Below are 72,089 nucleotides of genomic sequence, written 5' to 3' on the forward strand. Positions count from 1 at the left end.
TTCTACTGAAATTGCAGGACCATAAAAGGTGTGACATGCTGTCTTGATCTTGTTTGCAAATACAACATTTGGAGGCTAATGAAAAACCTCTATGCACCATTTTTCATCATCTACAAAGACTCCTTGCTGAAGTTTCCAAATATTGCTTGCAATTCCTTGATGAAGATAAGGCTTATAGATTTGAGAAGGCCAGTAAATATGTGCTTCTTTAGATATAATCTTATTAACTGCTGCAACCGTAGAGAATTTCCGTTGATGTCACCACTCCAGAAAATTTCATTATTCTCACCAGGTACAACAGGCAATGGAAACTGAATGTAGTGTTGAATTTATGTGGGTATCTGCCAGTTACCATTGTGTAAGAGATCCTTCACCTTCGTATGTAAATTATTCTTGACAAATTCAGTGAAACCAATGATATCAATGATAGGACTTTCACCAATCCAAGTATCAAACCATACTTAAATGTGTTCTCCATTTACCATAATCCATCTAACATCTACCTTAAGAGCTTGCCATGCCCACTTCAAACCAGGCCATACAATAGATAATTTCTAGTGACAAATCCATTGTCCATTTTTGTCTTTAAATATATCTGCAAAGAACATTGACAATTCATCCCGACAAGTTAATAATTTCCACATCATTTTCATCAATAAAGCTCTGTTAACATCAGCTAGCCTTCCAATAACCAAACCACCTTCATGAAAAGGAGTGCACACTTTATTCCAGGACAAAGTTTCATATTTTCTCACCTCTCCATCACCTGACCATAAGAAGTTTCTAATTATTTTCTCACACTCCTTAATTACAAAACTTGGCCATTTGTATACAGCCGTGTTGTAAATAGGGATACTGCTAAGCACAAATTTAATCAACACCAGAAAAGATAGTAATCTTCCTTTCCAAACGGATAAGTAATCTTGTATCATCTCAACCATAGGCCACACAGTAGCAGTTTTAACTCTACCTGGATGTATAATGACCCCCAAGTATTTGTCAAAGAATGAAGTTAGTTCCATCTGCATTAGATTTGATATTTGATTCATCCTCACTGAAGTACATCCATCAACAAAATATTTGTTTTTAAGCTTGTTAATAATCTGACCAGAGAAGTTTTCATAGTCTTCAATCAGTTTTAGTATATTTTCTAAACTTCTTTTTGATCCATTACTAAAAATAAGGATATCATCAGCAAATAAGAGGTGAGTAGAAGAAATACCATTTCAAGTTACCATTGGTTGTGACTTTCTTGTTTCCACTAGTTTAGTTAATCCTTTATTTAAGACCTTCTCCATCAAGACAAAAAGAATGGGAGATAGTGGATTTTCTTGCTTCAATCCTCTGTGCATTGAAAAGAAACCATTTGGACCACCATTGACCATAACAAAAAAATTGGCAGATGTAAAAAGAACTCTCAACCAATCACACCAAGCTACTGAAAAATCCATACTGCTGAAGAACTTTGAACAGAAAATCCCAACTCACTAAATCATATGCCTGAGAAATGTCAATTTTCAAACCCACGTTACTTCCTCTTCCCTTCTTTTCATTTCATTTACTAGTTCAGAAGCCAACATGACCTGCTCATGGATATTTCTGCCTTTAATATAAGCAACTTGTTGTGGAGAAACTAGCTTACTCATAAGATATCCCATTCTTGTTGATATGACTTTTGTGAACATTTTAAAACTAAAATTACTCAATCCAATGGGTCTGAACTGACTAGGCTTTTTAGCACCTTGACATTTGAGTAATAAGACCAAAAAATTGGAATTAAGACCTTTAGGGGTATATAAGATTTGGTTCATTAAGTTGGTTCACTTGTTATTATATAAGATTTGTCTTATAGGTCCAAACGAAAAAGTTGGTGGTGTACTTGGTACCCCCGCGTTTTTAATCGGTATCAGAGCAGGCAAACACTATAAAGACCTAATAAGTTCGTGTTTGTAGATATCTGACCTATGGACATATTATCGAATATGGAACACACATGATTTGATTTTGTTGAAAGTCTGAACGTAACACCAGAGGGAATTGTTGCTTCTAAATAAATACTTAAACATCCCCTTGAAATCACCTCGTGTGAATCTACTAGTCAAGTTTCTCTTGTTAATGATGCAAAAATTGTTGATGTCTAGGACATCTCAGCCGTATTATTGATTTGTTGTCATAACTTGAAAATTTTTATCCACTCTTCTTTTATAAATGAAATTTTATACATCATAATTCCATATTTAATTTTTCTGTAAATATAAATAGTAGCTTCAAATAACACCATGGATCTTGTCGTCTTGATTCGTCATTATTATGACATACACTATACATCATCATAACTAAGTTTTTACGATTTAAAAGTAATTCATAGTATATATAACTTAATAACCGACAATAATGTCTTCCTTCATATCCTGAGGTACATGTAAAAATAATCATAAAGTAGTAGTTATAGTTTTACAGTAGTTATTATAAGCTTGAGTTCGATGTTGTTTATCATAAGAACCATGTACTAATAAATAACACTCTGCATAATGACTAAAGTTAGGTTTAACATAGTTCCATACAACATTAAAATTAGATCTTAAGTTTATTTTAATCACCAATGGCAATCCTTTTCCAGATTCAAGCATGTCTTGCATGCTTCGCCCATCTCCATACATCGCTTTATTCTTTGCTCCAATATATAATTTGAACTTTGTTAACGTATCATCGGCTGCATATAATTTAAAATCCTGTAATAAAAGGTTAACATTAACAACAATGATTATGGGAAACTAAATAACACTAAAGACGCGAAAAATCTTATTAAACAAATACATATTTATATTTATTTATATATAAAAAAGAACATTAAATAAACATATTCAACTAAATTATCCAAATTTGTTAATATGATAATATCAATAAATCTATAGAAAGAAAATCAAAACATCAGGGATACATGTGTACGCGAAAAATAAAATAAAAATAACTAGAGAAGAAATTGAAGTGTGAAGATAGATTTAGGGGCTTAAATTTATTGTGGATGTTTGTCTTTTTTATAGTTTAGATATGTTTCAGATTCTTTTGCTACAGTGAAATAGGCATGTCTCTAAGTTTTCAATGGATCATGGGTGAACTTTTTTTAAACTAAATGAATAGGTCCTTGTATATATCACTACATAAAATAAATTGTTTTTATTAAAAAAAAATCCACAGTTCTTTCACGATGTACAAACTAGGCTGCTCTTATAGAGGAGAGAACGAGGCGAGAGAGAAAAGCGTCGCCAAAAGTCATCCTTCAATATGTCATCCTCTGCTTTGTTTAAATCAACAGTCCAAAATCCTTAATAGACCACGAATAAGACCGTAAAAAAATCGCCCTAAAAGCTCTCACCAAAGCAGGACATCTGCTGTCCTCCGCAGGGCCCACCGGGACCACACAAAAAAAACTGTGTGTGTGCAGTTTAAAGATTGTCCAAAATGACGGTCTATTTAGAAGCACTATTAAATCAAAGCTTGAATCTATTGTTGAACGGATAAATGTGTCACAAAATAAAAAAAAATGCATACCCTTTATGTGTTTAACTTAATCTATATTGATATGTCCTATAAATACGATCCCACCTTTATCATTTTAAAAAAAAAAAAAGATTTTAAAAGATATCTAAATGCATAGTCAAATAAAAAAATGTGGAATCTTCGTAAGATCCGGCTTCGAATTTTGCCTATGTGGATGACTTGTGAATCTTCATAAGAGCTAGCCTTAGAAGGAACAATTTTATTTTTTTGGTACGTATCACTTGCTGTCATCACTGTGGATGACCTGAAAATTTTGTGATCGTTGTGGATGACCTGAAAATTATTTTTCCTATGTGGATAACATGAATTTTTTACAATTTATGATGTACAAAAATCCCGATAAACTAAATTGAATTTATGTGGGGACTCCTTTCTGTCTTTTAATTGTCTTTTTTTTATAGTTACCCCGTTCCAAATTAGTTGAGCTGATAGTATAATTTAGAAGTGATTTAACTTCCAAGATATACCACGGATATTCGTAAATTTTATATCACTGAAAAGTATTTTAAAACACCTACGTGACCAAATATAAACATTTATCAAATGATATAAAGTCAACTATTAATGAGACAAAATTTAAAAATCACTAGCTCACCTAATTTGAGACCGAGGAAGTATATAAAATTAGGAGATTACCCAATTTCAAACAATTGCCTTAGCCCTATTCATTTTGATCGGTTTCTAAGCATAACATTTACATATATATTTATATTACAGTTGAGATTATTTCTTTAGCACCGTTTGTTTAACTCATCAAACCAGTATCTTACTTTAGAGAGTTAACCGGTGTGTAACATTAAACCACTTCAACAAAAAGAAAAAAGAAAAAAAAAGTGTAACATTAAAGGTATTTACCTTGGTTGTAGGCCTTGACGTCGCGAAAATGAGAGGACCAAAGGACATTCGGATGGTGGAAGGATGGATATGAAGACCAAAGAGTTTTGACCTGTTGTCGACTTCCAAGGCCAGTGAACAGTTACAATTGAGGATTTTTGTGGTCACACCAGACGCATCCACACCCTCACTCAGACGAAAGTTTGGAATCCTGGCCACCTGCATGCAGGTATATACGGAACATACAAAAACCAAAGTTAAATGGTCTATTAGCAAGAGATAAATAGATGCACACCCTAACTGTTTAATAGAGTGTGTTGACTCGTTATTTTTGGTGTAGGAGGTTTAGTAGCTAAGTAGAAAACAAGCAATGCAACTCCAAAACTCACTAAAATTCTCCAGAATATTTGAATCAAAGTCCACCAACATGAGTTATATGTGTCAAACGAGAACAGTCTCCAAAATCCAGTTCTCCGGCCATCTTCATAAAAATCATCATCGTCATAAAAATCATCATCGATCTCACAACATTTTCTTTCTTCGTGATGATGTTGATCTTTCTGTTTCTTTTCGCAGAGTGTTAAACACGGATCATCATCATCTTCATCTATCTCGTCCATACCTGTATTTTTCTCATGAAAATCTTCGTTAGCTCCGTACGTAATCTTTTTCTCATGCACGAAAGAATTATTCGAGCCACGAGAAGACGAATAACGTGAGAGTAAGGATCGAGACACATCTTGGCCGTGTACTGAATTACGAGCATTGGTTGAGGTGTACTTATCATCAGATCCATAAGGAGAACTTATGAAAGCCAACTCATTGTTTCGGCAATCAGTATTAGTACTATGGTCTGATGGGCTTTGAACATAGTACAATGCCGACGAAGGATATGTAAGAAGCAAAATCTGATCACTACGACTATGATGATCTTCTTCAACTATCTTATGATCACCCATTTTTCTGCTTTAGAATAAGGTTTCTCAGTAGAGTAAAATATGAAATATATTTTATGGCTCTTTGATTGATTCATTCAGTGGCTTTTATACTGATCACCTAAAGGAACATAGAAAAAAGAGACGTTACTTTCTATTTAGTAGGGTTGTAGGGATGCTTAATTACCGGCTATTTTGATAATTAGCTTTCAAGTAGTTAGGATAATGGGAGCCAAGTTTGGTGGGATTGGGACCCATGTGTAATCTTGCTTGACAAGGGAAATTTGTGGTGGTAAACCTCGACGAGGGGTCATATTTGAAAAAAGAAAGGCGTTTTAACTTTTTTCTCAATAATTTTTGTTTCACGGGAATGCTTTTCGATTTGCAACTTTTCACTCATGCTAGCAATTCGAAAAATGTTGTTGCTTTGTTTTTCAAGAAATGATGATGCTCATTGCTCGTTACATCATTATATATTTAAATATTTCCTCCGTCCCTAATTAAATGATTTAATTGTAGTTTGCACAATTTTAAGACAAGGATGTTAGTAAAACTTAGAAATAATTTATTTCTTAAATTATATCACGGTTTTTCGTAAATTTTATACCGTTGAAATTTGAAAAGCATTTTAAACACCTACGTAACGAATATAAACATAACTATCAAATTATACATATTTCTTATAGTAACAAAAAGATCATCTATTTATGGGACAAAACTTAAAACCAAATAGGTCATCTAATTAGGGACAGAGGGAGTACAAGTTTACAAGTTTGATTTTTTAAGCAAAGTGTAGTAACTAGTTCACTTAAGTCACTTTCTTATTTGATCTATTCACTTAATTACTTTCTCTTTTTGATTTATTCACTTAACAATCTTCCGAGGCCCGTGGTTATTTTCGTTTTTAATAATATCAGGTGATTTCAAGAAATATCTAAAAGCATTTGTTTTAGGATTTTTTTAATTTAGAAAATTTTTTTTACCTTACACAATGGTAGTTTAAAATTTTAAGATTGTTTAATTGGAGTTATTTATTTTAAGAGTTTCATGTTTTGATATTTTAGCTTTTTATTTTGTTTCTCTCTTTTTAAAAAGAAGTGGTGTCTGTTTATGGGACAGATTCGGCCCTTGAAAACAGGTCGTGGACGGCGGAGATCGACCGATATGTGAGTTTGTCTTTGGGATAGATCCGAGAGTTTATTATATCTCTTAAGACAAAGGGATGGCAGAGATTATGCCCCGACTCAACCTGAGTAGACATAAATATAACTAACCTTAATTACCGACTAGTATGTATCTTCTGTGCCAATGGAATGGTGAGCCACCTGTGCCACACCAATATCGTGACGACACCTGTCCTCTTTCATTTGTGGCAGCACAAATGGCTGTTGTTTCCTTTTTCCAAGGAACTCAGCCGTGGGAGTTTACAACTTGAGATGATACTGATATGAATATGTTTTAAATATAGTATTCTCAGTAGCATGTTAATTCAAAAATAGCGTCAAACCCTATTCTGAATATGAATAAGCCATGTACAGTAAAAACTCCATATATTGACACTCGATACATTAATTAAAAAATCATAGTTATAAATAGTAATAACCTCCACATTTTAATATTAATTGAAAAACTGGGGGTTTAACAACCATACCCAATATTCCGTTTAGGCAATCTGCATGGACTAACTCCAATATATTTCCAAGAGAATCAACTAGACATTCAGTCTCAATCAAGAAAAATACATCCAAGAGTTATATCTCAATTTCTCAAATCAATCTGCAATCGAGCAGATAGAAATCTGTGAGCCGGATTAATATGAGAAATAACTTGGATGGTAGCAAAGATCAATAACCAAGTGTCAATCAATTTATATCAACAACCAAAGGTTGGATTATCTAATTGATTGAACTACGCATAACCTGTGATATTTCAATTATATAAAAATATAACGCAGAAAAGAAATAACACAGACACCAGAAATTTTGTTAACGAGGAAACCGCAAATGCAGAAAAACCCCAGGACCTAGTCCAGATTTGAACACCACACTGTATTAAGCCGCTACAGACTCTAGAATACTACAAGTTAACTTCGGACTGGAATGTAGTTGAGCCCTAACCAATCTTACACTGATTAAGGTACAGTCGCGTTCCTAACGCCTCTTGAACCACGCCGGATTCTGCGCACTTGATTCCCTTAGCTGATCTAACCCACAACAAAGAGTTTCTACGACCCAAAGTCGAAGACTTGATAAACAAATCTGTCTCACACATAAAAGTCTATTGAATAGATAAATCTGTCTCCCACAGAACTACCTACGAGTTTTTGTTCCGTGTTTTGATAAATCAAGGAGAACAGGAACCAACTGATGCACTGGACTTATATTCCCGAAGAACAGCCTAGTAATATCAATCACCTCACAATAATCTTAATCGTATGGAAGCAAAACAAGATATTGTGGAATCACAAATGATGAGACGAAGGTGTTTGTGACCACTTTTTATCTTACCTATCGGAGATTAAATCTCGAGCAAATCTTAGAGAAGATAGTACTCAATACGATAGAACAAATTAAGATCAGAACATGCAACTACAGAGAAAATAGTTCGGTCTGGCTTCAGAATCCCAATGAAGTCTTTAAGTCGTTAACCTATAATGGTTTTAGGAAAAACCTAGGTTAAAGGAGAATCAACTCTAGTCGCAACTAGTATCACAAAGGAGGTATGGGGATTAGGTTTCCCAGTTGCTAGAGTTCTCCCTTATATAGTCTTCAAATCAGGGTTTGCAATCAATGCTTCCTTGGTAACAAAGCATTCAATCTTCACCGTTAGATGAAAACCTGATTAGACTCAAGCTAATATCTTTCAACCGTTAGATCGAACTTAGCTTGTTATACACAAATGAAAAGTGACTTCATGTAGATATGAATAACCGTACCTAAACGTGTGCACCTTGTTGGCTCAACAATAGTTAACCGAAGTTAGCCTTATGAACACTTTCGCATCAACCTTATTCATCTTAATCATAACTAGTTCAAATGACTCAAATGAGACTAGTTCTAGAGTTGTTCAATTGTTTATATTCTCATAGAAGTATACAAGACACAATTGAAGCAAAATCGATTTGATTCACTTGAATCAATTCATGAACATTATAGCAACAGTTTGCAAAAGATTGCATTCCTTACTATATAAATGTATTAGTTCACGAACATACCGATTTAAGAAAATAACCTACTCATGTATGCAAACGGGTACGCATACTAAGTGGTCGGACTAAGTTTGGGTTTGCCATTATGCGAACGGGTACGCATTACCTCCAAACTCAGTTGAATTTCCCGGAACTGAACTTACGCCAGTACGCATACGAGTATGCATATTAAGTTCCTGGACTTTCATTAACCAACCAGTACGCATATGGGTAGTATGCAACAGTCTAGCATACAAGTACGCATACTTTGTTATATCCAATCATGGTTAATTATTCTAAACTCCTATTTCAATCATTGAAACATTCTTTAGAAGACGATAATAGCCGTCTCACACAAACTATTAGCTTCAAAGCAATTTTCAAGTGATCGAATGATCAATATGAAATATTTCGAGTCTACAACAAATGACTATCTCACCCAAATCATGTAAGATGTTACCAGGAGATTTTCACATGATCATCTCTTGACATTCGTCAAGAATATAAGATGAACTTGGTTAAAGCGAAAGCTTACCAACATATATTTCGAGAAATATGTAAGCGAGTTAACTCAGCTCTAAATATCAAATGTGTATAATTGAAGTCTATAGCTATACGACTTTTGTCTCAAATATCAGATAAAGTAGATAAACTTTTGAGTGATAGATGAGTTCAAGTCTCCACATACCTTTTGTTGATGAAGTTCCACAAAATCCCCTTAGTAGTTCTTCGTCTTCAATCGATGAACGTCGTGAAGTCTAATGCTCAACTATACTTGCTATCCTAATCCGAGACTTAGCTATAAGTAGACTAGAAATCAAGACTTATAGTTTTGACAACTAAACTTGACAAACAAGATTGAGATAGCAACGCTTGCGAGTTCGATCGATCAGTGCTCTATAAATCTCCCCCTTTGCCAATTTTAGTGACAAAACTATCAATACATATGGATTACAAAATAAATAAACTTTGTAGCTTCTCATTCAAATGCTTGATTTCCTTGGTTCTTCAACATTACTCGAAATTTTCGTCACTTCCATGTACTCCAGTGATTCTGAACGTGTTGAACTCAGCATCATGGTTGTTGAAGATCCGTAGCTATAACAATATATAAAAATTTGTATTGTTATATAGTGTCGTAGTATTACTACACATCATCAAAGTCCAATTGTATCACAACTTTGACAACGATGTTATGGTGATATGTATCACTCCCCCTTAGTCAATACTTCATCTCATATGAAAACCACTACCCCTTACATAATGATCTGTAAACCATATGTATTTGTAGTGTGAACTACACATTAATTCTCCACCTTTTTGTCAATATAAATTGGCAAAGGTACGAAAACTAGTGGGATCATAATGAAATTCTCATAGAGATTCTTCATGACTAAAAAAAAACATATCAAATTTGTTTAGATGCAATCATACAGCCGAAACTAAATGCATTCATTAAGGAGTTAATAGATATACAAGAAAACTCCTACAATATTCCACAACCGCACTCCCCACAAAGATTTGGCAACTAAGCACAACTTCAAATAAGAAATTTCCCCCATAAAATGTCATTCCCGAAATAACAACAAGAGCGATCTTACTTTTGCAAGAAAAGAAGGATTTCTTTGGACATTAACAAATTACATGAATTTGTATCCAGAAAACTCAATTAAATTAACCACAAGAGAACCCATGATTAATTTAATCGGAAATGCTCAGCATAAGAGAACTTATGAAGCCGCACATAACTTTCACATAGAAGTGGATCGGGGAAAGATCAATACTGCGGAATATTCAAAGATTCATTCTATTTTTATCAATCTTTGCATAATGATATCATAGACTTAATCTTTGTAATCAAAAGTTCATCCTATCTTCCATCAATATTTGCATAATGACACAATAGGCTTAGCTTTTAACATATATGGGACAATCATAGTTCACGGACGCAAACACACATATCCCATAATAATTTTTGCAATATATGAAACCAATAAAGATTAATACTGCAAAATCATCTTCCAAATAAACTTTAGAATTTAAATAAATAAATCTAAAAAAATTGCAAGATGAAAATCGTTGGCAATAGCTATGTGTACTCACAATAATTTCTATTTCAAACCCTGGTTATCCTTCTTAAAACACAAGAATAAATTCTCATAAGAAGTTTCCTGATATTAAGACCTTTGAAAAATTCTTTATCGTCCCCGAACTCCTTGTCATCAACAACCATTGGAACATAAGGTTCATGAAGAAAGGAGTCAATTCCAACAAACCTTCTTGACTGATGCCGAATCAGGGCCTTCTGAATTTCAAGAGTGTTAAAAACAATAGCCTTTATTTTATGTATCTCCTTTTTATTGTTTCCTTCAACTCTTCAAGAACACCAGAGAACTTCTGAAGATTTAAAGGAACAACCCTTGGTTTTCTCACATTCCTTCTTTTCCTTTTCAAAGGTGAAGGTGCAGGAGATTTATCTTTTTCTTCATGATTGATGGCTTAACAATCATATTAACATCTTTTCCATCAGAAGACATAATGATTGGAGTCTCCATAAGTATGTGATTGTGAAAGGAATTCACAAATCAGGCTCAACAAGCTATCTTGTGAAAAAAAAGAGTTTTTCAGAGAAGGAAAAAGGAATGTAGGGTTACGGAACCTTTATACAAAAGAAGATTCACGTACGCATAATTCTCAACCCTAAAGAAGGCAGAATTATCGATTTAACCCTTATTGATCAAATAGGGAAAACCTTTTTAGATATGAAAAGATGGAAAAATTCCAAACAAGCGAAAAACGAAACCAAAAAGAAAAAAAACAAAACAATTTTTTTTTCCTTTTCCTAAAGCCTGAAGTGTGCAATTTCTTGTCTCTTTTGAACCAGGCACTTGAGACAAGATACACCAACAACACAATTAAATTGTGCTGGGGTGAACAATAATCTGTCCACCAAAACCTTCTTGAATGAAATTCTTAGACCCCTGTTTCACATATTGTTTAGACCGTATTTTTCTCTCTAGTGGTCTAATCTTTTCTTTGGAAATTAACTTCTTTGGAGAATAGATGAGTTTACATACCTCGGACGACTTCTGAACAAGTTTGAGCTTGTTTGCTAATCGATTTGCTCTCCATTAAAGTTTATTGTCATATCTTATTTTATGTTTATACTTGTAACACATAGAGATTTCATGGCCATTAAAAGTACAATAAGAACATGCCAATGTGGAGGACGGTTCAGACACCATAGCTGAGCATGCTGCTAAAAAAAATGTGGTACCTGAAACATGTGAAATAGAATTTTCAGTAGTCGGGGAAAAATCCATTTTATCCTCCAATGTGGTTGACGAAGTTTCTCCAGGAAGAATATCAAGATTGATGTATGTATTGATACAATTATCAAAATCAATTTTTTCACTAAGGAGTGTAACACTTGGCTTTTCATCTTCATCTGAATCATAGTAATCAGACATCTCATCAAGAGTTGCAGCAAGACCTTTGTTCCCAGTGTATTTTCTACGGTTTGGACACTCATTAGCAAAATGACCAAAACCTTTACACTCGAAGCACGGTGGCATATCCTCATCATCAGTGTCGACTGTATTTCTGTTTTTAGGAGGAACACGGTCATGAGATTTAACTGATGACTTAGGCTTATCTCTGATAAACCGTTTACTTCTCTTCAAAAAAGATCTTTAAACTGTCTTGTGATCAGGGAGACTGAGTTATCAAGATCTTCATCAGATGAATCAGTCTCGCTAGAATCATCCACAGAGTTGCCAACACTTTTACTTTTATCAAGTAATTTAGTGTCTTTTGTGCTTTGAAAGCAATATCCTTCCCAGACTTGGATGAATGCTCATGATCAAAGATCTTTAACTTCCCAACCAGCGTATTTCTGGATAAAGTATTAAGGTTATTTCCTTCAACGATGACATGTTTCTTAGAATCATATTTGGCTGGCAACGATCTGAGAATTTTCATCACAATGTCCTTTCAGGAATAGTCTTACCCAATGCAAAAGATTCATTAACAATTTCAGACACTTTGTGATTAAACTCATCAAAAGAATCTTCATCAGCCATACGAAGGTTTTCCGAATCAGAATTTAGGTTTTGAAGCCTAGCTTCATTTTAGTGTTATTCCCTTCGAATACAGTTTCTAAGATATCCCACACATCTTTAGACCGAGTGCACGTAGTCACATGGTGCTGAAGATCTGGGGTAATGGCATGAATAATAACATTTAAACCGTCAGAATTTTGCTTTGCAGCGAGAATCTCGTAAGGTTCATATCTACCAATATCCTTTGTAATAGAGACACCGTCTACTATAACCATCGGAGGATCATAACCATTAACAACATAAACCCATGATTGAAAATCACGCGCTTGAAAAAAGGCACGCATAGCAATTTTCCACCATAAGTAATTTGAGCCATCGAAGACTGGTAGTACGTTTACTGAGATAACACTTTTGTCCATAGAGTCAGATCGATACAAACACGGACTTATAAGGTCTTAAACGTGTTTGCCTGCTATGATACCAATTGAAAAAGCGGGGGTCTAACAACCTCACCCAATATTTCGTTTAGGCAATCTGTATGGACAAACTCCAATATAATTCCAAGAGAATCAACTAGACAGTCAGACTCAATCAATGGAAATATATCCAAGAGTTGTGTCTTTGTTTCACAATGTAATCAACAAATCAAACAGATCGAAATCCGCGAGCCTGATTATTATGTGAAACAACTTGAACGGTACCAAAGACCAATGTTCAAGTGTCAATCAATTTATATCAACAACCAAAGGTTAGATTATATAATTGATTGAACTACGCACAACCTGTGATATTTCAATTATATAAACAAACATAATGCGGAAAAGAAATAATACAAACACCAAAAAATTTGTTAACGAGGAAACCGCAAATGCAAAAAAAAACCCGGGACCTAATCCAGATTTGAACACCACATTGTATTAAACCGCTACAGACACTAGTCTACTCCAAATTAACTTCGAAATGGAATGTAGTTGAGCCCTAACCAATCTCATACTGATCAAGGTACAGTCGCGTTCCTTACGCCTCTGAATCTCAGCAGGACTCTGCGCACTCGATTCCCTTAGCTGATCTCACCCACAACTAAGAGTTGCTACGACCCAAAGTCGAAGACTTGATAAACCAATCTGTCTCACACAGAAAAGTCTATTGGATAGATAAATCTGTCTCCCACAGAAATACCTATGAGTTTTGTTCCGTCTTTTGATAAATCAAGGTGAACAAGAACCAATTGATACATTGGTCTTATATTCCCGAAGAACAACCTAGTAATATCAATCACCTCACAATAATCTTAATCGTATGGTAGCAAAACAAGATATTGTGGAATCACAAATGATGATACGAAGATGTTTGTGACTACTTTTTATCTTGCCAAACGGAGATTAAATCTCGATCAAATCTTAAAGAGATAGTACCCAATACGATAAAAAACAGCAAGATCGGAAGACGCAACTACAGAGTTAAATAGTTTGGTCTGACTTCACAATCCCAATGAAGTCTTCAAGTCGTTAACCTACAGGGTTTTGGGAAAAACCTAAGGTTAAAGGAGAATCGACTCTAGTCGCAACTAGTATCACACAGGAGGTGTGGGGATTAGGTTTCCCTGTTGCAAGAGTTCTCCCTTATATAGTCTTCAAATTAGGGTTTGTAATCAATGCTACCTTAGTAACAAAGCATTCAATATTCACCGTTAGATGAAAGCCTGATTAGACTCAAGCTAATATCTTTCAACCGTTAGATCGAACTTAGCTTGTTACACACAAATGAAAAGTGACTTCATTTAGATATGAATAACCGTACCTAAACGTGTGCACCTGTTGGCTCAACAATAGTTAACCGAAGTTAGCCATATGAACACTTTCATATCAACCTTATTCATCTTAACCATAACTAGTTCAAATGACTCAAATAAAACTAGTTCTAGAGTTGTTCAATTGTTTATATTCTCATAGAAGTATACAAGACACAATTGAAGCAAAATCGATTTGATTCACTTGAATCAATTCATGAACATTATAGCCACGATTTGCAAAAGATTGCATTCCTTAATATATAAATATATTAGTTCATGAACAAACCGATTTTAGAACATAACCTACTCATGTATGCAAACAGGTACGCATACCTTAGTGGCCGGACTAAGTTTGGGTTCACCAATATGCGAACGGGTACGCATACCTCCAAAATCAGTTGAATTTCCCGGAACTGAACTTACGCCAGTATGCATACGAGTATGCATATTAAGTTCCCGGACTTTCATTAACCAACCAGTACGCATATGGGTATGCTTACTACGGTTCCCAGACTTGGAATAACATGCAACAGTCTAGCATACAAGTACGCATATTTTGTTATATCCAATCATGGTTAATTGTTCTAAACTCCCATTTCAATCATTGAAACATTCTTTAGAAGACGACAATAGATGTCTCACACAAACTATTAGATTCAAAGCAGTTTTCAAGTGATCGAATGATCAATACGAGACATTCCGAGTCTACATCAAATGACTGTCTCACACAAATCATGTAAGATGTTACCGGACGATTTTCACGTGATCATATTTTGACTTTCGTCAAGAATATAAGATGAACTTGGTTAAAGCGAAAGCTAACCAACGCATATTTTGAGAAATATGTAAGCGAGTTAAACTCAGCTCGAAATATCAAATGTGTATAATTGAAGTTTATATAGCTATACGACTTTTGTCTCGAATAGGAGATAGTGTAGATAGACTTTTGAGTGATATATGAGTTCAAGTCTCCACATACCTTTTGTTGATGAAGTTCCACAAGATCCCCTTAGTATTTATTCGCCTTCAATCGATGAACGACGTGAAGTCTAATGCTCAACTACACTTACTATCCTAATCCGAGACTTAGCTATAAGTAGACTAGAAATCAAGATTATAGTTTTGGCAACTAAACTTGAGATAGAAACGCTTGCGAGTTCGACCCAGCAGTGCTCTAATAAAAGCATTCAATATTCACCGTTAGAAGAAAGCCTGATTAAAGTCAAGCTAATATCTTTCAACCGTTAGATCGAACTTAGCTTGTTATACACAAATGAAAAGTAACTTCATTTAGATATGAATAACCGTACCTAAACGTGTGCACCTTGTTGGCTCAACAATAGTTAACCGAAGTTAGCCATATGAACACTTTCGCATCAACCTTATTCATCTTAACCATAACTAGTTCAAATGACTCAAATGAAACTAGTTCTAGAGTTGTTCAATATTTTATATTCTCATAGAAGTATACAAGACACAATTGAAGCAAAATCGATTTTGATTCACTCGAATCAATTCATGAACATTGTAGCTACGGTTTGCAAAAGATTGCATTCCTTATTATATAAATGTATCTTTTTCATGAAAAAACCGATTTTAGAACTTAACCCACTCAAGTATGCAAACGGGTACGCATACTTAGAGTTCAGACTTAGCCTGGGTTCGCCAGTATACGAATGGGTACGCATACTGTCGTACGTGACCAAACTCATTTGAATTACAGGACTTGAACTTTTCATCCGGTACGCATATGGGTATGCATACTAAGTTCCCGGACTTCAACTATCAAACCAGTACGTATACGGGTATGCATACTATGGTTCCCGGACTTTGAATAACTTGCAACAGTTAGCATACAAGTACGCATATTGTGCTATATCCAATCAATGTTTAATCGTTCTAAACACCATATTAATCATTAAAACATTCTTGGAAGACGAGAATAGTTGTCTCATACAAACTATTAGCTTCAAAGCAATTTTCAAGTGATCAATAGATCAATACGAAACATTCCGAGTCTACATCAAATGATTGTCTCATACAAATCATGTAAGATGTTACCAGGCGATTTTCACATGATCATATTTTGACTTTCGTCAAGAATAAAAATGAACTTGGTTAAAGCAAAAGCTTGCCAACACATATTTCGAGAAATATGTAAGCGAGTTAAACTCAGCTCGGAATATCAAATGTGTATAATATAAAGTCTATATAGTTATACGACTTTTGTCTCAATAGGAGATAAAATAGAAATAGACTTCTGAGTGATAGATGAGTTCAAATCTCCACATACCTTTGGTTAATGAAGTTCTACAAGCTCCCCTTAGTAGTTCTTTGTCTTGAATCGATGAACGCCGTGAAGTCTAAATCTCAACTACACATTCTATTCTAATCTGAGACATAGCTATAAGTAGACTAGAAATCAAGACTTATAGTTTTGGCAACTAAACTTGACAAACAAGCTTGAGATAGCAACGCGTTCGAGTTCGACCGAGCAGTACTCTAACAATCTCCCCCTTTGTCAATTTTAATGACAAAACTATCAATACATATGGATTACAAAATAAATAAACTTTGAAGCTTCTCATCCAAATGCTTGATTTCCTTGGTTCTTCAACATTACTCGAAATCTTCATCACTTCCAAGTAATACAGTGATTCTGAACATGTTCAACTCAGCATCATAGTTGTTGAAGATCCGTAGCCATAACAATAAGAAAACCATTATTCTCAATTATTGTTATACAGTGTCATAGTGTTATTAGACAATATCAAAGTCCAATTGTATCACAACTTTGACAATAATACTATGGTGATATGTATCACCCCCCTCAATCAATACTTCATCTCACAATGAAAACCACCCCCCTTACATAATGATCCGTAAACCATATGTATTTGTAGTGTGAACTGTACATTAATTATCCCTTTTTGTCAATATAAATTTGCAAAGGTACGAAAACTAGTGGGATCATAATGAAATTCTCATAGAGATACTTCATGACTAAAAGAGAACATATCAACTTTGTTTCGATGATTTCACATAGTCGAAACTTAGTGTATTCATCAAGGATGTTATAAAGATACAAGAAAACTCCTACAATATTCCACAGCCGCACTCCCTACAAAGATTTGGCAATTAAGCACAAGTTCAAATAAGAACTCCCCCCCATACAATGTCATTCCCGAAAGAACAACAAGAGCGACCTTACTTTTGCAAGAAATGAAGGATTTCTTTGGACATTAACAAATTACATGAATCATGAATTTGTTTCTAGAAAACTCAATTAAATTAACCACAATGCATTAAGATACTGAGGCTTCTTATTCCACAACAAGAGAACTTGTGATTAAATTAATCGGAAATGCTCAACATAAGAGAACTTACGGAGCCATACAGTACTTTCACATAGAAGTGGATTAGGCAAAGATCAATACTACGGAAAATTCAAAGATTCATTCTATTTTCCATCAATATTTGCATAATGATATCATAGACTTAATCTTTTTAATCAAAAGTTCATTCTATCTTCCATCAATATTTGCATAATGACATAATAGACTTAACTTTTGACATATATGGAAAAATCATAGTTCACGGAAGTATACACACATATCCCATAACAATTTTTGCAATTATAAAACCAATAAATATTAATACTGCAAAATCATCTTCCAAATAAACTTTAGAATTTAAATAAATAAATCTAAAAACATTGCAAGATGAAAATCATTGGCAATAACAATGTGTAATCACAATATAAGCTATTCCAAACCTTAGTTATCCTTCTTAAAACACAAGAATAAATTATCATAAGAAGTTTCCTATACAAAAATATAACTCCTAAGAAGAACCAAAATGGAGGTCTTCAGACATAACCAGCAACCAGAGATCGAATAAAAACAAGTTCATCAGTTGCTTTCTTCGGTTCATTTTTCAGAAATTCAAGATTCTTTGTTGCAATTTCAAGTTGTTCACGAACGACCCCAAAATCTCGAAGAAGATTCCCACCAATTAAGATGACATCTGAACTGGAAGTTTGTTTTCATGATCAACTGCATGGTAGCAGGATATGATAACGGGGTTCTCATGAAACTCAATAACATTGCGCTCTTTAACTTTGTCTTCCTTTTTGCATCCATCCATGGTGCACACCACAAAAAATTCAAGAGAACTCTTGAAGTTACAGAACGTGTACGTATCATAGGAAAACCATGATACATATATATGAGTTCTTCATAGGGAAACCCTAGGGTTACTCGTTTACGTTCAGTAAGGGTCGGGTACACAAACGTCGGTGGTTATTATCCAGGCTCAAAACCTAAGAAGCCAATTGAGCACATTCTAATGACAGAACAGCTTAGCTCAGAAGCGAGCACAAGGTAATTGTTGAAAACAACAAATCAATTGTCATTAGGAAGAAAAACGAGAGTTTTCAAGGTAAACAACAAAAAGAATATTCTCGAGAGTTATCGATCAAAAATATATTACATTATGTAATAATTAACCGGAGCAAGGCTCAACAGTAAGATGATCATTTTATGCTTAAATCGAAAAACAGATACAACAAAGAACACTTTGTCAAGAAGAAAAACTTCTTGATAGTTGATAGACGCATTTATGTGTCTAATTTGTCCTTAATGTTTCATATTGTTAGTACTCGGTTTCGTACTTATTATGGTGTTTTGTGTGTTTATAGGTATTTGTTGAAAATAAACATTGTTGGAAAATTCGGCTCGAAAAGTTGCTCGGGACACCTCCGGAGAACATTTGCTATACGGATCCCAGATTTGGATAAGGGGCACCCATGGTTATGTGTAGCCCAAATTCATCTTCAGCACCCAGGGCTATATGTATCCCAAATTTGTCCACAACACCCATTTTTTATTGGCACCCAAGCAGCTGGTTAAGGGGCACCTTCATCCCCTTCGTTTGAACTGAATATTGGCGGGAAAATATTTTTATTCACTGTTAGATTTCAAGGATTTGGAGGTGTTATAAGGAGACTAAATGGCTGAAAATTTATGGGATTCTTCCTGGGACATATACAAAGCTATTACAAGTGTTTTGGTCTATCAAATTTGGCTGAAAAATCCGTGAGAAGAAATCAGGGCAGCACGTGCATGAGAGGGACAGTTCACGGGATTACATGAGTTTTGGAGAATTTAAACGTGTTCTGCTCATGTATGATGACTCTAGCAATACTTTGGACCTTGAAAAAGATAAATGAGGAGATTTTGCAGCTGTAGAAACGCGTGAGAAGCTAAATCAGGGAAGAAAATATTCCCAAATATTTTCTTTACTGCCCGAGTTCAATGAAGAATATTGAGAATCATGGCGTGATTAAATGAGTCTAAGGAGTATAAATAGGTGGATGGGATCATAGAGAAGGGGATGGAGAGTTGGGGAAGAGAATAGAGAGCTACAGAGAAGAGATTGGACGAGTTGCAGAGAATATTTTTTTGTTGCTGTAGAACACAAAGAACACGAAGAACAGACTGCCAAAGATAGTCGTTTTCCAACAGTGACAACGACGCTTAGTCGTGGGTCGTATAGCTACAGTGGTTGCGACACATAGTGACAGTCGTAGAAGCTACAACGTCAGTAACAGTTTATTGTTGTATCTGTAACAATTATAACTGTTACAAAGGCCCTGTTTTATACCTTTTCTCCTTGTAAATACCTTTTTGAGCAATGAAAAATTCCTTTGAGTGTGTTTTCAACATGCGGAGCTAGACCCCATCACTGGGACAACGGAGGAAGCAACTTTTCATGATTGTGGTAAATGAATTAATTCTTTTATTGACTTTTTGCATAGATTTAATTGCTTTATGATTTCTATTAATTATTTGTTATTTTGTTAAATGTCGCATGCTTAGTTCCAAATACTTTAGATGTGTCATGCTTTTAACTTACAAATAATATTTTACGAAATCTATTTTTGGCAAAGAACTAGAGTCACAACTTCTTTTGTTTGAACTATATTTTCTAGAGTTAATGACTGAACCATAACAATATGAAAAGTAGTGGAATCCCGCGTCTCAGCGTTTCTTCATCTTGTGACAAATTGTGTATATATTTTTTTCCTTATTTTGTTTATTAAGTCTTAAAACAAATTCTCAACAAATCTGAGTGAACGAATCTTCTTACTACAACATCATTGAAAAACACCATCAATAATTATGAGCATCCTCACATGGTCTCAAAGAGGATGCTCACTTGAAAGAAGTCAAGTTGTAATTTGACGAGCATATAGCTCATCAAGGTTATTGATGTAGCGCCCCAAAATTAAGTTACTTATTAATCCAAGCGATTAACTACCTAATGAGGCATTAAATATCTCAATCATATATCTTAACTTCCAAATAGAAAATCTTATACAAAACTTAACCCAAAACTAAACCCATCACTCGAAACAATTTTAAATGAAAAATATCTCAAGTTATATAAATTAAATAGTGTGTTGGTGATTACAAAAATAATGTACAAAACCTAAAATAATTCCCAATAATACTAAAATGTTTCAGAGACGGAAACGAATAACTGTCATGTACCCGGTATTGTATTGGAGTGCCCATATCGTATCCTAGGGGGTAGTTAGTTGTTAGTAGTATTTATCTTAAGAATGGGTGTCCTTATCATTGTAATGAGTGGGTTAGATGTAAATATCTGGTGGCATTGTAGCCGTTGGATCTAAGAGTAAGGGTCTAGTTTTATAAGCTGAAAGTCTTGTAATAGTTAGGTAATCAGATTATTAATCAACAGAACTTTGTTCTTCTTTAGGCTGTGTTCTTTGAGCTCAGAGTCTTGATTCTCACGAATCAAGAGAGGTTTATCCTCAATCTATCCCCAACCTTGTCACTGTACTCAGGTACATGACAATTGGTATCTAGAGCCGTTTCGATCTATACCCTAATTATGGTTGCAGAAATGGATTTACAGAATGAAAAATGGGTACAAATGAATGGAAAATTGGTGTCGATAAAGAAATTGGAAAGGTTATAAAGAGAGGATGTAGAAGTATGCATAAAGTGGTATAAGTTTTGGTTGGAAAGAATCAACTCTCCATCTCAAAATTCTTGCCTTCAGAGGTGGTTAAAAAAAATGAACAAAGCAGCAAGGAGATCGAGATCGATCTTGTTTCTCAAGTGTACTGCTCCACCTCATCCATCTCCTTGCAGAGTGAAAGTTCCTTCTACAGTTGTTGATGAAATTTCAGAAGTGGAGTTGATTCCTTCTTTTTTCTTTGAAGAAGTGGTTAACTCAATTCATTCTGTTGTCGATGAAGAAGATGATTCTCTCAATTTAGGGTTAATTCCCTCATTTTTCTTTCATGAGAAGAATGAGTTGTCTGTGGATCAGAGTTTTCCGTATGAGAGAGTGGTGAAAAACTGATGTTATTGAAGTCAGTAAGTCAAGTGAATTCCAAATCTGGGAAGTGCAACAGATCACAAACAATGGCGTGAATGATCTGCGTGTGAGAAATTGGATCCAATTTTTTTCAGTGGCCTATGAAAATGTTCTAAGAATGGATTGTTTTCACTTCCAACTTGATGCTTCTCGCTTGTTATTCGATCGGGGTAAGTTTTTTGTTCTCTCCTCAAACTCTAATGGCAATTTTCTTCGATTGATTATTTACTTTGGGTATAAACCAGATTGTTCATCTATGCAATCGATTAATCTTTTATGTGTAAATGATGCCGAGGTTTATGATGAGAGAAATTTGTTGTTAAAATGTCTGGGAGAAGTGTTGGAGTTGATTTTCTCTTGCAGCTCAAAATGGGTAGAGTTTTCGATCCTGGCAAAGAATCAGATAACCTTAAAGAGTTTTCTAATTATGTTGGTGAATATGAATGTGGTTTTTTTCCATCTACTCCTCCCCTGAATTTTCTTCTTGGGTCTGTATTGCTGGAAATATACAATGGAGGTTTGGGTTGTGAGCTGTTTCCAAGACATGAGCATACGTCTGAACTTCACTTTCTGAATTCGATGAGAATTGTATCTGTTGCTGAAATTGGTGGTGAATGGAAATTGGTTGCTAAATTCTCAGAGAGGAATGGATTTTTGCTAAACTTATGGGCTAGAGTGGTGATATTTCATAGGACATATATAGGGTATGCTCCAGTGCTTAGTAGGATGGGAGCATAAATGTTTTTCTTACAGATCACATGTGCAGTATATGAATGTCACAGTTCTCATCCTTGTGACGGCTATATGGATAACCATGGTGACATTAAGACTGGTGGTTGTTTGTTTAGGAATATGTTGTAGTACAAACGAGTATTTTACCTCCTCTGTTGGCTGCATATTGTTTATATGCTTGCTGCACTAACAGTTTGGATGTCAGCGTCCAGTGGTGCTTGTTGGTATCTCCTACTTGAGAGATCTAATATGCCAGCAATTACGTCGTCTTCTCAAGCGCTTCCATTCTGGAATTTAGATACTGATCATAAATATTATTTTTATCTTCCATTTTGGGATTTGATTAGAAAGGAAGAAGACATACACTTGCCTACTCCTACAAGATTCTTTCTGGTGGAATTGTTCAAGGTTATCATTAATAGACATGAAAGTGAAGCGCACCAGATTCTTTTGCAAGAGCTTCTAAATTTTTCAGTGCTTTTATTCTTAGTTCACACAGTTGTTAGAACTTGCTTATCTCCTTCACGAATTGATACTTTTCAGCACTCTTCATTACTTTGTTCTGAAGTATATAGAGGATATATGCTTCAAGAGAAAGTTGTATTGCAAGTATTGTAGCTCCACTGTAGTTGTTTATATACATTTAACTTTACCCTGTATTTTCCTTTATGTGGCAATCAACTGGCAGAGATGACTTATAGTTCGACTCATTTCCTTGCAAGGGTATTTAAAACTCAGTTTGATCTCCGGGTAATTCAAATGCTACATGGAAGGCTGGTGGAGTACTTGAGGTGGAAGTTCAAATTGGTTCCACCTGATTTGTGGAGTCTGCGAAATGTTAGCTGGATTGATAACAATTTTCTCTCAGTTATGTGCTTTGATGAAAACTGGAATTATATAAGACATTTATTCTGCAAATCTGAGGTCCATAATCAAGTTGCCAAAATTCTTATGAGGAGCAATCTGATTCTGACAAGTTTACAGAACTTTCGCTCCAAGTGTTTTAGTGATGTCTATTTGATTATACTCCAGAATTTTGACAATTTCGCGGAAAATGATATGGGGTGGATTTATATGGTTGGAAGAAGTGAAGTCCAAGGTATAAATTTTGTTCCAATGTGGGTTGAAGCGCAACCACCTGATCAGTTACTTGCTGAAGTATATGTGCATTTCATCTTGCAAAAACAATGTCACTGGATTGCTGGGCTTGATGTTGTAGTGTTCATGGGTATTATAGGAAACTTTATTGGGTTTGCTAAATATATGGAGTCTCCTAGTTCATTTGTGTTTGATAGGGGTAAGATTCTTTTAAGTCATATGTGGGGTTTGTGGTACCAACCAGCGAAGGGTGGTAGCCAGACAGAATTTATAATAGGGAAGGTGGTAATTCCGAACAAGCTTGGCCAGATTCATCTTCAGATTGCAATAGAAATGGAAGGTCCAGAGTTAACGACAACTAAGCTCAAGAAAAACTCTAAGAGGCAAGATCTTGGTGTACCAATTCAGAACGGAAATGTCCCAAGAGACAAAGGAGAGGGTCATGAAGTAATACAATCTGACATTGAGGCAAGCTCCAAGGTGGCCGGTGTTGCTTATATTTTGCTCGGTTATGCGATGGATGTTATGGTTAGTAAGACAGTTCACTTCTTCCTGGGAAGATTTGATGACTACACACAAGCTGAAGATATTGGAATGTTTCAAGCATTTTACATTCTAATCAGTTCACAAGGAAATGGTAGGTGGATTGTTGAGCCAAGTGCGGAAGTGTTTGCAAGCATCACATGGTTTTTTGATGATATAATGGCTACTAGTCTTATAGTGTGCGACTGTCCCACATTCTGGTCGACTCAATTATCTCCCATATTTGAGGACGAGGATGCTTTCAGGGGGTGGAATGTCATGACCCGGTATTGTATTGGAGTGCCCATATCGTATCCTAGGGGGTAGTTAGTTGTTAGTAGTATTTATTTTAAGAATGGGTGTCCTTATCATTGTAATGAGTGGGTTAGATGTAAATATCTGGTGGCATTGTAGCCGTCGGATCTAAGAGTAAGGGTCTAGCTTTATAAGCTGAAAGTCCTGTAATAGTTAGGTAATCAGATTATTAATCAACAAAACTTTGTTCTTCTTTAGGCTGTGTTCTTTGAACTCAGGGAGAATCAAGAGAGGTTTATCCTCAATCTATCCCCCAACCTCGTCATTGTACTCAGGTACATGACAATAACTTCGCGTGCACCATATCTTCTGGTAACTGAAAAATTGAAGTGGGAACGAGTGAGCACATCATCCCAAAAGGGGGATAAGTGGATACCTTTATAACAATCAGGTAATCACTAACATACTTCATAGTTCTACTAAAAAAGAAAATGATTGCACATCTGATACACACAACACAAAGAAGAAGATTGCTCCAACTCTCCTTCCCGGATATTGTGTCCATGAACAATATCTATAAAAGATCCACCACCGGACGGATCTACGGAGATGAAATACAACAACCTAAACATATGTCATCCTAACCTCGTCTCACTTAATGAAGGAGAGGATGCTAGAATAACTCCAGTCTCAAATGAGCATGAATCCAGGTACCATACGATATTTTTATGGAATGAGTACTCCTCATAAATTCAGATGCCACCATCTAAGTCTAGAATATATAAGAAGGTTTGATTATTATGACTCGACCCTGCACAACAGGTTCCCAATAGGTCCCATCCTACCAGGAACCTAGAATTTATTCCTGAGTCGAGATCATAGTTGTAACGGGCCTCAAGCTCGTCAACGCTATTAGACCGGTCAATAGACCATTTAGCCAATAAGGACTCGGTTAATTAGAGGTGAACGTTAATTAATAGAATTTAACCTAACAATGATCTAGATACGAAACTAGTATCACTGGATAGGTCTCAAAAAGTTATGCGCATTGGACTACTCAAACGTGTCTTTCAGACACCGGACGAAGAAGATAACATCAGAGTTATACGCATTAGACTGCCTGGCTGCCCTTATCAATTCAATGGGTGCCTTTATGATATCAGTTGCCTTATCACCACCCCACGTGTCGAAGAGAAATCTTTTCTCTTATTCTTTTTATTTCTTCTTCTTTCTTTCTTCTTCTATTTCCTTCTTCTTCTCTGATCCTCTTCTACTTCTCTCTGTCGATCTCAGTTCAGATGAATTGAGTTATTTTATGTATGATATTTTCATAGAAACTTAGTTAGTTTAGTAAATCGAAGAAGGTGAAGTTATAATTGAGGTTGTTTGAGCTCTAGATGAATAAGAAGGCGTTGTTGATGTTGATTTGAAGTTAAGACTTCTGAAATTAGGGTTCGTGTAGAACGGATGATGCATGGTGTTTTTAATGGATGAAGAATTAAGGGGTTGTTACTTAAGTGATGAGATGAAGCTATTCCGGTGAAGAATCTCGGGCAAGGTAATTTAGGGTTTCTTATTTAATGAAATTCCTTTATGAAATTGTTATGATTTGATTGATTATAGATTGGGTTTGTTTTTAATTTATGGTGGAGTCGATTGCATGGAGTTAATTTGAATTTCTTTAGGATTTAGAAATTAGGGTTTTCCCTGTTCTTCCCCAAATCGAGAAATTAGGGTTTTGTTGATCTTAGAAAGATATAATCAAATTGTAAGGAAGGGGTATAGACTGAATTGGAGGGAGATTGTTGTTGTTCTGCTCCATGGCTTGTATTGGTGTTATTCAGGGAGATAATGTTCGTGGAGATTGATTAAGAGAAATGGTTGGGAATGAAGAGTGCTTCAATTGAAGTTGTAAATAAGGTTTGAGTTAGTATTGCTGTAAAGGATCAACTGAGGATGAATTTTAGATGAATGTTAGGTGGTGGCATGGATTGGTGTTGATGCTGCTGGTTGTAATGAAGTTGTTGTGTTAGTTTTGAAGATGCTTGCAGTTCTGTAATTGTGATGTTGAGATGATATGAAGGAAGGTTTGATAGAATGTGAAAAAGTTAAGATGAGGTTGAGCTGCAGAGAGTGAAGCTAAGTAGAAGACAGTGCTGAGAGTGTTTCATTTGGATTGTAATTGCTGAAGCGGATATTTTGATTCAGCTGAACTGGTGCGCTGGTGGTGTTGATTAGGAGGTGTTGTATCTAGAGATGGAAAGTGTGGTGAACTGATGTTGGCAGTGGAGTTGAACTGTGGGTGTGGCTGATATGGAATGCAAAGTTGAGTTGGTGGTGTATTGGGTGATTGTAGGATGTTGGAGTTGTAGTTGTTGTGTGAAGTAACAGTGGTAGAGATAGAGATTCATGATGTATGTTGAATGAAGGTTGAGAGTCTGTTCAAGTTGAGATGTTGTTGAAGTTATGGTTTATGTGATAATGGTAGTGATGTGTCAGCTGCAAGTCATGAATCTGGTGGTGAAGAATTATGTTAGAAGTTTAAAGTAAAGTTGAAATGAAGCTATGGCAGGGAGAGTTAGTGTTTTAGATAAGAAGTTGTTCTGCTAGAATTGTATTGTTAGAGCTCATGTTAGTGATAATATTTGTATGAAAATGTTTGTATCTTGAAGTTTAGACCTATTAGTCATCCCAGTCAGTTTAGCTGACTCAGTTTGTTAATCTGACTTAGTGTATCTGACTGAGTTAACTCAGTGATCAGACTTGACTCAGTGAACCTTGAATGAGTTGATTTATGTGACTACCTTGTCAGTTGACCAGATTTGACTTAATTGGCGGTTGACCTGACCTTGACTCCTTTGACTCTTATGGACTGGACCTTAAGTTAATGGGTTTGTCTAGAGGACTTGGGCTTAGGCGCAGTTTTCCCATTTTGATTGTTTGGACCTCTTATGGTCTGAATTAGCCTTTGATTTCTTCTACAAACTTATAGATGATCTTAAGACGTATTTAATGAATTATAGAACCAACCTAATTGAATTAGTAAACCTTTATTTGTGTTAAAGATAGATAATGAAAATGTGTAGAATCATTAATGGGCTTAGAACCATTAGGTAGTTCACTTAACCTATAATTAGATAATTGTATGAGATTATGATTTGAGCCTTGTATGAGCCTTTTGGCTACCAACCTAATTGAATTAGTAAACCTTTATTTGTGTTAAAGATAGATAATGAAAATGTGTAGAATCATTAATGGGCTTAGAACCATTAGGTAGTTCACTTAACCTATAATTAGATAATTGTATGAGATTATGATTTGAGCCTTGTATGAGCCTTTTGGCTAATCTTTAGAGTGTCTGTGTGGTTAACAATTACTCTTTATTAACAACGATCGATTCAGAAGACGAACCAGTGGATTGTACATCTCGAGGTATGCGAGGCTTGTCATCAAAAGAGGTGGGAATCGATAACGATCTCTCTTGCATTCATTATTGTTTTATAAATCTATCTTTTGTGAAATCCATGCATATTTTTGTTACCATATGATAGTGTATGTATGTATTATTTGTGTGTAATACAAACTAGTTTTCTTTTACATTTTGGGATGGGATTGGATCTTTAGAAACAACTAATATCTTTACAACTAATATCTTTGTTTTGGGAGTATTTACTTATTTTCCAAAATGTGATTCTTTCCATTGAATGGAAAGTGGTTACAATCTTTATTTGTTGTTAGCATGAAAGGGAGAAGTTTTCCTTTTGATTGGTGTGAGATGTGTGCTCCCAAATGTTATATTTATTTATTGCAAACCTAGATAGGCCTCGCTGGGCTGAATATTATATAAGTCTGGTTTTAATTTGGCCATTATATTTTCCCTATTTCTGTACGGGGGCAACACATGTCTCATACATGGATGTTTAATGTTCTTTTAAATTACTTTCAAAAGCTATTATATTATGTTTTGGTGTTTAGAGAAAGTGATGTTGAGAATATTATATAAGATTGTTGGATTTACGCGGTGTATATGGCTCTGCACTGTGTAAGCACTTCGGTCGGATATAATGTTGTTACCATTTGTTTCCTTTGAATACTTGATATGTAGAGTGTGCGTAGATAAGGTACTGGTAAGGTACATATAGTTTATGACTTGAGGACGGAAACCTCATGGGCGCTTTAATGATCATTGAAGAATCCGCAACAGTCATGCCTTGCTACTCCAAAGGAAGACTTTGCTCAACTACTATTTATGTTGTGAATGTGTGTCGGTTTATTGGTTGGTAGAACTTTATAATTTCAGTATTATTATTATTATATGCTTTATATGTTTTCCATGTTTTATCGGTTTTCAGTAAAACCTGCATTGTCTTTAAATCATTCTAGTGATTATTTGAAAAATAGTTGTTATTTCTGCGGGGCACCCATTTTAGGGATGATGTGCTCACCCATTCCCACTTTCAGTTTCAGAGACAGATCAAGTTGTGCACGTGGCGATGAAAGCTTTGAGGAGTTGGTTTCGGTAGTTGGTTAGCTTTCGCTATGTTTATTTTGTGTTTATATTCTATTTGTAAATCAACTCACTATTAAATATGTAACACTTAAGAGGAGTTCTTGTATTTATTTCAGAGAGGGTTTAGATTCGGGTTAATCTTTGTTTAGAACTTCTTTCTTAATGTTTAAATAGATGTCTTAGATCGTTAGTGCCTCATTTTATAGTTAATCTCTTGGATTAGTCAACTGCTAGCTTAGGGGGCGCTACAATAGTAATCCAGTCATACTACTAAGACTGAACAATCAAGCATAATATGCAAACGACCAATCTCCCCACATATATTCGATAGCTGGGGGCTTATTATTCTCCGCTACCCAGTGATACCCTAATGTGTCCCACAGGTACCCTCAAGGCAGATAGTCATCCCCCTATAGTAAAATAGGTATAAAATAATAATATCAACCCACAGCTCCCACCAGACAACTTCTAGGGTCTATGTAATCTATAGGTTGCTTGACCTATAGTAATATTGGGTACCGATCTTCCCCTACATACTAGTGCGTGGCTTCCCCACCTATAAACGCTTAGCGAGAATCCGTGGAGAACACAGACAATCCTCGCGAGGAGACTAGACAATGCATATACGCAAAATACACAATCAATGACACTCAAACATGTATTGCATACGAACATATAATTACATTCAAACATGCTCAAAAATAATAAGACACATCATACTCTCCATTCAAAGTAAATTAATGATTACAAGAGAGTTACAAGAGTTCCCACCTGTTTTGAAGACAAGCCTCGCCTACCTCAAGATTCTCAATCCACCGGTTCATCTTTTGAATAGATCGTTGTTAATAAAGACTAACTGTTAATCACATAAGCACTCTAAGAATTAGCCAAAAGGCTCATACAAGTCTCATAACATAATCTCAATATTATTGTCTATTTATAGGCTAAGTGAACTATCTAATGATTCTAAACCTATTTATGGTTTTTCATCTTTTCCATTCTATACCTTTAGCATATCTAAAGTTTACTAATCTAATTAAGTTGATTCTATAGTCCATTAAATATGTCTTAAGAATATCTACGACTTTGTAGAAAGAACCAAAAGATAACTCAGTCCATAAATGGTCCAAATCACCAAGATAACAAAACTATACCTAAGCCCAAGTCCACTAAACAAGCTCATTAACTTAAGGCCCAGTCCACCTAAGTCAACTAACGGTCAATAACAATCAAAGTGATCAATTAACAGTCAACGTCAGTCGACTGCCAGGTCCAAAGTCAAAGGAATCAAAGTTTGGTTAACAGTCAAGGTAGTCAAGGAATTCAACTCAGTTAAGGTGCACTGAGTTAGGTCTGGTCAAGTCTGATCACTGAGTTAACTCAGCCAGACACTCTAAGTCAGCTGAGCTGACTAACAAGCCAATGCTTAATCCAAAGCCCTTGCACGACCAAAAGAAACGGTTGCACCATCATGGTGCAACAACAACACATTACACAAAATCAGCCAAGACTCAAAAGATGCATTTCTAAACCCCATTGCAAAAGTACACAACTTAATTATCTCTTCTTTGTTTCAGCTCAAACACCATAGTGTCATAACTTCATGAAATGCCACTCCAGTATCACTATCATTCATACAAGAACCATTACATCAACCAACCGTTCTTTGTAATTCCAAAATAAATCTGTTTCATCTGCAACTACCAACTCTAACTCCAACTACCAGCTCGTACATCTATAACCGCCATTCTCAACTGAGAAACAACTTCAATACCAAACTCATCCACTTCTCTATCATCTAAGATTCGACTGAAATATCTTCTTTCTCAAATTTCTTACACAAGTTCACTTCATTCGCATCTGCATAACCATTATATGTCTCAACATCTTCTACATCACTACATCTTGATAACTTCAACTACATCTTCATCTAACTGACTTCATCACCAGTTCAATTGGATGAACTTGCTATGCAATCATCTAACATGACCTGCACCACACTAGTATCCAAAATTACAGCTGCAGCCCAACAATCCTAGTCAATCATCTAAATCTCAGCTCAGTTCTTTTCCTTGTACTGTATAACATCACCCTACTCAATTACAGCCACCAACATGTCTATCTCATGATTCAACATCACCTCAGCTTGCATCCCAGATCATCTACAACTCATCTAAACCACTTCATTACAACTTCATTATTAACACATCTTTCCTTCCTCCTTGTGATCTAACACAATCCTAACAAATAACTAAAGCTCCATACTATGCTCAACTCAACTTCTCTGCCTTGTCCTGCACCAACAACCGATTTGGTATCAACACCATCTCTAAAATCATGTGCTTTACTAATTCAGCAGCATTATCTCCATAGTTGCATCAACAATAACATCTCAATTACTTCCATTCACCTCAGCTCCACCAACAACGCAGCTATAACAACCAACACCATATCCTTACTTCAACTGCCTCACCATCACCATATCGAAATCACTAACAATAATCCTAATTAAGACAAACCCAAACCCCAATCTTCTCTGTAAAACCCTAATCAGACTTTATATTTCCTAAGAACTGAAATTAAATCACAAACATATAACCCAACTTCAATTAAGACTAAACCACCAAAGATTTACGACTTTCAACCACAAACTAAAACAAAATAATCATCAATTCAAAGAAAACCCTAATTAAAGTTTATGATTTACCTTTTCTTTTATTTCTTCATCAGAATAGCTTCATCTCCTCAATTCATCGACAACCCTCTTAATCTCCAATTATTACAACTCGATATCACTCTCGGTTCAACACAAAATCAACAACCCTAACTCTTAACTCTCTTCCAGATTCACAGAATCATATTCTTCTTCTTTATCTTTGTAATCCATAGAAGCAACAACTGATTCCCCATCGATTCTACTTCATCACCAATTCATCTTAACTCAACACTTAAAACTTCTCTCAAAACAAATCAAGATGAAGGACAAAGAGCGAGAGGAAGGAAGGAGAAGAAAATGGAGAGATAAAGAAATAAAAAGAATGAATAAGAAGAAAATAAAAATCGAGTTTATCTTCTCGATTAGGTGTCGATAAGACCAAGGAGAAATAACTGGTACACCCGCTCGCAGCCAACGGCTTCTAAGTGAAATTACAATTTTACCCTCCTTACATATCTGATGATTTCTTCTTCGTCTGATAACCGAATGACAAGTTCGAGTAGTCTACTTCGCATAACTTTTCGAGATCTATCTATCTATACTACTTTCGTATCTAGATTATTGTTAGATTAATTTCTATTAATTAACGTTCGGGTTAATTTAATCGACAAATGAAAGTGCTCATATGGCTAACCATTTGGTTAACTATTGTTGAACCAACAAATGTACATGTTTGGGTACGGCTACACAAACTTAAAATCGTGCATTTCACTTGTGTGTAACAAGCTAAGTTTTCGATCCAACGGTTGAAATATATTAGCTTGAATCTAATCAGGTTTTCATCTAACGGTGAATATTGAATGCTTTGTTACAAAGCTAACATTGATTGCAAACCTGATTTGAAAGACTATATAAGGGAGAACTCTAGAAACTGGGAAACCTAATCCCCACACCTCCTGTGTGATACTAGTTGTATTAGCTAGAGTCGATTCTCCTTTAACCTTAGATTTATTCTTGTAAACCAGGTTAACGACTTAAAGACTTCATTGGGATTGGGAAGCCAGACCGATACTACTTTCTCGTAGTTGTGTGATCTGATCTTGCATCTTCTATCATTTTGAGTATAATCGTAATGATTGGCTTGAGATTTATATCTCCGATAGGAAAGATATAAAAGTAATCACAAACATCTTCGTCTTATCGTTTGTGATTCCACAATATCTTCTTTCGCCGCGTCGATTAAGATTATTATGAGGTGATTGATAATACTAGGTTGTTCTTCGGGAATATAAGTCTGGTTTATCAATTGGTTCTTGTTCACCTTGATTATCAAAAGACGGAACAAAAAACTTGTAGGTATTTTTGTGGGAGACAAATTTATCTATTTTTGTAGACTTTTCTGTGTGATACAGATTTGTTTATTAAAGTCTTCGACTTTGGGTCGTAGCAACTCTTAGTTGTGGATGAGATCAGCCAAGGGAATCAAGTATGTAGTATCCTGTTGGGATCAGAGACGTAGGAGCATAACTGTACCTTGGATCATTGTGAGATTGATTGGGGTTCAACTACAGTCCAGACCGCAGTTAGTTTGTAGTAGGCTAGTGTCTGTAGCGGCTTAATACAGTGTGTGTTCAATCTGGACTAGGTCCCGGGGTTTTTCTGCGTTTGCGGTTTCCTCGTTAACAAAATTCTGGTGTCTGTGTTATTTTTATTCTGCATTATATTTTGTTATATAATTGAAATAGCACAGGTTGTGCATTTGAATCAATCAATTGGAAATCCGACCTTTGGTTGTTGATTGAAATTGATTGATACTTGAACATTGGTCTTTGGTATCGTTCAAGTGATTTCTCTTGTATTCAATTAGACTCGCAGATTTCTATTTGCTTGAGAAAGAATTGAATAAAGAAAGAGAGATATAACTCTTTGATATACATTATTAAGATTGAGTCTAGTTGATTCTCTTGAAAGTATATTGGAGTTTGTCCATACAGATTGCTAAGACAAATATTGGGTGTGGTTGTTGTACCCCCACTTTTTCAACTTGATAAAAAGGTTCGGACTTAACCAAACACAATAGGATTTCTTATCAAGTAAATATGAATTAACGTTTGTGTGATTTACTTTAATTATAATAAAACAATTATAATGCGAAAATAAAAGTAAATGACACAGCAAGATTTTGTTAACGAGGAAATCGGAAATGCAGAAAAACCCCGGGACCTTGTCCATAATTGAATACTCTCAGGATTAAGCCGCTACACAAAATTAAACCAACTTCGTATAGTTGAGACCAAACAACTAAACCTATAATTCACCTAGTTCCGTCTGTATTCCCACGCCTCCGACCTATGAATAAGTCACATACTTGGAACAATTCCTTTGGTTTGTATTCCAAACAGTAAATGAACAACAAATTTGTTTGGTATCAACTTTCTTCAACCAAGTGATGTGAGTTCGACAAAGGCTCTTCTGTTTATCTCAATAAACTCCTTCGTCAGGTTCTTAGATCTATTTTATTCTCAACTACTGAAGTAATTGTTAAGATTTTGCAGTCAATACTTTTAATCACAAAGAATTGTATTGATGTCGATCTACACAACTAATCAATCCAATCTACCACAAGGATAAACCGATTATAGTTGGATCCTCTATACCGAAATAAGTATTGTGCACACCAAAGTTTATGAACCCCAAATCAGAAATCTTCAATATCTTCTTTGTCTTCAAATCTTCTTAGATCTTCAATAAACACCTGCACACAACAACTGGAATCTCTTGTGATCAATCACGCACAGAATGGAGTCTGTTAACAATGGATTATCACGAGATCGTCTTTAACACTAACAACAGTCTAAAGATCCCTGTCGAAACTTCAATCTAGTTTGAGTGAATCTTATATCATAATAGAAGATTCTCAAGCAAAAACAAACTAGGTGCAATCAAATTTCAACTACCGATAGTCAATCAAATCAATCGAAAACACAAGATAAACCGCAATTATCTAGTTTCCCACCAACGGTACTAATAGAGCTTCTCAATCCCAAAGAAGACTTTAAACTGAGCGGCCATAAGAGATTTCACCTAGTTAGGTTACTCTTCTCTCCGAATAGGCGGCTTCACCAGTAACAACACAACCGAGGAAGTTTGCTGTCACGAAGGATTAGTTTTCTATAAATGCAAACTTCAAGTATTTATAGACAAGGAAGTTTGGACACTAAGGAATTTCCAAAATCGAAAATATTCTCAAGATATTCATTAAAGCACAAATTCGGTTTCCATAATTCCTGGAAATGCTCTGTCCAAAATAATGACCGAAAATCTCTTTGGAAAATCTTTAACTAGTAAATGCACATTACTAATTCTTATTTTCCTAAAATAAAATTAAAACCTTAATTAAAAGATTTTTAACTTATTTATGTTTCGATCCTGGGATTTTCTTCCTTTAGCTATTAAGGAATAACTTTGAACAATAAAAGATAAACATTACTACATGTGTTCAAAGTGTGTCGACATCCTTACTTAGTAAGTCCTCTTTCATACTTCCAACCTTGAAACCGATTTTCCACACTTCCAAACAAGTTTAGAATTGGTTCATCTAACTTTCAAGAACTATGTGATTGATCAAGAACACTCAATCACAAATCATGAGTTTAACGGTTCTACCAAAACAAGTTTCGGTTCTACCTCCATGTGAGTACTGTGCATAGTCACACTAGCTTTCCAAAATTCGGTTGACTAGGTACTAGGATCGGTTCCCCACATATATATGGTATCTAACTTATATGTGTTGCAAATGTCCATAGGATCGGTTCCCCTTTGCCTAAAAACGTGTTGCACATATCCATAGGATCGGTTCCCCTTTCTGCTACAAACTTGATGCACCTCATACAAGGATCGATTCCCCTTTGTGATGTGTTGCACCTATTACTAGGATCGGTTCCCCTTTACCCAGATTCGGTCATACACAAATCACAAATACCATCTCAGGTGATTACTTAAGATCGGTTTCACTAATAAAAGTCATACCAATACATAAGTCAGGCCTTTGTGAATAGTTTTACCAAGAACACAAACAAGTCATGAGCGGTTATACTAAATCACACATATTGGTTGTTCACAAGATATGCAATGAATAACAATACCAATAACGCTTGGCGATTTCCTTTTCGATTCATAAACAAGTTTATGAACTTACTTCCTTAAAACACATGTAAAACATTGTTTCCTAGGATAAAATCCTCACCTCATACCCACACATAATCACAATAGAATTTAAACGATTATGTCGATGTCTTATCTACAAAGTTTAATGGTTAAGCAATAAACCTCGTATTGTATTCCTTAATACTATGTATATCTAGAGTGTTCATGTTTCGAAGTTTTGTTTTCAATATGCACGACTTCAAAGATACGTTAGGGAATGAAACAGTTCAAGTCAAATATCACTAACCTCAAGTGGAAGGATGATGTTGTCGTTGTAGCTTCTTACTTCTTCACTTCTTCAAGTCTTCGCAATACTTTTAATGTCTCATATCCTAATACTTTCAAGTTAACCTATATAAAGTTGATTCTAGTATATAATCAAGTGACTCTTATAATGAGTTTTGATTCACTAAAATATGACAACCAAACTTGACATACCAACGCTTGGTGGGTTCAACCGAGCTATGCTCTAACAATCTCCCCCTTTGTGAATTTTAGTGACAAAACTCTTACAACCATATGGATAAACAAATGACAAAAATTCATTACACATACGCTTGATTCCCGAATTCAACAACACAATAACTTGTATACATTCAATCCTTATATGCCGCTGTTGACATTATAATAACAAAGCTAATACCCCCCCTAAAGGTGAGATAGGTATATTTTATCAATCCGCACGTCTTTGTTATACCAATTAATATGATATGTTACCCCCTCTTAGTCTATGCAATATATCGTTTTTGTAGGACACGCGACAAGTAGTTTTTGCCAGTTGTGTATTTAATGTCAGTCAAAAAGTCTGCATTTAGACCTTTTAGAAACACTATCTACAGTGCTACACATGTTCTTTTTTTTTTTAAGCACATCATGCGGTAGTTGATGGTCCTTGAGAACGTGATTGGTGCTCGTTTTGTTTGTATGAAGATACTTTTGTTATTTTTAATATAGGATTCAGATTTTAACTTAATCTTAGATATAAGCCGGCATTGTGTAAGAAAACACGAGCATGCCGGCAACATTTCCGGCATTTATGTTTCATAATAAACAATGTCGATTGTTATGAAATTTGATCCAGAGAATCTTGTTTTGTTACTAACTCATTACCGACACTGATATGACATTGCAAAATAATACCGAAATAATTTGTCAGCATGGCATTCATATTAAATTCAATGTCGGTTCTTATTTCCGGCAGGGTCTTCAACATTAAATTGATGCCGACATGGTATTCATATGAAATTCAATGCCGGTTCTTATTTCGGCATGGTCTTCATCACTACCGACATGTAAAAAAAATCGTTTTCATAGTGAGGAGCCGGCAGAGAAGGAGAAGATAATTTAAAAGGGAGTGGGAAATATTTAGGTTTGATGTAGTTTTCTTTTTAAAGGGTAGTTTCATAAATCTACCCCTAAATAACACCCCTTAGTAGACACCATTGGATGGGGATAGTAATTTATATCCCCCAATTAGTTTATGTATCCCCCAATTGCGCGTTCTTTTATTACAATCCTTTTTCAGTAATCATAACTTGATTGAGGTTGCATCATGGAAGAAAACACATTGATTCACCAGTTACTAAAAAAAATATGACGGTTCGGGTTTTATCTAGAATACTCATCATTATCGTTGTTTATCATGTTATCTCTGAGTTTGTGAAACATGGTGCAGCTAAATCCTCTGGATTAACTCTATTCGTGTTAATACTGGTCATGTGTTTGACCAGAATTTATAGATTTTTTCTGTCTGATATTACTCTTAGTCTCTAAGGTGGGTTTGAAATGACAAGGGTACCCAACTACACCACAATCTTTTTGTTTCAACCTATAAGTACGATACCAAGTGTGATTGTCTATGGACAAAGTCGAGAAAATACGATAACAAGGTATACTATAGGATGAAACATAGGATGAAACCTATATACTATAGGATCACAATTAAGTGTCTTGGATTAACGTACTGTGTATTTACTTTTAATTATAATAAAATAATTATAATTGCGAAAAGTAAAAGTAAATCACATAACAAAATTTTGTTAACGAGGAAACCGCAAATGCAAAAAAAAAAACCCGGGATCTAGTCCAGTTTTGAATACTTTCATAATTAAGCCGTTATGCAAAGAACAAAGACCAACTTCGTATTGTTGAGACAAAGTAATCTACCCCTAGTCTCAGTACCCCTGCTCCTACAACCATCTGGTCAACGCACGTGAATCCCAAGACTGAAATCACTATCTTGAATTGCTTTATCGATGTAAAGTCTTAAGCACTCAACTCCTTTTGATCGTATTCCAAACAGTAAAGGAACAAAACTGTTTGGTAACTCCTCTATCAATCTTTTAAGAATAAAGATATGTTGAGTTTTGACAAAGGCTCTTCCATTTAAACAAGTAAACTCTTTTGTCAGGTAAGATCAATCAAGATCCGAAATAATCAGATCTAGATTCACAACTATCAGATTCGGATACTGAAGAATACCGAATATTTGATCAAATCTATCAAAGATAAATTAGATCTTAGTCGGATCTCAGCCGATCAAGATGTGTGCACAAATATCACGAGATACGAAAAACCAACCAGAAAAATCTTCTTGACTTCAAATCTTTAATTGCCTTCAATTTTACATGCACACCACAAACTTAATTTCACTTAATCGATCACGCACGGAACAGAGTATGTTAGCAATGAATGATCACAAGTTGTCTTCAAATAAAAAAACAGTTCTGAAGATCCCGTCGATAATTTGATCTAGTTTGAGTGACCTTATATTAGAAGATAAGGCTCTCAAGCATTCAATAAAAATATATGCCGACACTTTTAGCGTTGAACGCATCTACTGTCGGTATGGAATTCAACCGCCAAATCTATACCGACAGGAAGAGCCGGCACGACATTCATCGTCCAAACAATACCGACTGCATTGGGGGATCAGTGATTTCAACGCGAAATTGATCGTCTTACTCTTCTTGATCAGTGATTTGATGCAACTTTTCTTTTAGTTTTAGGTTTGATCAGAAATTTTTGATTTGATCAGAAACCATAAGGACGAATTAATGTGAAACATAAGATGAATCGAAGAAAAGAAAATGGCAGAAGAAGAGAAGAGTCGGCATAGAGGATGGGGAAGATTTGTTTTAAGAATTAGGTTTTGTGTTTTACAGGAAAAAGGGTAGCACAGTCATTTCAGTAATTAAAGTCTCCTCTTTTGACAAAATCGAGCTCTAGTTAACCCGGAATATCCCAATATGTGAGAGTATCCCCAAATGTGGGTTCAAAAACAACAACTAGGCTTTGGAGAACATATTTTTCAAAACGAAAACAAATATTTGTCAAAAAAAAAAAAAAAACCTTCGCAAACATTTGCTAGGTAAAAGCTTGTACCAGAATTTGTATCATAAACCCCAAAATCGTTTGCACTTATTTAAAAACTGCTGCAAGTTAATCACAAAACCCCAAAATCGGATAACATAAAATCCCTCGATCCGGAGGGAACTTGTGTTAAGATGAGCGATCTTGGAGATCATTCTGTAAATGAAGGGAAAAGTGGATTTGATAGTACAAGAATTGCGGAAGTAAAAGCTTGGCTTGTTTCTCAATTTGAATCTGTTGGAAAAGATGTGCCGGATTTTGAATATACCACTAGAAGTATTTCACATTTACATTCTCTTGCTTCTATTTCTCAAGCTAAGACTCAAGCTGCTGGAATCGTTGCTTCAGATCTTCGTCAGAAAGCAATGGAGTATCGTTCTCAAGGTTTTTTTATTATTATTTTTTTATTTTTTATGTAATTCTTATTCCAAACCCTGAAAAGGGATTAAACGTGTGGTCATTTACAGCGGCGAGGATTAGAGAAATTTTACAAAGTGTAGGGTTGGCACAAGAAGGTTTACCACCAAATGCAGTTACATCTGTACAAGTTGTTGCGAATGTTGCAAATTTGTTGAATATAAGAGATACTGAAATGAGCAGGTAATTGTTTTTTGCTCCCCCACCCCCCCCCCCCCCCCCCCCCCCCCCACCCCCCCCCCCCCCCACCCCCTTTTATTAATGAAATTTGGACTAGAATGGATAATTTTGTCATATGTTTGGTACCTGGGTTTCAGTTTTCTAGTAGCAATGGCTGATATTTCTTTGAGGAAGAGTGGAGTAGAGGAGAAAAGGGCAAATGTACAAAAGGAGTCCAAAGTTTTACTGGATTACACTCGCAAAGCTATTTCTAGACTTACATATTTGAAAAGGTTTTCTTTCTTGGTATAATATAATACTTCGATGCAGTAAAAACTAATGAAGTTTCAAATTTCTTATATGAACTGCATTGTGAAAGTTTATAGTTCTAATTGAGGGTTAATTGTAGAAGTACATTTGGTGAATGAATACGCTGTGTATTTGCAGAACACTTGGACAGTTGGAAGATGATGTGGCTACTTGTGAGGGTCAAATGAATCATTGGAAAACTAATTTGACAATTATGCTTTCAAAAGAGCGTCAGTACTTGCAGCAGTTTTCTAATTATAAGGTATGCATTTGCTTCCTCTCCTTCTCTCTCTTTTCTTGTTCATTCATCATGTGGACATTCATAATCATATTTCTGAAAGGAGACCAAAGTACCAAACAATATGCAAAAATTATAAATCAACAACTTCAAACAATTAGGAAGATAACAGATCTAATGAATCCATTTTATGTAGCCATCTCAAATGAAGTTACATATCTATTTGATTTAGCTAATAAATGAGAATCTACTTTAACATAAAATAACAGAGTCCAGTGCCCTTCTGGTCTCTTCCGCATTGTTACAAGCACATTAAAGTATTGTGTTTTGTGATATGTGTTTTGAGGGATTTAAAATGCCATGACAGATAAATCCTCCAATATATGTACTGACTGCTAAACTATATAAATTTGCTATTGGATTCATGTGCTGTGTTACGAAACGTCCTATTGCATACCACCCAACATTTCATCAGCATATATAGCACTCATATACTCATGCATATATATATCGTCTACTGATGCATATTATTGTTGAAATCTAATAAAATTCTAACAGATGCCAGCAATGAATTAGATCAGAAGTTATGGTTGTTGACATACTTATCCATTTGGATACATGCTTAAGAAAGGAAAGGACATCACAAATAGAATGTTGTCATTGCGTGATCTTGAGACATTTGTTGTATAAATATATTTTAAGTAACTAAGTAAGATTGGTGAAAGTAGATTCTGTTTTTTCCCTTTATATGATACTAGATCATTAGTTCTAGATGGCCGTTTTGAATTGTTTGTTTATAATTGCAGATGTACTTTCTGCTATTCAGAGCTTTCTTAAATATTATATAACAATACTTGGGAATTCCTTTGAGGCAGGCATTACTCAATCGTGTGGGTTACACATCAGATATCAGCCATGGTGAATTGGTTGAAATGGATGAACACCGAAAGGAGTTGGAGAAAAAGACAAAGCCTATCATGGATACCTTGAGAAGCTACCAAGACTTACCTCCTGTATTTTCTAGTCTCAGCCTCTTGTACGATGGTTTACACTAAATTCACTTTGATTATGTATTATATCTCAATAAATTTTCCTCTTTTCAGGATAAAGCTCTTGCTGCTTTAGCAATTGAGGAAAAACGAAGGCAATATGCAGCTGCTGAAAAGTACCTTGAAGAAGTTCTGCATTCAGCTCTTGCCACGTCAGAATAATTCCAGGTGTGTGAATTTTCGGTGCTATGTATGTATTACTTGATTCCATGCATTCCTTAAAATTCACGTGGAATGACGTTATTATATGGTCAGTTTGTTTTTTATATAAGATCATTTTGATACTGAACTTTGTGAAAGTACAAAACTTTTTACTTGGTTAAAGGACATGTTGTAGCACCACTTATGACCATATTTAGTATGATATCCTCTGAGAGAATCCTGCAGTCCTCGTGAATGCAAAAATTCCAATCTCCTTATGCCATTTGGTGAGGGACCCAAGAAGTCAGTTTCAAGGCTATAAATACCCGAAGCATGTTTTTGATCCTCTTAGAAGGGCAACTATGAAACAACACATATTGATGCCCAGATCTCACACCCAAGTTTAGAAATGCGTGAAATTTACGAAATGTAGTGCTAACAGTGGTCAGTTTCTACATATGATGATTAGTGATTATGAGACACTTTCTGAGGTGGGTTTGGGAGGATTAAAAAGAGAGATGAAAGTCCTGTTTGGCTTGTAGTTGGTACTGGCAAATGTTCTTTTCACTCCCCTAAACTAAAGTAGGCCTTCTTTATTTTAAAGATGAATATTATGTTCACGAAATTTTAACGCTCACAGCTTTTTTTGAGGTCGTAAAACTTAGACTAGGTGCTTAGTGCTTGCTTTGTTTTCTGAAGTTATATCGTCAGCGGTTGTCCAAGTTGCAAATAGATTATAGATGTCTAGCTGTTCACTATTGGATTTACGTAGTCATGAATTCATGTACAACTATACGGGACGACACTGGTTTATTCTTTTCTTGAGGAATTGCCTGCACAAGTTAAAGATCAGTTTTTTGTGTTGTAGACTGCTTCTCAGCTAAGGTCTTTGCTATCCCGAAGCCAGCTAGATGAGCAACCATTTCATTATCTAAGAGTACATTACTTGGCTGGATATCAGTGTACAACCAGCTCGAGATGACCATAATGGAGATACTCCAAAGCAAATGCAACTCAACACCTAAGGAAATGGTTATTCTTCGAAGGAGAGTTAAGCAGTAGTTCTATAAGTAGTCACTTATCTACGCTTCCATTAGGCATGTATTGGAAACTAGAGCTTTGAATTAGTGACTGGATCAAGCAGTGATGACCGTAACAAGGTTCAGCAGTAGTTATGCAAATAAAGCCACTTATCTAGGCTTTTATTAGCCATGTACCGGAAAACTTGAGCTTTGGACTGGGGACTGGTGAGGATGCTTTAATGGGGCAAGTTGGTAATTGTAGATTTAGTGCACCACCACACAGTGCGTAGTTTCCTGTTAATGATTGAGTTCTTAAATTTGAAAAAGGTCCACCCTTGGGGAATTTCTCCTTGGAGCTTATTGAAAGATAGTTTAAGATGTCTGAGATTTTCAAGTGCCTTGAAGGAGCCAGGAATCAGGCCAGAGAGGTTACTATAAAAGAGATCCATGCTTTCTAAGCTATTAGTTTAGCAAATGATTCCAAAATAGATCCTTGAGACGAGTTCTTTGACAAGCGTAGATAACCTATATTGCTAGGAATATTACCTGACAATTTATTCATTGTTAGATCTAATTCTTCCACAGTGATCAACTTTCCCGCTTCCAATTGTAGAATTCCATCAAGAGAACTAGTCAATGTGTTTAGAAATGCGAGATTTAGGAACTGAACAAACTGATGGTATTGGTCCAGATAATGAATTGGATTTGTAGAGAAAGTGTTTGTAGCTGACTGAGATTGTTCGTGCAATTCGGTATCAAGCCTGTGAGCTTGTTTCCATGAAGACCTAATTCTCCCTATTGACTTAGAGTGCACTACTCACTTGGATTCAATCCTTGTAACTCAACCAAATTACCGATTCCCATAGGCATTCTCCCTTGATCTGTGATCTGGTGGCCATGAAAATCTGAGTTGTCGAGAGATTTCCAATAAAATCAGGAAAGAAACCAATCAGCAGATTATGTTCAGTTTGTCAGTGCAGTATAGAAGTGAAGCTTACCTTTTGGTACTTCAATGGTTAAGCCAAAGCTGCCAAACCCAGCTAGACTAAATATTTGCAGGAATTGCAAATTTGGTATTGACCAGTAATTAATAGCCCGTTTGGATACTCAATTAGAAGTGACATTTTGACTTCTATAAGTCAAAAAGGCGAAAGTAAAAGGTTGGATAGTTGAAATAAACCGATTTATGGAAGTAACTTATAAGTCAAAAAGGAGCTCCGTAGAGAAGCAAAAAAAATTGGCTTCTCACTTCTGCAAGAAGTAGCTTCTAGGGGACCCGCTTTCACTTTTATCACTTTTACCGGTTTCTACCCTTCATCTCTTTTCTTCTTCCTATCTTCTTTCTCTCTTTCCTGTGGTAGAAAACTTCATTTTGAAGAGAAAATGAATGCCCAAATCTCATATTAATTTTTTCATTTTACTGGTAGTCGTTCGAATTTATCATACAAGGTTTTTAACATTTTTGTTGACTTATAAAAATTTGGATTAGATTTCGAACCCTATTTTAGCGATAAGTTGATGCCGTCGCAATAAAAATCAATGGCTGATCGATCAAAAAAAATGGATTTGGAAAAATTACGACAATCAAACTAACAATTCCATTGTTTCTATACTAGCACTAGCAGTAAACAACAAAGAAAAGATCGAAAGTGAACGGGAGATGGAATGGGAACAGTGAAAGAGAAGAATGATGCTACAGCAGTTTAATTGATTGTTTAAAGCTTTGAAAATGAGGTTAGTTGTCAATAAATCTTACATATATGATAACAATAATTTACTTAATTGCATACTTATTTAGATTATTGATCTTTAATTTAGATAAATTAGTGAAGACAGTTAATTGTGGTTGAACCAATCTATTACACTGCCTGCTCCTAATCTGAACAAGTAGCTCACTATGGATGATTCTCAAACCAACCGTGCTAGCTAGGGCCAGGTTGAATAATTTGAATGACCTTGCTTGATAAGTGGGGCATTTCAAACCAGGTAATGTTTAAAATGAAAAAATATCGGTACTACTGAAATTAATCAACTGCCTATGTTTGGCATGAAGAACTCCGGTGAAAAGGATGATTTACAAGCAATGTCCAATCTGAGTAGTTCATTCGGTAGTTAAAGTTAGTTATGGTGATTTGAGTATGTTGGGGTTTATCCAAAATGGGGATTTGTTATTTCTTTAGCGTTCTAATGTGTAGAATACTTCACCATATTGATGTAAAATTTTCAGTGATTTTACTATGATATATGATAATGATTGAACCTTAGGAGGCATGAAGTGGTGTTTTGGGTTGATATGGTTGTCTCTTGTTTGTCCCGTCAAAACCCAGACTTTAATCCTTAGTGATTCTGTAGCCCACACTATAGTTCCAGCTTGCCTTAATGATTCTATAGCTTCCCGTATTGATTACACCTTGCTGCAGCTTATCTTCATATAGGATTTGTTTGAGCAAGTGCACACATGAGTTTCAGTTGCATTATGCAATTGCAAAATAAGGGATTTGGTTATTATACTATAAAACATTAAAGAGTCTTCCATTCACTATCAAACTCATGCAACCCAAAAGAATGAAACCTGCACTGCCCATAAGGTGGAATTTGTTAATCATAACATGTCTGTAAGTTGCATTGGAGCAGGTTAATCCAGCTGAACAAAACTGAAAGAAAGAATGTACAGGTTGCTTTCTTAACTTTAATATCAGTGGCTAACTAGCTATATTTTTGATCAACTGCAGGTGAATTTCGTCACTGATTCCGACACTGGTTCAAAGGTACACTGAATTTCGTTGGTTGATCACATCAGCTAATACAAGGCCAGCGAGAAAGATGTCATTTTACCACAAGATCTTCACAAAGGGCTACCTGGATACACACACAACACAATCTTGTTCCCTTGTTATCGTTAAATTTGGATGTTTGATATATTTTGTTTTGGATTCCATGAACTTATAATATAATAGTTACACGATAATGAACATATTTTGACTTCTACTCTTGTTATGTTGCCAAACTTGCTTTCTGACTTTTTAACTTGTAAGCCAGGCAGTTGCCGGACAAACTTGTCCGCTTTTTAGCTTCTGAGAAGTCCAGAAGCACTTCTTGCTTCTACTGTCACTGCGAGCGAAACTTGAATTTCTCCGGCAAGTCGATTGTTTAACCGAATAGTATTTTAAGATTAGGACTACCACTGGCAGGAATTTCCCTTTCTAATCTAAACAAGCGCCAAAAAAAAGTTCTTTTTGGAGTAATGATTAGGGAAAAGCGAAAAGGAAGAATTTTTTATTGATAAGAGAGGCAGCCACGTTACATAGGTATAATGTTCTTTACATACAGAGAAAGGGAAAACCCTAGTCATCTAATGGACCGCACATCCATGGGCCGTAGGCCCTATAACACTCCGCCTTGTGCGGTTCAAAAGTGGAATATCAAATGTGTTGCCTCATTAAGCCTTGATAAGGAAAACCCAATCCTTGACAAAAGGAAAAGAGTACAACGTGTTGAGTCCTAGTGAAGTAGCTCCATACAGCTGACGACTTCTCTAATCGCTTCAGAAATTCCTAAAGTAGAATAACCATGTGGGAAAAGAAAAACCTCAATCGAGTAATTATAATCTTGGCGTCGTCTCATTAAAAACTTTGCCGAGTAACAAAACCCAGTAGGAAACAGTAATCTCGGTGAGGAAAAAAAAGTTCAACACACCGTTAGATGCTCCCCCTGATGCCAGACGATTTTTTTAGTCTTATGCATTCATGGGGATCGGACAATTTCTTTAATCCTGCGCAATCAATAGAGTTCGGACAATTTTCTTAGTCCTGTACTTTTCACGTGTGGACTTAGTTAATAAGTCTGCCACATTTTCACCAGACTTTACTTTGTTGACTTTAAATGTCTTGAAGACGTCGTTGTTGTTGATTGTATTATAATGCTTAACAGACTGTCACACATCATTTCTTTGATTTAGATATTTTCAGTAATATCAATGCGGTCTTTAGCGTTAAAGATATGCCTGGTGTTGTTTAACATTATCTCGCCCAAAAACCTTGTCGAGTAACAAAAACTTTATAGGAAAAAATGATTTCGATCAAAGGGAAAAAAAGTACAACAAACCTTCACATTTCGAAGTAAATTATGTCGACATCATATCCTTGGAACCTCCCCCTGATGTCATCATCTTCCCCTGTTTCCATTAAAGGGAGTGTCTAGACAATTTTTTTAGTCATGTGTTTTACGAAAGTGAATTTAGGTAATGTTTAGTAAATAATTCTACCACATCTCACCATGATTACTTCCATGAAATGTAGCTTATATTTCCTTGATAATCAACAATTCTTCGGATTGCAGTTTCGTTAGCAAACCTTTTCATGTATTTGTAGGGATAAACTAACAATTATAAAAGTTTCCTTTAGGTATATGATTACATTCCATATATCATTCAATGACACTGCGTTGGCGCTGAGCTATATCTAGCTAATAAGTTCAAATGAGGATGTTGTATTTTTTCAAGCGTACAATATCTAAGTACAATAATGTGTCTATTGCACTAAGATAGGGGAATTTTCATCTCCCAACACATATTCGTCATATTACTTTAGACGAAATGGTCATTCATGTACATTTGAAACTCGAATAATCATGGGAGTGTAACATGATACATGTCCTTGTTAAACTGCCTGACAATGGATATATGCAAACTGGTGGAATAATATACCACAATTCGGTCTTCTGGTTCAGAACAAAGATAAGATCGAGATTTCCCAGGATTTTCATCGCAAATTAAGATTTTAAATAGCTTGTAAGATCTCTTATTCCATTAAGAGTACTTATCATGTCCATACCACCGACATAGATAGCTATAATTCTGAATCAGGAACTTAATTAATACACATGGCACAAACCCTCACTTGTTTATCCCTTCCCAATCAAATAGTCACTTAGACGGGTATACCATATCCACCCGATTGTTTCAATCAATAAGTGAGTGTTCCAGTGTAAATGCAAACACACTCCGTGATTTAGAGTCAGTTGACTTGGGAAGCAAAAGGCCATCATGCACTTTTGCAAATATCTTTGAGTCTAAATCTCTAGAGATATATGGTGTAAAAGGAAAGAAGTACCTAAACTAGCCTGCAAGTGCACAGGGAAGTTGAAGCAAGAAAAAGTAAATAAGGGTTTTTTCCACAGGGACTTGGAGGATTTGCTAAAGTTTTCTAAATTTCTAAGGTTATCTGAGTTCAAAGGAAGGTACTAAGGCTTTTGATTCCACTACTTGACCCTAGGCTAAGGAAATTATGATGCAATGTATGTCTTGTTCTTTCCTGAAAGATTACAATGAGGATTCTACTAACTATCCTAGCCAAATTACCCCTAGCATCAGTTGTCTTTAATCAGCACAACTAATCACAGGCATTTAGCTTCTCTAGCTAGTTTGGCTTAAAGCAGTCTCTCTAGTGGATTGAATTCTTGGCCAAAGACCTAGCTCCACTCCTAGTATCAGCTGTCTTCTAACAGCACAGGTGATCACAAGCAGGTAGCCCAAATGACTAAGCATTCATCCTAAGGCAAATCAGCTCAATAAAAGAACACACAAATACATTAACATTCCTAGCATATGATCAAGAGCTTCCTCTAAGCCCTAGCAAGTGAATTAGAACATGGACATGCTTGTAATCATGATACTAACAGGTATAAACATGCTCCACATTACACAACATACAATTCACATTCAACTTTTATGCATAAGAAAGATTCAACATGAATTGAAAATGAACTGCAAATATTGCTCACTGGCTAGCCCAGAGATGTTTCTACACTCATCCTACATCTCTATTTATACCCAAAACATTCAATTGGGGTTTACAATGTTTTCCCCCAAATTTGATAAAATTAGGGTTCTTGGGAAAATGGGGAAAACTCACCGTACCCTCTGAATTCGTTGTCTCCTCTGCAATTGAGCGCTGACCCATGCTTGTACTTTTCCTCCTCTGCTAATCTTCTACTCGAACGCTGCTCCAATTTCATTCTTCTCTCCACTGTGAAACCCTAGCTATGTTTGTCTTCTTGGTAGCATCAAAAATTAATGCTAAGAACAAGACAGACACGACTAGGGAAGAGGTAGGTGATGGTGGTGGTGTCCTTGTGGTCGTGGTGGAGATGGAAGAGAGGCAGGAGCAGAGCTCGACTGCAACTGTCGGGGGAAGAAGAAAGATTTTGGGGGAAGTGAGTTTTGGGGAAGAAGAAGGTGGGTGTTTGTTTTGGGTCGATGGTTTTGGATGCTAGGGTGTGAAGCGGGGATAGCGCGGTTTGATGATCTGCGACAAGGAGCGATGGATGGGAAGATGGTAGGTGGATCCAACGGCGATACGGAGGTAAGCGTGGAGCGACCGTCGGATGAAGGGATGTAGCAAAACGGACGACCCAAGATGGAGATGGGCGTTGCGATGTAAAGCGGGGGCTTCGGAGTTTGATGTGATGATGGAGCGACCGTAGGATGCTGAGATGCTTCGATCTGACGGCTGAAATCCGAGACGGGCTTGGATAGTGGAAATGTGTTTGAGTAAGGGTTTTGGGCCTTGGGTATGCCAAGCCCATATCTTCTTTAAGGACAATTCTTCTTCTTCAAGCCCACTTCTAGCCTTTTGGTCTTGTGCACACCATTCTTCGCGGCTTCCTTGTGTAATTCCTCCCGGCTTTTCACTACTTTTCTGCTCTTTTCCGCTCTGCTATTCATCCAAACTTTATTTATTACCTAAAAATGCAAAATTAAGTAAGAAAAATATTTATTCTGGAAAACAATGAAAATACAGAATATGGGATAAAATGTAGAATTAATGCACAAAAGATGAGTTAAATGCCAACAAAAAGGGATAAATATATACAATATTTGGCACTCATCAAATACCCCCAAACCTGAATTTTACTTGTCCTCAAGTAAAACAAAACTAAGGAAATCCTACCTATACCACTGTCGCTGGTCTCTCGAATGCATTTAGCGTATGCACTAAGCCTTTTAAACCACTAAGTGTCCCTAGTGGACGAGTTGAAGTCTCGTGAAGGTTTGCTTAGAACGTACCTACAAAGTTCTAGGTCAAAATATAAGCTCAGATTCCATCAAATGTGACATGTGCAAGACAGTTAAGCTCACAGCAAATATGGAGATGTCAATCTAGCTATCAAAGGCACAATCCTAGCACTGATAACAAAAAAAAGACATGTGATAAGAGTGTAAAGTGTATCTACACATGTGTAAAGAAAGATCGGATGTTATGACTACTAATCACCAAGAGATAGTTTCTCAGGCTAAGAACCAAGGTCGAAATCTAGCTAGCTGTCCGGACTTTACGAGAATTGTGAATGAGTTGGAGGTATTTCACAATTACTCGCGTTGTACATCAATGGCATACACCCTTCCTTGCTTATTACAATAAAACAAAAGATGACTCTTTACATGACTCTTATTTACATTGACTACTCTCTTTTATTTTTGGAACAAGAGAGGATGGAATTGATAAATACTTGATTTTTTTTTTTTTTTTTTTTTTTTTTTTAAGAAAAGAAACACTTTTGATACATATACAAAAGGAAACAAAAGATTACATGACACTTTGCAAGAGGTAGCCATTTTTGATGCACCCAGTTAAATTCGATGGTTGTCTTTCTTAATGTAACCTCCACCTTCTATCCCAACCAACCAAAGAACAAGCTAGTCAAGTTTCGTTCAGTATTCTAAAGTGATTGGCAATCGTAACTTCCTATCAAACACCTTGAAGATCGAGGCCATACATGTATTGGTAGATCGTGCGCGTGCAAATTTCTTATCACTATGTGAATTGTGCTAGAATCAGGGTGCCTAAATATCTAGACTAAGACTCCTAATAATTACATATTTGCACAAGAGTCAACATTTCAAGGTAAATGAGCTCCATTTTTTATTTTTTTTTTTTTTTTTAATTTTTAATTTTGGAATTTTTCAATTTTTTCAAAAAGATGGAGTTTTGTTTTCAATTATGGCATATTATCGTGGTATCTACTCTATACCCCCAAACCTAAACTAAACATTGTCCTCAATGTTTCAAAGTATGGAAAGAATTATAAAACAATATATGAAGAGGAACATGCTGAGTAGAGGAAAGGAGAGAGAATACCCGATTGTACGGCGAAAGCTCGATTAAAACTCCGTTATTCAAGGCAAAAATCCATCATATTAGGAGTCACAATGGATGAGCACAAAATATATACAAAAGGAAATTTAACTAACACATTATCTACAAGAAAATTTGGTTTTTAATGGGATTGGACTTTTTGGGAAAAATTTGGTTTTGTCGGGAGACATTTGGTTTTGATGGGAAAAAGAAAAATTTTGGTTTTGGGAAACATTTGGAAAACTTTGGTTATTTAGGGAAACATTTGGAAAACTTTTTGGTTATTTAGGGAAAGAGTGGACCAGTTTAGTCCACATAGACCGGGTCCTCCAGGTTGGTTGTTTCAATGTCGGGTGGAAATGGTTCAAGGAATGGCTTCAATCTCTGCCCGTTGACTTTGAAAATGTTCTTGTTAGACATCTTCTAGCTCCACAGCTCCATGAGGGTAAACTGTGCGTACTAGGAACGGACCCTTCCATCTGGAACGCAATTTTCCCGGAAAAAGATGTAACCGGGAGTCATACAGCAAAACTTTCTGACCAGGGGTGAAGGATTTGCGCAGAATACGCTTATCATGAAACATCTTCATCTTCTGCTTATATAACTTGGCACTGTCATAAGCCTCATTTCTCAATTCTTCCAACTCGTTGAGTTGAAGTTTCCTTTGAATTCCAGCTACGCCCAGAGAGAAGTTCAGCTCTTTGATTGCCCAGTAGGCACGATGTTCTAATTCCACAGGTAGATGGCACGGCTTTCCATACACTAGACGATAGGGGGACATGCCAATTGGTGTCTTATAAGCTGTTCTATAGGCCCACAAAGCATCATTCAATCTTAATGACCAATCTTTCCTAGACGGGTTGACCGTCTTCTCCAGAATGTGCTTAATCTCCCTATTAGAAACTTCTACTTGTCCACTAGTCTGAGGGTGGTACGGAGTAGCAACCTTGTGAGTTATGCCATACTTGCGTACTAAAGACTCAAAGTACTTGTTACGAAAATGTGAACCGCCGTCACTGATGATAGCTCTAGGGGTACCAAAACGTGCAAATATGTTTTCCTTTAGAAATGAAAGTACCACCTTGTGGTCATTTGTTCTGGTTGCTATGGCTTCTACCCACTTAGAAACGTAATCAACTGCGACTAGGATGTACAATCTACCGTCAGAAATAGGGAATGGACCCATGAAGTCGATCCCCCAAACATCAAAAATCTCCACAATCAAAATGGGGTTCAATGGCATCATGTTTCTCCTCGAAATGCTTCCTAGCTTTTGACAGCGTTCACAAGCAACACAATAATCATGGCAATCCTTGAACAATGATGGCCAATAGAATCCACACTGCAAGATCTTTGCAGCGGTTTTCTTGGCACTGAAATGGCCTCCACATGCTTGGTCATGACAGAAAGATATCACATCTTTCTGTTCAGTGTTGGGGACACATCTCCTAATGATTTGGTCCGGGCAGTACTTAAACAAATATGGGTCATCCCAAAGGAAATGTTTAACTTCAGCCAAGAACTTATAGCGGTCTTGTCTCGACCAATGTGAGGGCATCCTACCTGCAGCAAGGTAGTTAACGATGTCGGCAAACCAAGGAAGGTTTGACACAGACATCAATTGCTCATCAGGAAATGATTCTCTGATTAGCATGGACTCATCAATAGACTCAATGGTTAATCTAGACAAATGATCAGCAACCACATTCTCACAACCTTTCTTATCACGGATTTCGATGTCGAATTCCTGTAATAAGAGTATCCATCGAATAAGGCGAGCTTTAGCATCCTTCTTAGAAAGAAGATACTTCAAAGCCGCATGGTCAGTGTATATGATCTTAGATCCTATCAAATAAGATCTAAACTTGTCTAATGCAAATACCACGGCAAGTAACTCCTTCTCGGTAGTCGAATAGTTGAGTTGAGCATCATTAAGAGTTTTACTAGCATAGTATATCACATATGGTAGTCTATCAACACGCTGTCCTAAAACAGCGCCAACGGCGTAATCAGAGGCATCACACATGAGTTCGAACGGTAGTTCCCAGTCGGGTGGTTGGACAATAGGAGCTGAGGTGAGGAGAGTCTTGAGTTCTTCCCACGCCTTCACACACGCAGCATCAAAGTTAAAGACAACATCTTTGGCAAGTAGGTTACACAAAGGGCGAGAGATTTGGCTAAAGTTTTTGATGAATCTCCTGTAAAATCCGGCGTGACCTAAAAATGATCGAATCCCCTTCACAGAGTGGGGTTGGGGTAAATGTTGAATGAGGTCGACTTTAGCTTTATCTACTTCAAAACTTCAATTTTCCGATACGATGTGTCCTAGAACTATGCCGGAGTTCACCATGAAGTGGCATTTTTCCCAGTTTAAAATCAGATTCTTTTGCTTACATCTTGATAGCACAAGGACTAGATGGTCCAAACATTCGTCAAAAGAAGAACCAAACACAGAGAAATCATCCATAAAGATCTCGAGAAAACTATCTATCATGTCTGAAAAAATGCTCATCATGCAACGCTGGAAAGTAGCAGGTGCATTACACAGCCCGAAGGGCATACGTCTAAAAGCAAATGTCCCAAATGGACACGTGAATGTAGTTTTTTCCTGATCTTCCGGTGCAATGTGAATTTGGTTATAACCGGAAAAGCCATCTAGAAAACAGTAGTGACTGTGTCCAGACACACGTTCTAGCATTTGGTCTATGAAGGGAAGGGGGAAGTGATCTTTTCTTGTTACTGTGTTCAACTTCCTGTAGTCGATACATACTCGCCATCCTGTGGTTGTACGTGAAGGGACTAACTCATTCTTTTCGTTCCGAACTACAGTAATGCCTGACTTCTTAGGCACAACTTGAATGGGACTAACCCATTTACTATCTGAAATCGGATATATGATACCCGCATCAAGTAGCTTCAAGATCTCACTCTTAACAACGTCTCTCATGTTAGGATTAAGTCTCCTTTGCATTTCCCTAGATGGTTTGGCATTCTCTTCAAGATTAATGTGGTGCATGCAAATGGTGGGACTTATCCCTTTGAGATCTGAGATGATCCATCCTAAGGCTTCTTTCTGCTCCTTAAGTACTTCTAAAAGCTTGTTTTCCTGTTCTATGTTTAATCGTGAAGAAATGATAACAGGTAAAGTATCAGAAGGACCTAGAAATGCATACTTCAAAGTATCAGGTAATGGTTTCAATTCCTGTTTGGCCTTAGGAGACTCATCCGAAGATATAACAGACTTCTCAGAGAGTGGGAGTTGTTCCACTGTAGTCTGCCATTTAGTGATGTCCATTTGAGGTACAGATTCGAGCAAAGATTGGACTTCACCAATGTATTCATCATCATACAACTCCAAGTTAACATCTTCCAAACATGCTTGCAAGGGATCTTTTGACATAATGCCAGTCAATGAATCTTGTATCAAACTCTCAATCATATTGACCTCATGTACATCCTCATCATCAAGATTCACATGCTGTTGACTAACATTAAACACATTCAGCTCGACAGTCATGTTCCAAAAGACAGCTTCAACACTCCATTACGACAATTGATGATGCATTAGACGTCGCCAAGAAAGGACGTCCTAAAATGACAGGAATGTGACTATCCGGGTTTTGTACAGGTTGAGTGTCTAAGACAATAAAGTCTACAGGAAAGTAGAACTTATCAACCTTAATTAAACATCCTCAATTACACCTCGAGGGACTTTGACGGATCGGTCCGCCAATTGGAGAGTTATGGGTGTTGGCTTCAATTCTCCAAGACCTAACTGCGCAAAACAGAATATGGCAGGAGGTTCACACTTGCACCTAGATCTAATAAAGCTTTATTGACCATGTGGTTTCCTATAGTGCAAGAAATTGTTGGACAACCTGGGTCCCTAAACTTAGGTGGAGTTTTGTTCAGAATGATGGAACTCACCTGTTCAGCTAAGAAAGCACGTTTGTGCACATTAATCTTGCGCTTTTGAGTGCACAAGTCTTTGAGGAATTTGGCATATGCAGGGATTTGCTTAATTGCCTCAAGAAAAGGAATGTTGATGTTGACTCTTTTGAACAGTTCTAACATCTCATTGTAGTGGGTGCTTATCTGTTGGCGAACTAACCTCTGAGGATATGGAGCAACATGAGCATTAGGAGTTAGAGGGTATTCACAACAGTGGGATTGTCGGCTTCGCTAATGTGCTCAGGCTTCTTTTCTAAGTTGGAGGTGTTCTTTGGTGGTGTAGGCAATGATATGCTTGGCTCAGATTCATTTGACTGTGGTATGCCTACATTGTTCTCAACAATCTTACCACTTCGGAGAGTGGTGATGGATGGACTTGATCGGGTGAGGTTTCATTGCAAGATGATGTGCCTGCTTGAAATATCCTCTTTGGATTTTGTTGGGGCTGGCTAGGAAGTTTACCCTTTTCTCTTGTATTCAGTGCATCGCAAATTTGACCCATCTGTAGTTCTAGAGCGGAGACTCGTTGATCAGTTGCTTTCTCATTCTTCATCAGATGTTGGGTCAACTGATTGATACTCTCTTCAATGCTAGACAATTTCTTGTCAGCAGTGTATTGAGGGTACGACTGCTGTTGAGGACTTTTAGGGTATTGATAGCCTTGATGTTTTGATAGCTTTGAGTGGGTTGAGATGGTCCTCCTTGAATGGGTCCTTTAGACCATGAAAAATTGGGGTGGTTCCTCCATCCTGGGTTGTAGGTCTGAATAAGGGTTATGCTCTTGTTTTTGAAACATAGCATGTGCCTGTTCTAGCCTAGATTCTTGGAATGCATGCATTTCCGGACAATCACTGACCTGATGGTCAGAACCGTTACATATATCACAGATAGCCATTTCGACATGTTCACAGAAAGCAGTGGTAGAAGGTTTTACGTTTTTCTGAAGTTCTAATGCTTCTATTCTTCTTGCAAGTGCTGCCATTTTTGCATTTCCTCAAAATTAGACTCAATTCTATGGACCTTATCTACAGGTGTAGTCTTTCTAGGTTCACGAATGGACTCCCATTGTTGAGTTTTTTCAGCAACTTCAATTAGGAAAGCCCAAGAGTCATCAGCACTTTTATCTGTGAAGAGTCCATTGCACATAGACTCTACAATTGTTCGGGTGGAGACATCTAAACCTTCATACAAAATTTGCACAAGTCTCCATTTCTCAAAACCATGATGGGGACACTTAAGCAACAATTCATTGAATCTCTCAAGATATCTAGCTAAGGTTTCACCTTCTAATTGTACAAAGCTGTTCAGATTTTGACGAATTGTCGCAGTCTTGTGATTAGGAAAACTTTTTGAAAAACTCTTTTGTGAGGTTGTCCCATGTCCTAATTGACTGTGGATGTAAGCATACAGCCATGACTTGGCTTTTCCTTCAAAGAGAAAGGAATAGTCTCAATTTTAGGGTTTCGTCAGACATCTGAGTGAAACGTATAGTTCCACAAATCTCCTCGAATTCTCTCACGTGATGGTAAGGGTTTTCATTTTCAATTCCTCTAAACACGGGAAGCATTTGTATTGTGCTCGATTTTAGCTCATAATGACCAGTAGCTTCTGGTAAAACAATGCACGAGGATTGGCTTGTCCTTGTGGGATACATGTAATCCTTGAGGCTACGGGGTTCTTCCATTATCTCAGGTTGGTCCGGTGTGTTTTCCTCAGAAGATGTGGGTATGTCAATTGGGTCTATTGGATTGACTCTAATTAGTCGGTTTGATTGGTCTCTAAAGGTCACAACCATATCCTAACAAGATCATTGATCGATGAAATAACATCTAACAAGCCCACAGTCAATGAAAAAAAAAACATGACCTAGAATTTTTGGTTTTGTTGGGTTTTGGTTTCACAATGGGTTTAGAAAGATTTTGGATTAATTGGGACAAAGGGGTATTTGATATAAACCTAAAGTGTTAACTCACAGCCCAACAGAATTGTTTTTGTAAGGTTAGGAGCCAATAGATGGGATATAAACCTAAAGTCCAAATTAAAGTGCAAGCCCACAAAAGAAAAGAAAAAAATAACAAACAAATAATTACAAGCCCATAAAAGAAAGAGAAAAAAGAAAGAGAAAAATAAAAATTATTACAAGTCCAAATAGAAAATAAAGAAAAAGAAAAACTAAAATTATTACAAGCCCAAATATAAATACTTAAATACAAGCCCAAATAAATTTAATGAGGCCCAGTTGGGTTAGCTCATGGGTTAGGCTTACTTGATTTTTGGAGGGAGCCCAAATTTGGGCTTTTTATCCCTTTTTGTTGCACTAGCCCAGTTGGGCTTGGATCTTCCTTAGCAACTTTAGCAGAACTGCTCCAACAGCAGCAAGCAGCAGCTTCACAGCAACAACAGCAACAGCAACTGCAGCAGCAGCTTCACAGCAGCAACAGCCACAACAACAGCAACTGCGATAACAGTCAGTGCAAGGTAGTGCAAGGCAATGCACTTAGTGAAGCAAGAACAAGATCAATGCAAGAGCAGGAGCAAACAGAAAACAGGAACAAGTTGCAGGTCAGGACAAGTAAGATTAACAAGAAAGAAAACAGAAAACAAGCAAACCGCTACCGAGTCCCCGGCAGCGGCGCCAAAAACTTGGTGTAAAAGGAAAGAAGTACCTAAACTAGCCTGCAAGTGCACAGGGAAGTTGAAGCAAGAAAAAGTAAATAAGGGTTTTGTCCACAGGGACTTGGAGGATTTGCTAAAGTTTTCTAAATTTCTAAGGTTATCTGAGTTCAAAGGAAGGTACTAAGGCTTTTGATTCCACTACTTGACCCTAGGCTAAGGAAATTATGATGCAATGTATGTCTTGTTCTTTCCTGAAAGATTACAATGAGGATTCTACTAACTATCCTAGCCAAATTACCCCTAGCATCAGTTGTCTTTAATCAGCACAACTAATCACAGGCATTTAGCTTCTCTAGCTAGTTTGGCTTAAAGCAGTCTCTCTAGTGGATTGAATTCTTGGCCAAAGACCTAGCTCCACTCCTAGTATCAGCTGTCTTCTAACAGCACAGGTGATCACAAGCAGGTAGCCCAAATGACTAAGCATTCATCCTAAGGCAAATCAGCTCAATAAAAGAACACACAAATACATTAACATTCCTAGCATATGATCAAGAGCTTCCTCTAAGCCCTAGCAAGTGAATTAGAACATGGACATGCTTGTAATCATGATACTAACAGGTATAAACATGCTCCACATTACACAGCATACAATTCACATTCAACTTTTATGCATAAGAAAGATTCAACATGAATTGAAAATGAACTGCAAATATTGCTCACTGGCTAGCCCAGAGATGTTTCTACACTCATCCCATCTCTATTTATACCCAAAACATTCAATTGGGGTTTACAATGTTTTCCCCCAAATTTGATAAAATTAGGGTTCTTGGGAAAATGGGGAAAACTCACCGTACCCTCTGAATTCGTTGTCTCCTCTGCAATTGAGCGCTGACCCATGCTTGTACTTCTCCTCCTCTGCTAATCTTCTACTCGAACGCTGCTCCAATTTCATTCTTCTCTCCACTGTGAAACCCTAGCTATGTTTGTCTTCTTGGTAGCATCAAAAATTAATGCTAAGAACAAGACAGACACGACTAGGGAAGAGGTAGGTGATGGTGGTGGTGTCCTTGTGGTCGTGGTGGAGATGGAAGAGAGAGGCAGGAGCAGAGCTCGACTGCAACTGTCGGGGGAAGAAGAAAGATTTTGGGGGAAGTGAGTTTTGGGGAAGAAGAAGGTGGGTGTTTGTTTTGGGTCGATGGTTTTGGATGCTAGGGTGTGAAGCGGGGATAGCGCGGTTTGATGATCTGCGACAAGGAGCGATGGATGGGAAGATGGTAGGTGGATCCAACGGCGATACGGAGGTAAGCGTGGAGCGACCGTCGGATGAAGGGATGTAGCAAAACGGACGACCCAAGATGGAGATGGGCGTTGCGATGTAAAGCGGGGGTTTCGGAGTTTGATGTGCGATGATGGAGCGACCGTAGGATGCTGAGATGCTTCGATCTGACGGCTGAAATCCGAGACGGGCTTGGATAGTGGAAATGTGTTTGAGTAAGGGTTTTGGGCCTTGGGTATGCCAAGCCCATATCTTCTTTAAGGACAATTCTTCTTCTTCAAGCCCACTTCTAGCCTTTTGGTCTTGTGCACACCATTCTTCGCGGCTTCCTTGTGTAATTCCTCCCGGCTTTTCACTACTTTTCTGCTCTTTTCCGCTCTGCTATTCATCCAAACTTTATTTATTACCTAAAAATGCAAAATTAAGTAAGAAAAATATTTATTCTGGAAAACAATGAAAATACAGAATATGGGATAAAATGTAGAATTAATGCACAAAAGATGAGTTAAATGCCAACAAAAAGGGATAAATATATACAATATTTGGCACTCATCAAATACCCCCAAACCTGAATTTTACTTGTCCTCAAGTAAAACAAAACTAAGGAAATCCTACCTATACCACTGTCGCTGGTCTCTCGAATGCATTTAGCGTATGCACTAAGCCTTTTAAACCACTAAGTGTCCCTAGTGGACGAGTTGAAGTCTCGTGAAGGTTTGCTTAGAACGTACCTACAAAGTTCTAGGTCAAAATATAAGCTCAGATTCCATCAAATGTGACATGTGCAAGACAGTTAAGCTCACAGCAAAATGGAGATGTCAATCTAGCTATCAAAGGCACAATCCTAGCACTGATAACAAAAAAAAGACATGTGATAAGAGTGTAAAGTGTATCTACACATGTGTAAAGAAAGATCGGATGTTATGACTACTAATCACCAAGAGATAGTTTCTCAGGCTAAGAACCAAGGTCGAAATCTAGCTAGCTGTCGGACTTTACGAGAATTGTGAATGAGTTGGAGGTATTTCACAATTACTCGCGTTGTACATCAATGGCATACACCCTTCCTTGCTTATTACAATAAAACAAAAGATGACTCTTTACATGACTCTTATTTACGTTGACTACTCTCTTTTATTTTTGGAACAAGAGGGATGGAATTGATAAATACTTGATTTTTTTTTTTTTTTTTTTTTTTTTTTAAGAAAAGAAACACTTTTGATACATATACAAAAGGAAACAAAAGATTACATGACACTTTGCAAGAGGTAGCCCTTTTTGATGCACCCAGTTAAATTCGATGGTTGTCTTTCTTAATGTAACCTCCACCTTCTATCCCAACCAACCAAAGAACAAGCTAGTCAAGTTTCGTTCAGTATTCTAAAGTGATTGGCAATCGTAACTTCCTATCAAACACCTTGAAGATCGAGGCCATACATGTATTGGTAGATCGTGCGCGTGCAATTTCTTATCACTATGTGAATTGTGCTAGAATCAGGGTGCCTAAATATCTAGACTAAGACTCCTAATAATTACATATTTGCACAAGAGTCAACATTTCAAGGTAAATGAGCTCCATTTTTATGTCTTTTTTTTTTAATTTTTAATTTTGATTTTTCAATTTTTTTCAAAAAGATGGAGTTTTTGTTTTCAATTATGGCATATTATCGTGGTATCTACTCTATACCCCCAAACCTAAACTAAACATTGTCCTCAATGTTTCAAAGTATGGAAAGAATTATAAAACAATATATGAAGAGGAACATGCTGAGTAGAGTAAAAGGAGAGAGAATACCCGATTGTACGGCGAAAGCTCGATTAAAACTCCGTTATTCAAGGCAAAAATCCATCATATTAGGAGTCACAATGGATGAGCACAAAATATATACAAAAGGAAATTTAACTAACACATTATCTACAAGAAAATTTGGTTTTAATGGGATTGGACTTTTTGGGAAAAATTTGGTTTTGTCGGGAGACATTTGGTTTTGATGGGAAAAGAAAAATTTGGTTTTGATGGAAACATTTGGAAAACTTTGGTTATTTAGGGAAACATTTGGAAAACTTTTTGGTTATTTAGGGAAAGAGTGGACCAGTTTAGTCCACATAGACCGGGTCCTCCGTTGGTTGTTTCAATGTCGGGTGGAAATGGTTCAAGGAATGGCTTCAATCTCTGCCCGTTGACTTTGAAAATGTTCTTGTTAGAGACATCTTCTAGCTCCACAGCTCCATGAGGGTAAACTGTGCGTACTAGGACGGACCCTTCCACTGGAACGCAATTTTCCCGGAAAAAAGATGTAACGGGAGTCATACAGCAAAACTTTCTGACCAGGGGAAGGATTTGCGCAGAATACGCTTATCATGAAACATCTTCATCTTCTGCTTATATAACTTGGCACTGTCATAAGCCTCATTTCTCAATTCTTCCAACTCGTTGAGTTGAAGTTTCCTTTGAATTCCAGCTACGCCCAGAGAGAAGTTCAGCTCTTTGATTGCCCAGTAGGCACGATGTTCTAATTCCACAGGTAGATGGCACGGCTTTCCATACACTAGACGATAGGGGGACATGCCAATTGGTGTCTTATAAGCTGTTCTATAGGCCCACAAAGCATCATTCAATCTTAATGACCAATCTTTCCTAGACGGGTTGACCGTCTTCTCCAGAATGTGCTTAATCTCCCTATTAGAAACTTCTACTTGTCCACTAGTCTGAGGGTGGTACGGAGTAGCAACCTTGTGAGTTATGCCATACTTGCGTACTAAAGACTCAAAGTACTTGTTACGAAAATGTGAACCGCCGTCACTGATGATAGCTCTAGGGGTACCAAAACGTGCAAATATGTTTTCCTTTAGAAATGAAAGTACCACCTTGTGGTCATTTGTTCTGGTTGCTATGGCTTCTACCCACTTAGAAACGTAATCAACTGCGACTAGGATGTACAATCTACCGTCAGAAATAGGGAATGGACCCATGAAGTCGATCCCCCAAACATCAAAAATCTCCACAATCAAAATGGGGTTCAATGGCATCATGTTTCTCCTCGAAATGCTTCATAGCTTTTGACAGCGTTCACAAGCAACACAATAATCATGGCAATCCTTGAACAATGATGGCCAATAGAATCCACACTGCAAGATCTTTGCAGCGGTTTTCTTGGCACTGAAATGGCCTCCACATGCTTGGTCATGACAGAAAGATATCACATCTTTCTGTTCAGTGTTGGGGACACATCTCCTAATGATTTGGTCCGGCAGTACTTAAACAAATATGGGTCATCCCAAAGGAAATGTTTAACTTCAGCCAAGAACTTATAGCGGTCTTGTCTCGACCAATGTGAGGGCATCCTACCTGCAGCAAGGTAGTTAACGATGTCGGCAAACCAAGGAAGGTTTGACACAGACATCAATTGCTCATCAGGAAATGATTCTCTGATTAGCATGGACTCATCAATAGACTCAATGGTTAATCTAGACAAATGATCAGCAACACATTCTCACAACCTTTCTTATCACGGATTTCGATGTCGAATTCCTGTAATAAGAGTATCCATCGAATAAGGCGAGCTTTAGCATCCTTCTTAGAAAGAAGATACTTCAAAGCCGCATGGTCAGTGTATATGATGATCTTAGATCCTATCAAATAAGATCTAAACTTGTCTAATGCAAATACCACGGCAAGTAACTCCTTCTCGGTAGTCGAATAGTTGAGTTGAGCAATCATTAAGAGTTTTACTAGCATAGTATATCACATATGGTAGTCTATCAACACGCTGTCCTAAAACAGCGCCAACGGCGTAATCAGAGGCATCACACATGAGTTCGAACGGTAGTTCCCAGTCGGGTGGTTGGACAATAGGAGCTGAGGTGAGGAGAGTCTTGAGTTCTTCCCACGCCTTCACACACGCAACATCAAAGTTAAAGACAACATCTTTGGCAAGTAGGTTACACAAAGGGCGAGAGATTTGGCTAAAGTTTTTGATGAATCTCCTGTAAAATCCGGCGTGACCTAAAAATGATCGAATCCCCTTCACAGAGTGGGGTTGGGGTAAATGTTGAATGAGGTCGACTTTAGCTTTATCTACTTCAATTCCTTTTTCCGATACGATGTGTCCTAGAACTATGCCGGAGTTCACCATGAAGTGGCATTTTTCCCAGTTTAAAATCAGATTCTTTTGCTTACATCTTGATAGCACAAGGACTAGATGGTCCAAACATTCGTCAAAAGAAGAACCAAACACAGAGAAATCATCCATAAAGATCTCGAGAAAACTATCTATCATGTCTGAAAAAATGCTCATCATGCAACGCTGGAAAGTAGCAGGTGCATTACACAGCCCGAAGGGCATACGTCTAAAAGCAAATGTCCCAAATGGACACGTGAATGTAGTTTTTTCCTGATCTTCCGGTGCAATGTGAATTTGGTTATAACCGGAAAAGCCATCTAGAAAACAGTAGTGACTGTGTCCAGACGCACGTTCTAGCATTTGGTCTATGAAGGGAAGGGGGAAGTGATCTTTTCTTGTTACTGTGTTCAACTTCCTGTAGTCGATACATACTCGCCATCCTGTGGTTGTACGTGAAGGGACTAACTCATTCTTTTCGTTCCGAACTACAGTAATGCCTTACTTCTTAGGCACAACTTGAATGGGACTAACCCATTTACTATCTGAAATCGGATATATGATACCCGCATCAAGTAGCTTCAAGATCTCACTCTTAACAACGTCTCTCATGTTAGGATTAAGTCTCCTTTGCATTTCCCTAGATGGTTTGGCATTCTCTTCAAGATTAATGTGGTGCATGCAAATGGTGGGACTTATCCCTTTGAGATCTGAGATGATCCATCCTAAGGCTTCTTTCTGCTCCTTAAGTACTTCTAAAAGCTTGTTTTCCTGTTCTATGTTTAATCGTGAAGAAATGATAACAGGTAAAGTATCAGAAGGACCTAGAAATGCATACTTCAAAGTATCAGGTAATGGTTTCAATTCCTGTTTGGCCTTAGGAGACTCATCCGAAGATATAACAGACTTCTCAGAGAGTGGGAGTTGTTCCACTGTAGTCTGCCATTTAGTGATGTCCATTTGAGGTACAGATTCGAGAAAAGATTGGACTTCACCAATGTATTCATCATCATACAACTCCAAGTTAACATCTTCCAAACATGCTTGCAAGGGATCTTTTGACATAATGCCAGTCAATGAATCTTGTATCAAACTCTCAATCATATTGACCTCATGTACATCCTCATCATCAAGATTCACATGCTGTTGACTAACATTAAACACATTCAGCTCGACAGTCATGTTTCCAAAAGACAGCTTCAACACTCCATTACGACAATTGATGATTGCATTAGACGTCGCCAAGAAAGGACGTCCTAAAATGACAGGAATGTGACTATCCGGGTTTTGTACAGGTTGAGTGTCTAAGACAATAAAGTCTACAGGAAAGTAGAACTTATCAACCTTAATTGAAACATCCTCAATTACACCTCGAGGGACTTTGACGGATCGGTCCGCCAATTGGAGAGTTATGGGTGTTGGCTTCAATTCTCCAAGACCTAACTGCGCATAAACAGAATATGGCAGGAGGTTCACACTTGCACCTAGATCTAATAAAGCTTTATTGACCATGTGGTTTCCTATAGTGCAAGAAATTGTTGGACAACCTGGGTCCCTAAACTTAGGTGGAGTTTTGTTCAGAATGATGGAACTCACCTGTTCAGCTAAGAAAGCACGTTTGTGCACATTAATCTTGCGCTTTTGAGTGCACAAGTCTTTGAGGAATTTGGCATATGCAGGGATTTGCTTAATTGCCTCAAGAAAAGGAATGTTGATGTTGACTCTTTTGAACAGTTCTAACATCTCATTGTAGTGGGTGCTTATCTGTTGGCGAACTAACCTCTGAGGATATGGAGCAACATGAGCATTAGGAGTTAGAGGGATATTCACAACAGTGGGATTGTCGGCTTCGCTAATGTGCTCAGGCTTCTTTTCTAAGTTGGAGGTGTTCTTTGGTGGTGTAGGCAATGATATGCTTGGCTCAGATTCATTTGACTGTGGTATGCCTACATTGTTCTCAACAATCTTACCACTTCGGAGAGTGGTGATGGACTGGACTTGATCGGGTGAGGTTTCATTGCAAGATGATGTGCCTGCTTGAAATATCCTCTTTGGATTTTGTTGGGGCTGGCTAGGAAGTTTACCCTTTTCTCTTGTATTCAGTGCATCGCAAATTTGACCCATCTGTAGTTCTAGAGCGGAGACTCGTTGATCAGTTGCTTTCTCATTCTTCATCAGATGTTGGGTCAACTGATTGATACTCTCTTCAATGCTAGACAATTTCTTGTCAGCAGTGTATTGAGGGTACGACTGCTGTTGAGGACTTTTAGGGTATTGATAGCCTTGACTGTTTTGATAGATTTGAGTGGGTTGAGATGGTCCTCCTTGAATGGGTCCTTTAGACCATGAAAAATTGGGGTGGTTCCTCCATCCTGGGTTGTAGGTCTGTGAATAAGGGTTATGCTCTTGTTTTTGAAACATAGCATGTGCCTGTTCTAGCCTAGATTCTTGGAATGCATGCATTTCCGGACAATCACTGACCTGATGGTCAGAACCGTTACATATATCACAGATAGCCATTTCGACATGTTCACAGAAAGCAGTGGTAGAAGGTTTTACGTTTTTCTGAAGTTCTAATGCTTCTATTCTTCTTAAGTGCTGCCATTTTTGCATTTCCCTCAAAATTAGACTCAATTCTATGGACCTTATCTACAGGTGTAGTCTTTCTAGGTTCACGAATGGACTCCCATTGTTGAGTTTTTTCAGCAACTTCAATTAGGAAAGCCCAAGAGTCATCAGCACTTTTATCTGTGAAGAGTCCATTGCACATAGACTCTACAATTGTTCGGGTGGAGACATCTAAACCTTCATAAAATTTGCACAAGTCTCCATTTCTCAAAACCATGATGGGGACACTTAAGCAACAATTCATTGAATCTCTCAAGATATCTAGCTAAGGTTTCACCTTCTAATTGTACAAAGCTGTTCAGATTTTGACGAATTGTCGCAGTCTTGTGATTAGGAAAAAACTTTTTGAAAAACTCTTTTGTGAGGTTGTCCCATGTCCTAATTGACTGTGGATGTAAAGCATACAGCCATGACTTGGCTTTTTCCTTCAAAGAGAAAGGAATAGTCTCAATTTTAGGGTTTCGTCAGACATCTGAGTGAAACGTATAGTTCCACAAATCTCCTCGAATTCTCTCACGTGATGGTAAGGGTTTTCATTTTCAATTCCTCTAAACACGGGAAGCATTTGTATTGTGCTCGATTTTAGCTCATAATGACCAGTAGCTTCTGGTAAAACAATGCACGAGGTTGGCTTGTCCTTGTGGGATACATGTAATCCTTGAGGCTACGGGGTTCTTCCATTATCTCAGGTTGGTCCGGTGTGTTTTCCTCAGAAGATGTGGGTATGTCAATTGGGTCTATTGGATTGACTCTAATTAGTCGGTTTGATTGGTCTCTAAAGGTCACAACCATATCCTAACAAGATCATTGATCGATGAAATAACATCTAACAAGCCCACAGTCAATGAAAAAAAAACATGACCTAGAATTTTGGTTTTGTTGGGTTTTGGTTTCACAATGGGTTTAGAAAGATTTTGGATTAATTGGGACAAAGGGGTATTTGATATAAACCTAAAGTGTTAACTCACAGCCCAACAGAATTGTTTTTGTAAGGTTAGGAGCCCAATAGATGGGATATAAACCTAAAGTCCAAATTAAAGTGCAAGCCCACAAAAGAAAAGAAAAAAATAACAAACAAATAATTACAAGCCCATAAAAGAAAGAGAAAAAAGAAAGAGAAAAATAAAAATTATTACAAGTCCAAATAGAAAATAAAGAAAAAGAAAAACTAAAATTATTACAAGCCCAAATATAAATACTTAAATACAAGCCCAAATAAATTTAATGAGGCCCAGTTGGGTTAGCTCATGGGTTAGGCTTACTTGATTTTTGGAGGGAGCCCAAATTTGGGCTTTTTATCCCTTTTTGTTGCACTAGCCCAGTTGGGCTTGGATCTTCCTTAGCAACTTTAGCAGAACTGCTCCAACAGCAGCAAGCAGCAGCTTCACAGCAACAACAGCAACAGCAACTGCAGCAGCAGCTTCACAGCAGCAACAGCCACAACAACAGCAACTGCGATAACAGTCAGTGCAAGGTAGTGCAAGGCAATGCACTTAGTGAAGCAAGAACAAGATCAATGCAAGAGCAGGAGCAAACAGAAAACAGGAACAAGTTGCAGGTCAGGACAAGTAAGATTAACAAGAAAGAAAACAGAAAACAAGCAAACCGCTACCGAGTCCCCGGCAGCGGCGCCAAAAACTTGGTGTAAAAGGAAAGAAGTACCTAAACTAGCCTGCAAGTGCACAGGGAAGTTGAAGCAAGAAAAAGTAAATAAGGGTTTTGTCCACAGGGACTTGGAGGATTTGCTAAAGTTTTCTAAATTTCTAAGGTTATCTGAGTTCAAAGGAAGGTACTAAGGCTTTTGATTCCACTACTTGACCCTAGGCTAAGGAAATTATGATGCAATGTATGTCTTGTTCTTTCCTGAAAGATTACAATGAGGATTCTACTAACTATCCTAGCCAAATTACCCCTAGCATCAGTTGTCTTTAATCAGCACAACTAATCACAGGCATTTAGCTTCTCTAGCTAGTTTGGCTTAAAGCAGTCTCTCTAGTGGATTGAATTCTTGGCCAAAGACCTAGCTCCACTCCTAGTATCAGCTGTCTTCTAACAGCACAGGTGATCACAAGCAGGTAGCCCAAATGACTAAGCATTCATCCTAAGGCAAATCAGCTCAATAAAAGAACACACAAATACATTAACATTCCTAGCATATGATCAAGAGCTTCCTCTAAGCCCTAGCAAGTGAATTAGAACATGGACATGCTTGTAATCATGATACTAACAGGTATAAACATGCTCCACATTACACAGCATACAATTCACATTCAACTTTTATGCATAAGAAAGATTCAACATGAATTGAAAATGAACTGCAAATATTGCTCACTGGCTAGCCCAGAGATGTTTCTACACTCATCCTACATCTCTATTTATACCCAAAACATTCAATTGGGGTTTACAATGTTTTCCCCCAAATTTGATAAAATTAGGGTTCTTGGGAAAATGGGGAAAACTCACCGTACCCTCTGAATTCGTTGTCTCCTCTGCAATTGAGCGCTGACCCATGCTTGTACTTCTCCTCCTCTGCTAATCTTCTACTCGAACGCTGCTCCAATTTCATTCTTCTCTCCACTGTGAAACCCTAGCTATGTTTGTCTTCTTGGTAGCATCAAAAATTAATGCTAAGAACAAGACAGACACGACTAGGGAAGAGGTAGGTGATGGTGGTGGTGTCCTTGTGGTCGTGGTGGAGATGGAAGAGAGGCAGGAGCAGAGCTCGACTGCAACTGTCGGGGGAAGAAGAAAGATTTTGGGGGAAGTGAGTTTTGGGGAAGAAGAAGGTGGGTGTTTGTTTTGGGTCGATGGTTTTGGATGCTAGGGTGTGAAGCGGGGATAGCGCGGTTTGATGATCTGCGACAAGGAGCGATGGATGGGAAGATGGTAGGTGGATCCAACGGCGATACGGAGGTAAGCGTGGAGCGACCGTCGGATGAAGGGATGTAGCAAAACGGACGACCCAAGATGGAGATGGGCGTTGCGATGTAAAGCGGGGGTTTCGGAGTTTGATGTGCGATGATGGAGCGACCGTAGGATGCTGAGATGCTTCGATCTGACGGCTGAAATCCGAGACGGGCTTGGATAGTGGAAATGTGTTTGAGTAAGGGTTTTGGGCCTTGGGTATGCCAAGCCCATATCTTCTTTAAGGACAATTCTTCTTCTTCAAGCCCACTTCTAGCCTTTTGGTCTTGTGCACACCATTCTTCGCGGCTTCCTTGTGTAATTCCTCCCGGCTTTTCACTACTTTTCTGCTCTTTTCCGCTCTGCTATTCATCCAAACTTTATTTATTACCTAAAAATGCAAAATTAAGTAAGAAAAATATTTATTCTGGAAAACAATGAAAATACAGAATATGGGATAAAATGTAGAATTAATGCACAAAAGATGAGTTAAATGCCAACAAAAAGGGATAAATATATACAATATTTGGCACTCATCAATATAACCACATCTATTGTGTTTCAAGTTCTTTTGAAACTACCAAGCAAACTAATTAACAGAACATTAAGATGTTCAAAAGAGTAAGAGATCCAGGGATTTGTGAGAAACCTCGCGCCACAAGGTGATTCTTTATACTTTAAGACCTTATTCTTCTCACCACACGTTGTGACAAAATAACCATATATGTCATACAGGCTTTACACTTAGTTGGTTAGCACTACCACACCAACTACCTGTATATTTGTCAAAGAACAAAGTTCCACCTTGATTGCATAGGCCAATATGCTCTTTGTTTGATACTAATCAAAATAAAGCATGGTTCGATCTCATTATGCTCTACTTTTGGAGCACCTATTTATGAATTGTATCATCACTGTGCAGGCATGACCCTTCCATTGACTCATGTGCATTCTCATAACTCATTAGGATTTCATTGTTCTCTAGAATCATTTAAAACTTCGGAGCGTCCCCCTCATTTGATTCATGGACATATTTAGATATAATCTTATGAGATGATTTTAGATGATATAATTAGGTTGTGACTAACTCACCTATTTTCTTTTTGGACGAGCAGTGCTCGAGCCTAGTGGTCTCTCCATCTTCCTTTATGGAGTCAGGCCTCAACCACACTTCCACCAAGTGTAGCTGTAACACCTTATTTAATACCCCAATATTCGGTAGTGGTTGGCCGAATGGAATATAAGTAATGATTTGTCCTTCCTAACACCGAGGCCTGATGGGTTCACTTGACTGAGTTGTGGAAAAATTTCTCAGTTAAGCGTGCTCGGCCGGGAGTAGTCACAGGATGGGTGACCTCTCGGGAAGCTGTTGCTGGATGACCGCAGTAGTGCCGTTAAAAAATCCCACACTGCTGGATAACCGTAGTGGGTAAGTGGGAACAAAATCGGTGTTAGTTGGGATACAACTAGAGGTTGTTCGCTTGTGCTCGAGTGGGGGAGTATGCTGGGGGATTATACCAGATACTGCTCTCAAAGGAGACAAGGAACGTCTACATTATACCGAGGCCTTTTCAGCACAATTGACTCCAGAGTTGGCAGAAAACTCTGCAGTTAATCATGCTCGGGCGGGAGTAATCCAGGGATGGGTGACCATCCGGGAAGTTTCTGTTGGATTACCGCAACGATGCCCGTTGAAAACCCCACACTGCCGGATAACCGCAGTGGCTAATTGGGGACAATATCGGTGGAAGAGACGGGTCATTACACCTTAGTTTATGGTGCGTATCCTTTACTAAGGATTTTTAACCTTACATGCATGTTTGCAGTTCGTATGTGTGTTCTCGTCACTTTATCGATATCAGTGTACATTCTGAAATCAATAATCCTTTTTCACTTCATATTTCCTTTTGTTGGAGTATAGGAGTCTATATGAAACATAATAGGAACATACCACGACATTCCCTGTTGTTCCCTTAGAAAATCCTTTTTCCTGTCAACCCCTAACGACGGGAAGCTATTTCCTCATTAGAGTGACTATCCGCAAATCAGTGATTGAGAGATCACCTGTCAAAAGTTTTCAACTGCGAATAATTTTTGAAAGTTCTTATCTAACATAGTCACTTAATCATTTTGATGACCCATCATAGTACGATGTTGATTCGTAATGGCACATATATAGTGCAACAAAAAAATGCGTAAGAACACAAAATGTCAGGCTTATATCCATTTACCAACTGGTATGCAAAGAATGGTTGACCAATATTGGGTCTAAAATGCATAAGTGAGGATGTCCGTTTAATATTGCATATAGGTTTGTACGCATAACCATGCCTTAGGCACCATCTGTGATCTTTGATGATAGCCTTTGCGAGACCATGGGGTATATGATGCTCTACATTGATCCTATTAAACATGCAATAACCATCAAGTCCTTTTGATGTATACTCTCTAGCATTTACAAGGGGTGGTGATCCCTTACATGTATAATATGTGCTAGTAGTTTCCAAACACAACATTTCTTGGAAACTGTAACTAGTCCAAAGTATGGAAATATCCACCAGACCCATAAGTCACTGTAAAGGTCCGCATTTTGCATGGATATATTTCTAGATCACCTTGTTTTCTTTGTAATATATGTTGTTTACCATTTGCATCTTCGGATGGTAAATCTTTTTTATTATAGACTTTGTAAAATGAGTGATGTACTTCCTTACTTTAAAAGCATCATTAGTTTAAGACCAACAATTGCAATGATCTATCCCCATCACGATGAAATTTTCGAAGATTACCCGGGCCTGTCGGCCAAGGCTATATACTAGTTGAATACATTAGTGTAGCGCGCGTGCGGCCCAGAATATCTAAGGGCATCACAGACCTGTTATTTCCTCAAACTTCTGTGGCCTAAACGGCCATAGTCCCTCTAAGAAGTTGGTCGCGGAGGGAATCCTCCGCATAGCTAGTTAGCAGGCTGAGGTCTCGTTCGTTAACGAAATTAACCAGACAAATCGCTCCACCAACTAAGAACGAACATGCACCACCACCCATAGATCAAGAAAGAGCTCTCAGTCTGTCAATCCTTACTATGTCTGGAGTTGGTAAGTTTCCGCGTGTTGAGTCAAATTAAGCCGCAGGCTCCACTCCTGGTGGTGCCCTTCCGTCCATTCCTTTAACTAGGGGTGGTGCATCTAGTATTTTAGAAAACACTAATTGTGAGATATGTTGTCACTTCACATTGTGTCCATCTTTTTCCCATTGTATTTTTCACTCAAATAAAGTGATGTTCGTGTGAGTCCTTTCAAAACAAAATATCATATCACAACCAAAATTCCTTTATGATTATGAGTCAATTCCCAACATTTCATCGTCGGGGTCAATATGGATTCAATAATCCAAATACTAGTGATTTACAATTCACCAAATTTACTCATAAATTTCTCTAAGAATATATTTCCTTCTACAATCATACAAGGTAGTAAAATTTCTCTATGAATATGTTTTCTTCCACATTCATTAAAGATAATAGAGGATGCAATCAAATACATTCTCATCACAATGAGTTTCCATATGATATCCATTTGCATGGGTTTCTTTGGAAATTAACAAGGCGTGATTACCTCTCGAGACGTATAAAGCTTTTGTGACTTTTAATCTCTGTTCCATCTTGGCAGCAAACTTTGAGCAGTTTTTCGCTCGATGATCCAATCATCATAGTCACACTATATTATAAGGAATTAGTTAAATAACTAGTGTATATTCCTTAAGTTACTGGGAGGAAAAAAAATTATCAGTTAGACATTGAGTATTGAGATATTTAATAAGTGGTGTGGCCTTATCATGGAACAAAAATAAGATTCAAACTCAAGTACTTTGCGTATATGTTACGGTTCGGGGGGCAATGATTTTTCTTTTCATCCAGATATATCTCAAGCGCTTTAGAAAATTTTGTCTCGTGGAAATGATGTACATTTCATTCGGTAAATGAAAAAAATGGA

At 37.1% G+C, this 72,089-nt stretch overlaps 2 protein-coding genes and 1 long non-coding RNA gene across 6 annotated transcripts; 1 reads left to right on the top strand and 2 right to left on the bottom strand.

The window, feature by feature from the left end:
* Nucleotides 1-2,341: 2,341 nt before the first annotated feature.
* Nucleotides 2,342-5,400, bottom strand: LOC113309196. Its single transcript, XM_026557606.1, has 3 exons — nt 4,785-5,400; nt 4,417-4,614; nt 2,342-2,732 (listed from the first exon to the last, which is right to left on the bottom strand). The coding sequence occupies exons 1-3, from the start codon at nt 5,352-5,354 to the stop codon at nt 2,433-2,435; spliced, it is 1,068 nt and encodes a 355-aa protein (XP_026413391.1). The 5' UTR covers nt 5,355-5,400; the 3' UTR covers nt 2,342-2,432.
* Nucleotides 5,401-29,541: 24,141 nt separating this feature from the next.
* Nucleotides 29,542-31,956, bottom strand: LOC113313592. The gene is made up of 2 exons (XR_003341948.1): nt 31,605-31,956; nt 29,542-29,753 (listed from the first exon to the last, which is right to left on the bottom strand). It is a non-coding gene; the product is annotated as an uncharacterized LOC113313592 (long non-coding RNA).
* Nucleotides 31,957-39,071: 7,115 nt separating this feature from the next.
* LOC113308697 (AUGMIN subunit 1-like) lies at nt 39,072-45,458 on the top strand. Of its 4 annotated transcripts, none has more exons than XR_003339987.1 (8): nt 39,072-39,515; nt 39,599-39,731; nt 39,866-40,000; nt 40,155-40,278; nt 41,130-41,267; nt 41,358-41,471; nt 44,092-44,200; nt 45,199-45,454. XR_003339987.1 is itself a non-coding variant. In XM_026557163.1 (7 exons), exons 1-6 carry the CDS (start codon nt 39,266-39,268, stop codon nt 41,463-41,465), a joined length of 888 nt encoding a protein of 295 aa, XP_026412948.1. In that variant the 5' UTR covers nt 39,073-39,265; the 3' UTR covers nt 41,466-41,471; nt 45,199-45,458. The 4 variants fall into 4 exon arrangements, 1 of the variants encoding a protein (XP_026412948.1); XR_003339986.1 differs by having other exon boundaries at nt 39,073-39,515; nt 44,083-44,200; XM_026557163.1 differs by lacking the exon at nt 44,092-44,200 and having other exon boundaries at nt 39,073-39,515; nt 45,199-45,458.
* The last annotated feature ends 26,631 nt before the right edge of the window (nt 45,459-72,089 follow it).

This window comes from Papaver somniferum, chromosome 9 (genome assembly GCF_003573695.1).
Source record: "Papaver somniferum cultivar HN1 chromosome 9, ASM357369v1, whole genome shotgun sequence".
Classification (NCBI taxonomy): Eukaryota; Viridiplantae; Streptophyta; class Magnoliopsida; order Ranunculales; family Papaveraceae; genus Papaver; species Papaver somniferum.

What these genes read in the sequence shown, in the direction of transcription:
- LOC113308697 (XM_026557163.1), top strand. Translation starts at nt 39,266, where the DNA reads ATGAGCGATCTTGGAGATCATTCTGTAAATGAAGGGAAAAGTGGATTT. An exon ending in AGACTTACATATTTGAAAAG is followed by an intron (nt 40,001 to 40,154) that starts GTTTTCTTTCTT and finishes GTGTATTTGCAG; the next exon opens with AACACTTGGACAGTTGGAAG. An exon ending in AGCAGTTTTCTAATTATAAG is followed by an intron (nt 40,279 to 41,129) that starts GTATGCATTTGC and finishes CCTTTGAGGCAG; the next exon opens with GCATTACTCAATCGTGTGGG.
- LOC113309196 (XM_026557606.1), bottom strand. Translation starts at nt 5,354, where the DNA reads ATGGGTGATCATAAGATAGTTGAAGAAGATCATCATAGTCGTAGTGAT. An exon ending in AAATATTCTGGAGAATTTTA is followed by an intron (nt 4,615 to 4,784) that starts GTGAGTTTTGGA and finishes ACCTGCATGCAG; the next exon opens with GTGGCCAGGATTCCAAACTT. An exon ending in CGTCAAGGCCTACAACCAAG is followed by an intron (nt 2,733 to 4,416) that starts GTAAATACCTTT and finishes CTTTTATTACAG; the next exon opens with GATTTTAAATTATATGCAGC.